The 72,089-nt window shown below is 39.6% G+C and overlaps 1 long non-coding RNA gene and 1 pseudogene across 1 annotated transcript; both read right to left on the minus strand.

Moving 5' to 3' along the window:
- Positions 1-7,418: 7,418 nt before the first annotated feature.
- LOC107967552 (uncharacterized) lies at positions 7,419-57,031 on the minus strand. The gene is made up of 4 exons (XR_001708056.4): positions 56,917-57,031; positions 55,967-56,041; positions 19,187-19,354; positions 7,419-7,521 (listed from the first exon to the last, which is right to left on the minus strand). It is a non-coding gene; the product is annotated as an uncharacterized LOC107967552 (long non-coding RNA).
- Positions 57,032-69,308: 12,277 nt separating this feature from the next.
- The window catches only part of LOC134807579 (liprin-beta-1-like), a 13,246-nt pseudogene continuing 10,465 nt past the window's right edge, over positions 69,309-72,089 (minus strand).

Here is a 72,089-nt window from a genome sequence, read left to right on the forward strand (position 1 = left end):
ATCTGCCCTGCTGTAGATTACCAATGAAACTTAAAGTGCTACATTTTTTTCATGGATTTTTTAAAATTTGAAAGGTAGGAAGTATTAAGGTCCAAAAACAAAACTGTGGGTAGAACTCTGGGTCTCAGTGGTTAGAGAAGCTGTGGGGCAGCAGGCTTTCTAGTGCTCCTGAAATCCTGCTAAGGACATGGTTAGGTAAATTTTACTTGTTGGTAAGGCTGTCACACTAGGAATCGTTTACTTGCTCTAGAATGTTGAGTGATACTATTATTATAAGAAATTAAGATCATTTCTCCAGCTTTACTTGACTTTAAAATTTAAAATAGCCTAAAACAGTTTTGGAAAAAATAGATAAACTTCTAATTCATAGCCTATTTTAAATCAAGCCATCATAATACGATTGTAGCTTTAATGGGGACTGCTTTGAAATAGATCACTTTGTGATTATCATAAGGTATATTATCTCCTCTACTTTCAAAATAATTGCTCCAACTTACAACACTGCACTATAGCATAGGCAGGATGTAATGTGATTTTTATTTATTTTATTTTTTTTTTTGAGACAGAGTCTCGTTCTGTAGCCGAGGCTAGAGTGCAATGGTGCTATCTTGGCTCACTGCAAGCTCCGCCTTCCGGGTTCACGCCATTCTTCTGCCTCAGCCTCCCAAGTAGCTGGGACTACAGGGGCCTGCCGCCACACCCGGCTAATTTTTTGTATTTTTAGAAGAGACGGGGTTTCACCATGTTAGCCAGGATGGTCTTGATCTCCTGACCTTGTGATCCGCCTGCCTCGGCCTCCCAAAGTGCTGGGATTACAGGCGTGAGCCACTGCGCCCAGACCTGTAATGTGATTTTTAAAGCTCTTCATGTGGGATGACTGGAAGAAATGTTTCATTCCTTTTTAATTTTATATATTTTAAAATTGGAATAATCTTTCATTGTTTTTGTTCATTCTAAAATAAGACACATTCATTGTAAAAATTAAAACATACAAAATTACATAAAATATACTGGAGCAGAATGTATTTTATTTTCCAAAGAAGGTTGCACCCATCCCACATACTATTTATTTATTTATTTTTGAGACAGAATCTCCCTCTGTCACCAGGCTGGAGCGCAGTGGCGTGATCTTGGCTCACTGCAACGTCCGACTCCCTGGTAGGTCAGGAGCTTGAGACCAGCCTGGCCAATATGGTGAAACCCAGTCTCTACTAAAAATACAAAAATTAGCTGGGCATGGGTAGTCCCAGCTACTTGGGAGGCTGAGGCAGGAGAATCGCTTGAACCAGGGAGGGGGAGGTTGCAGTGAGCTGAGATCCTGCCACTGCACTTCAGCCTGGGTGACAGAGCGAGACTCTGTCTAAAAAAATATATATATATATAATGTGTATATATATAACGTATATATATAATGTGTATATATATAACATATATATGATGTGTATATATAATATATAATGTATATATAATGTGTATATAAAATGTGTGTATACAATGTATATATTATATATAATGTATATATAATGTGTATATAATGTATATATATTCTGTATTTTGTATAAATTTATAATCATACTATCATACTATTTTGTAAACTACTTTAATATTCAATATATTGTACTTCCATACTACTACATGTTCTCTAAAATATTACTTATATTGCTGGAATGACAGCTATCATCTGAATGTATCATTATTAATTTAAATGAGTCTATTGCTGGACATTTATATTGTTCTCTATAAAAAATGCTGCAGTTATCATTATATTGGATACACTTGTCCAATCATTCTTTAGAATACATTTCTAAAAATAAAAATGCTAAACCAAAAGGTATTTTGTACAAACTACTAATTGCATCTGTGTTCCAATTAATGCTCCCATCAAAAGAAAACAAGCATATGTACTCCCTATCCATTTCTTAACTCTGATCATTTAAAAAATATTTAATCTTTGCTGATCTCACTGATTAAAAGTATTTTATGTTTTATTCTCATTTACATTGATTTGACTATTTCATAAGATAGAGCCCACATGAGTTTTGGTGCAGACTACCCTTGAGGAGACCACTGGAATAGGAACTCTCAACACCACAGGGAGCCCTGCCTAGAGAATCCTAAGCCCTCCTGCCTCCTGGACCATCATGTGAACTATAGCCTTGCCCAGAGATGACTAGGTTTCTCACACTGCACCCGTTAGTTTTACTAAGTGTAAAGATACTTATTTGGGGCAAAGGTACTTGTGACATATAAGTGACATTGGGAGAACCTCAATGCAGGGCCTTTTTACTCTGGTTATTCTAGGCTACAAAAGGCATTTTGGTCCATTTGGAATAAAAGTGCAAAGTGAGGGAGTCCAGTCTCATCATTAGAATTGGTCTTGCTAGACTGTATTTCAATATGATCTCATCTGACAAGAGCCAGGGACCTTCTGCAGGCTCACAGGAGGGGAACGTTCTTACGGTACTGGTTAAGGAGCTCTAGGACTCAGGGACAGGGAAAGGTATGGGCCCATAGCTAAGTAACGAACTTTCTTTCTAACTGTCCCTGTGCCCTGCCAGTGCTGTGCCCAATGTCATGTTCATTTCCATACACAATTCCTCCTTTCTGAAATGCCTCTTCCTTTCTCCAGGTGAGCAGACCCTATGCCTTCTGGCTTTTTTTTTTTTTTTCTCTGAGACAGTCTCCTCTGTCAACCAGGCTGGATTGCAGTGGTGCGATCTTGGCTCAATGCAACCTCCGCCTCCTGGGTTCAAGTGATTCTCGTGCCTCAGCCACCCGAATGGCTGGGACTACAGGTGCACGCCACCATGCCAAACTAATTTTTGTATTTTTAGTAGAGATGGGGTTTCTCCATGTTTTGCTGGTCTTGAACTCCTGGCTTCATGTGATCCACCCACCTTGGACTTCCAAAGGCTATGATTACTGGCATGAGCCACTGCGCCTGGCCCCTTCTGGCTTTTCTAAGTCAGAAGTATCTGTTCCTCACTTAAGGCACTCACTCCTTTTTGCCTCATATTCTGATTATTTTCTTATTGATTTCCCGTACTACACTGGACTTTAGACTGCATCTTTTTCACCTTTATCTCTCTCCACAATGCACAATATGATACTAGCGGGATCTTTTTTATCAAATGTTCCTAGTCTCTTTCCTTTATTTTAAGTCAGAGGTCAGCAAACTATGGTCCTCAAACCAAATGCAGCTCTCTACCTGTTTTTATAAAGTTTTATTGGAACACAGCTATGCATATCATTTATGTATTGCCTGTGGCTGCTTTTAATCTAAAACAGCATTGTGGAGTAGTTGGGACAGATCTTATAGCCTGCAAAGCCGAAAATATTCACTATCTGGCCCTTTGCAGAAAAGGCTTGCCAACCCTTGTTCATTTTTAGAAAGAAATTTGTCCTTTGGACTGTATCCATTAAACCACTCACTGCCTTTTCTCTTGCCTTATGAAATCTGTAAGCATGATAATTATGAAGTATTTTGAGAAATATTCATCCTAAAATATAATCTCATTTGGGGAAGTGTCAGGTATCAGTTTAAAGGTACTGTAGTAAGCTCATATACAACCAAAGAAGTGTCTAGACCCTTGTCAGAAACAGTTGTCCTTGAAAAACAGTAACGTTGAATTGCAGATTTGTAGATAATTTCTCAGAGCTTGGTTAATGTGAATCTGCCACATGGAGAGCAGTTATGTTCCACCCCAGCTGGGATTAGTCTCTCCTTCCTTAATGCTTCCAGAATCCTTCATTGTGTCTGTCACAGCATTCATATCAACTGGCCTTATATTAATTTTTTTACAAGTGTGTCTCAAGATAGGGTTATAAACACCCCATGGTAAGGAACTCTTTTGTTCAATTCTGTTGCTTCCATAGAGTTTTTGCAAAGTAGATATCGATGAATGGTCACTTAATAAATGTCATTAATGCAAGCATGAAAAATAGGTTTATAATGACATTGTGAAAACATGGGCAAAACCTCAGCAGAGATTCTTCAAACTGAGCTTCATGAATGTACATTTTCAATACCATTTATTCTGCTTATGTCCCTATTTAATTTGCTCATATATGTGTATAGAAAGGAAGTCATCTCAAGAATGTCTACTATACAATAGCACTTTGTTATTTAAAAACAAAACAAAATAAAACAATTCTCAAGAAAAAGAAAACGCCTTGTTTCTAGAAAAAGAAAATGCCTTGTCTGAGGTCAAGTGGTTTTCTCAGGAAATTAACATTATTGTGAACCGAAAATCCTGCTGGACCCATTTTCTTAAATATTCCCCTTATTGTAAAACTTCAGCAGGTAGTAAACCCTATTTAGCAATCCAAGTGACAGATGACCCAACAGACTTCTGGGTTTTACCTATGTGAAATAATCTTTATAGTCAGGCCCAGTGGAGTCTAACTAGGAAAGCAAAGCATCCCTAGGGTACTTTATTTGCCTTTGTAGAAAGCAGAGCTCTTGGTTGCAAAGTGATAGAAACACAGCTTGAATTAGCCTAACAAAATGGGGTAGGGTGTGGGGGTTGCTGGTTTAGAAAATCCAAGAAGGAGGTGAGTAACCAAATGATGGGGAAAATTGTAATGCAGCTAGGCCTCAAGGAACTATGGGAACCAAGAACTGGACGGCTGCCAGGACTCCCTTCTTCTCTGTTTGGAATCTCTGCCTCTTTCTACGTGCTACTCCCATTCTTGTTCATTGTAGATCAACTTTCTCTACCAGAAAGCAAACCTAACCATACACAAATTCCTTTTTCCCCCTTTTTTCACCTTATAGCTTTACTCTTTGAGAGGGACAGTCCCTCTTTATTTTAATTAGAAAAATCCCAGAGAAAAACTTTGAGCCCCAGTTGAGTCAAACCCAACAGGAGCTGTGGTCATATAAGAAAATGACAGCCTCTAACATAGACGTGGGTGTAAAGGGGAGGGAGAAATGGAGGAGGAGTGACAGTTCCTAAGAGAAGGAGGCTGGAAGGGTATTGAGTTGACAATTCCATAGATGTTCTCTGCCTTCTTTTTCAGGGTGTGGGCTATCCTATTTACAAACAAATTCTTAAGCTTCTGGAAAGACAAGAAAGAGGGCTAATGAAGAGCCTCTTTCTGACAGGTGCCTCTCAGCCAAAGGGAAGAAGAGGTAAATGTTCACATTTGTTTGATGTACAGTCAGTGAGTGGCCAATGGCTTCCCATCAGAAAGGACTGAGAGAAACTCACAAGTACCTAAAATGTTTAACACCTAAAATGGATCTTCCCAGTAAATACTGTGAGAGGGCTGATCTATTTTCCTAATGCAAAAGGCTAAAACTCTGGGCTGCCTTATGGTTTCTCCAAGTCTTGCCCCAGGACTGCTTGCTGCCAGCCCATACAGGACCTTTGTGCAAATTAGAAAGTCATGCCCTCCTTGAGGCAGACCCAGTACCCACTCACTACCCTAGCAAGATGGCAGGACTCCTGTGTTGAGCACTGAATTTCAGCCTCCGTCTGCCCCTCAGACAGGCACGTTTGCACAGGGCTCAAACTGCACAAACATCTGTGGCAGCCCTAGGCCTACAAAGAAGAGGGTAGGGTAGGTTGCACCTTCTTCTACCAAGAAGAAGGCTGCCCCTTCTCCAAACGCAAGGACTTACAACATCAATAAACATGAGACTTGGGTGGTAGGTTGGGCTTGGTGATTGAAGACAGTAGCAGGAATAGCAATAATGGCTGAATTCAAAGGACTTTAGGGATGGGTAACCCACCTCTGGGTACTGGAGCAACAGAGGCTCTGGGGATGGAGAGACCAGCAGTAAACTCCACTGGCTGAGCACCAGCAGAAGCAGCACTAATGTCACTGAGGTTCTTGGAATGATACGAGGAGCAATAGTGATGGTTAAGTCTCCCCAATTATAAACATATTTTTTGCTCAAGAATTTATGTAGCAGAATGCCTTAATACAGATTAAACTTTATTGTTTTATTTATTTTAACCTTTGAAACACTAAAATATAACTCTCTTTTGAAGGGTATGATTGTATAAGGATTTAAGGAAGCTGTCCCTAGAAAAAGTAATGTGAGGATTTAGAAGGGTGTATTCAAACTTGTAGACTAGCCACTCTTAGACGAGAAGCCACAGCGCCACTGAGTGAAAAGAGGGAAGAATCGGTGTATACAGGTTGAGAGCCCAAAAGAAAGGCAATGGCTCCTGAAAGCGGTAACAAAGGGAGGGAAATAATCTAGAGCAGGGTCTGGGGGGGGCACCAGAATCTGGGTGTCCCCTCTGATTCCAGCTGGAGATCAATGTTCACCCAGGCAGATCCTGGAGCTGTGATCAGGGGATAGGTCTGCTGCAAGTGGCGATCATAGCAGCACCTAAAGCAATGGCCAGAATGGAGAAGCCCTCATCCCAGTGCTGCAGTCCAGGGAGTAAATGCCTAGGCAGTCTGCCACTTTGCTGTTAAATACCCATTTATTTTTGTGCTTCGAAGGAGCCACCCATGAATGTTCCAGTCACTGTGTGAGTTAGTCTTGTTCCCCAAGTGCTGCTGTAATGCTACAGCCATCCCACCCTCTCCCCCTGCTTCCCGGACTCCATCTGAGACACTGCTCAATTCCCCTGGCTGCTGTTGAGCTAGGGGCTGGGCTGGGGCTCACACTCTGACACTAGGTAGAGGCCCAGGATTGCAGAGGGTGGGAGGATGGGGGAGACCTAGGCACTTGAGTATGTGACAAAAAGTGGCATTCAAATCCCTGAAGAAATGGCAGGATCTTTAAAAAATATTGGGAAGATTGGCTAGTAATTAGCAAGAAAATATTAAATCCTTACCTCATTGCACCAAATAAATTAGATAGGCCAAAAATTTACATGTGAACACTTTAAAACACAAAAGGAAAATAATACAGGGGAAAAATAATGATAAATAATGTTGAGTACAATTGAAAACTTCTGTGTGGCAAAAAAATCATATACAAAGTTGAAAGACAAATGACAAACTCAGGAAAATATTAACAATACTGTCCAAAGGCAAAGGGTTAATATCCACACAATAATAAAAGAGCTTACATAAATCAAGAAAAATTAACAATCTAATAGAAAATAATGGGTATAAGTCACAGATAAATTAAAAATGCAAATGGTCAACAAACGTATGGAAAAATGTTCAATTCACAAATATTCACAAGGCAAATTAAACAATAATGAAATGATTTTCATCTATCAGACTGGCAAAGATCTCTAAAAATTGATCAAACACATGCATTGACATGGTTAGGAGAAACACACACTTTGTGCTTTTTCCGCGGGTATATAAATTAGCACAACTTCTCGAAAGGGCTATCTGACAAGAAGTATCAAACATAAGATGTGCAGACTCTTCACTGCAACAATTCTACTTGTCAGACTTTACTCCAAAGAGATAATACAAATTTGAAAAGAGGTACTCACACTTTGTTTATACTTTTGAAAAACAGGAAACAACTTCAGTGTTCCTCAGTAGGGGTTGGCTAAGTAAACTGTGGTCTAAGCATCCATGGAACACTATGCAGCCCTTAAAAAGAGTGACGCAAATCTATTAGGTTGGTGCAAAAGTAATTGCGGGTTTCAAAAGCTGAATATATCAACACAGAGAGATGGCTTCAATTATTGATTCCTTGAGGCCCATTTATTCAATGATGTCAACCGTTATCCTTCCTCATCAGCAGAGTTTCTGATCATTCTACTATTATTATTATTGTTATTGTTATTTGAGACAGGGTCTCACTCTGTCACCGACTGGTGTGATCTCAGCTCCCTGCAGCCTTGACCTCCTGGGCTCAAGTGATCCCCCCAGCTCAGCCCCCTAAGTAGCTAGGACCACAGGCACACGCTGTCACACCTAGCTTAATTTTATTTGTTTATTTTTTTGTAGAGACAAGGTCTCAGTATGCTGTCCAGGCTGGTCTCAAACTCTTGGCCTCAAGCGGTCCTCCTGCCTTGAATCCAAAGTGCTGGGATTACAGGCATGAGCTGCTGAGCCTGGCCTCTACCCTTAATTAAAGACTTTGGCAACTGACATATAGTCTTTCAAATTACTATCATCCAAGGTTACTTAAATATCTGTGTGGACATATCATCCCATTTCTAGTCTCAGGAAATTTTGAATGCCTCATTTTCAATAAAATGCAGTAGATTGATACTCTACAGTCACATGCTCTCAAGGCCACAGTACACACAAACTGCCTCATCTCTAACATTACTAAATCAGGTATCCCTCTCTCTAATCACAGTCTCTTATCCTCTCAACTGGCATGCCTAACTGTCATAATACATTTGTTCCCTTTTTACTTCAGGTCCTCTAATCCACGCCCCCATTCATCTTAGACTTAATGATCCATCATTTCACACTTTCTCCTGCCAATATTTTAAGTACCTTCGCCTCATTATTCTCACTGCATCTGCAACTAAAGCTCCTATCCTTTGTTTTTGTTTTTCATACCTAGGCTGCCAAGCACTGCTAGATGATCACATCTTGGTAGATAAGTATAATGATACTTATCCGGGCCCTTTCCGACTAGGCCCTTTTCTTGGGTGCAGTTCCCTCAAAGTCAGAGCCTGAGACAGGATCTGAATGTAAGTGGTTTATTTGGAGATAAACCCAAGTAAAAGAATGAACAGGAGAGAGAGAAGAGAGACAGAGAGGGAGAGGGAAATGGGACAGAGTGGAGGAAACCAACACAGGGTGTGTTGATGAGCAGATTACTACAGTGGGCTCAGTTCCACTGGAGACCTCCAAGAGCCCACCTGTGAGTTGGCCCCCATATTTCTCTCTGTCATTGGTTGAGAATGGCTCTCGGTGGCATTAACTCCCTTTCATTCCAGGCTGCCTTATGCACAAGTCACACAAGCTCCCAGCTAGAGAACAGCCCCCAGGCAAAGTTGTAGGTGCCTGCAATAAAAAGCTGTCAGCGTGTTTGTACCTGAACCATGAGTGCCAAGGGGATTCAACGGGGCACCAACAGCACATGTTGCAGCCATCCTGTTCCAGTCTCCTTGACGTGTTACCCTAGTTACCCTCATCCCCCCTCCCTACAACCAGCTCAAAATTCCTCTCATCATTGCAAATCTCTGATGCTCTTGTCTCCTCACTCTCAGCAGATGACCTTGTCTCCTAGTTCACAAAGGAACATTGAAGATCTCAGAATGGAACTTGCCAAGTTCCTGCCAACAATTCTAACATGCCGCCCACATCCATACCCATCACTTCTCCCTCCGCACCTCTTCATTAGAGGATGCATTTCTCTCTTATCTAAGGCCAAACTTCTCTGTCTATTCTCGGTCCTGTCCCTTCCAGCTGCTTGGCCAGTCTCCTCAGTTGATTGCCTCGTCTCCCTCGTGAGTCTTCAACGACTGTCTCTCTCACCTCCTCTCTCCCATCTTAAAACAAACAACTCTCGGTCAAATCCACATCCCATTCCATCTATTGTGCTGTCTCTCTCCTCCTCTTTACACCAGAGTTTATTGAAATAGTATCTTAGACATGTGGCCTCCAGTCTCCTCTCATTCATTTCCAATCAGTCACAGGTGATCTCCCTGTGGCAGAAGTCAGAGGACACCAGTCCTTATCCCTCTTGCCCTTTCAGCAGCATTTGACTCTGGACATTCATTTCTCCCCTGGACTCCCACTGGAGTGATTCTTTTGATTTTTCTCCTTTCTCTCTGGCTCCTCCCATCTCAGTCTCTTTATTCACCTCTTTGATGATGCTGTTTTCAGCTCTCCAACCTTCTTCACCAGTGGCCTTACCCACTTCTATACCATTAATTATCATGTCAAGGCTGATGATTTCCAGATCTACAGAAACAGTCCAGGTTTCCCCCCTGACTTGACCTAAATATCCACTTGCTTAATGCTCACACTCTGTTCTGTCATTTTAACCAAGTCATTAAATTTCCCTTAACCTATGTTCTTGGGCAAAACATGGAAATGAGAGCAACTACTTCTTTATTTTGAAATAATTCTAGAGTCACAGAGAGTTGCAGAGATAGTACAGAGAGGTCCCCTGTACCCTCACGCAGTTTCCCCCAATGGTTATATTTTATATAACTATAGTACAATATCAAAACCAGGAAACTGACATTAAAACAATGTATATAGTTCTCTGATATGTTATCAAGTGTAGATTCATGAAACCACTACTGTAATCAGGACACAGAAGTATTCGGTCACCACAAAGATCCTCCTCATTTGCTTCTTTTAAAAAATGTTTATTTTTTTTAAATCCTCATCAGATCCTTGAGAGAAGGGACATACATATAATTTTGCCATGTGTTCTCAGTGTCTAACATGTGCTCTTAAAAGGCATTGCTAAATGTTTGGGAAAACATGAATGGAATAAAAGAAGGCAGATTCCATCTGTGGAGGTCACAGACATCAGCCTGGGAGCCAGGACAGACCATGAAATCTCTTAGCTCCATACCAGGAGCCAGGAGCCAGGAGCCTGAGGACAGAGGCTTCCTCCCCAGATTTACATCCTGTTGAATGAGATGTTGGCAGACACAGGCTAGAAGTCGGAGTGGTGAGGCTTACCTCACACTCATTCCAACAATCACAGCCCCTGTCTGTAGCAGAGAGGAAGGACTTTTTCAGTCCAGGACCTTTTTTGGAAATCTCTCACATCACACCACATGGCCAGTTCCCCACTCCACCTATCTGATGCCTGCCCTGCTCTGCCTGACATCACTGGCACATTCCTGTGCTTGCTGGCAGCACCCAGGAGATCATCCCAACCTCTGCTTTTTTGCTACTCAGCCAGCATGTGGGACAACATTTGTCTCAAGGCTCAAGAAAAGTGTTTGGTCCTAGGGCATGATTTAAAAATTATGCTTAACAGTAATTGCCCTTAATAGGTCATATTTGTTTGCTCAGTAATTATCATAGTCAATAAGTGAACTCTGAAACTAAGAAGAGAGGCAAAACATAAAACAAAACAGCTAAAAAACTGCAAAGACAACTACACATATGTTCAGGTTATAAGCCCTATATAGAATGTGTGTGTGTCCGTGCCACCAAATTAGGTACTGTTGGAGTGAAAAATAAAGGAGTATTTATCCAGCAGTGAGCTATGTTATTATATTATAATAGGCTTTAATTAGAGAGAGAGTCAAGTTTGTGTTCCCTTAATAGCCTGGTTAAAGTCTCTGAAATTAGAAAACTTAGCTTAGAATCTTTGTGTCAGCAATGAGCAATTTGTGTTGTCTATTCTGCAAGTCTCAAAGGGCAATTATTTGATTTACAAGCCAGAAACTCATTTATCAGTTGTAGTTTATAAACTTGGTGCAGCAATTTGTGAGTTGACGTCATGCTTATAGCAGGGTGGTTTGGAAACAGTCCACATGGGGATTCATTTCATTTCCTTTTCTTTTTTTTTCCTTTTTTTAGACAGGGTCTCACTCTGTCACCCAGGCTAAAGTGCAGTGGTGCAATGACAACTCACTGCAGCCTGGACCTCCCAGGCTGAAGTGATCCTCCAGCCTCAGCCTCTTGGGTAACTAGGACCATAGGCACGCACCCACCACACCTAGCTAATTTTTTATTATTTTTTTTTATGTTTGTAGAGACAGGCTGGTCTCAAACAGTCCTCCCACCTCAACCTCCCAAAGTGCTAGGATTACAGATGTGAGCCACTGTGCCTGGCTGGATTTATTTTCAGTAGTGGAAGTGAGAGGCATGGAAATAAGGCAACACCTGGGTCCCTCGGTCTTGAGAAACTTGGAGATTTGGAAGCACAGTGTGTCTTGTACATTGAGTAGAGGGCCTGACTGATCTCATGTCAGAGTCCCTCTGATTTTCAAGCTCTACATTCACAGAGAGCACACACAGAATGGATGGGCATGTGTGGAAGTTCAGAGATCTTTGTTTTGTTCACTGGCATTTCCTCAGTGCTCAGAATAGTGCATGGTGGGCTCTCAGGACATTTTTGTTGACTAATTATTCAATACTTAACAATGTGTGCAAAGGAGAAAGAACAAATCAATAGGTATTCAGTTGCCAACAAGCCCAGAGTGTCACACTCAGACTTAGCCACAAACTTTGCTGTTGGGTCACAGCAAAATGAAAGAGGAGAGGGAAAAACCAGGAACCAGAAGAGTAAGGACTGAGGGTGAACCGAAGGAGCTCTGGAAACTCTGTGGTCCAGGCCCAGCGTGGTTTGGTTTAGATGACAGGTTGGTTCAATCTAAAGTGTGGGACACGTCAGTGGGAGTTCCAGTGACAGGCTAGAATCAAAGTCAGGTGGATGGAGAGTGGGTCAATCCCAGCAGAGCCCAGCCAGTGGCTGAAGGTATCAGAGAAATGACTTGGTTTTGTAGGGGAGGGACCTGGCAAGAACTAAGAACATTTGAAAGGGCAAAAGAACTAGAGTGCAGGGCTATGGAAATGATCAAAGTGCAAACATAGTGCATTAACATGGTAGGTGCCTGGGGAAGGCTGTTATCTGTCCAGTCGACATGGATGCCCAGGGCTTCCTAGGTCTTTGCTGGCAAGTCAGATTCTAAGGGTCAGCAGCTGGACAAGGGCTGATAGTGTAGGCAGGGCCAAGCCTCCACATAAAGGAGACCAGATCAGCTCTCTCACTGCGTGCTTCCATTGTATCCTTAATATGCTTTTGGGCAACACTACTTACACTTGCAATTACCTCAACAGCTTTTGTACCTTGCTGGTGTATGAGGGCGGGCATTGTTTTTATATTGACTACCACTATATCCCCAGCACAATACTTGGCACATGATGTGCACGCAGTGTGACTAAAGGAAAGAACTGGGGCCTGTCTATGGAAGAGGCTTGCAAAAGCAGAGATGGACTCTGAGACTCAGCAGACTTACATCCCAGCAATATTTCTCAACTCATCTACCTCTTACTTCTTTGCAAGGGTCAGGACTGGAATTAAGGAGAAGGAAAGTACACCACAGTCATGACCTGCCCTGTAGAGCAAAGCTCAACAGGACAGCTCTGCTATGCTGCCCCTGTTGTCCTGAATAGCACCAGATTTTCTGTTGCAATTACACAGTTTAGTCTTTGAATAGTGCATTTTCATGCCAGCATTTTCTTCTATATTAAAGAAGAGAGCTAATAAGACAGTATGAGGGTCCAAGGAGAGGAAAGGTGAGGAGTAGAGAGAAGAATGAGAGAAAGAAAAGGAAGAAAAGTAAAGATCTCATTATCATTTGCACCAGGACTGGATTTGGGCTGTTAACGGCTCTGCTTCTCAGTTACTGCCCCAACCTGCCCATTGCTGACTTCTACTCTCCTACAATGCTGCAGTGGCAACAATCACCTCAGGAGAACCTCCCAGAGACAGACAGCCCTGCCCACCACACAGCAGAGCAGCAGCCAGTTTTGTTCTGACCTCCTGACTTCCACACCTCACATGTTAAAGTTCAGCTCCACTGCACTTGCTCCTCTCCTAGGACTTTTCTCCTTGTAGCATGAGCATCCCTGTCAGTGAGACAGAGCTGGATGGTATTAAACTCTAGAACGCCTCTGTAGCCAAAGCTAATAAACAATGGAAAGAAGGGTGGATGGTGGAAAAGAAAGATTCTCTGTGTGTATATGTGTATTTTTAAACTAAGAGGAAAAACATTGCAAATGGAATTTCAGTAGAACAAAATCTTATCCAACAGGAAATTTTAAATGATTCTAAGAAATACCAAAGAACACAGACTGTTTGCAGAAAAACCAATGGATGACAACATTGCCTCTAAAAGGACTTGCTGTTTGAGAAAAAAAAAAAAAAGCAAAAACTGGCCTACACCCACAAAGCAAATAGCTGTAAGGGATGATGGGAACAAACTGGAATGTGGAATTCTTTGACCCACATTTTTATAGCAAATAAAAATAAAGGATTTCAAGTGTAATCCTAGGAGGGTAGGGGGAAAGAAATCAAAGAAACCAAATGGCTTAGAACTAGCAGAAATAATTTCCGGAAAAAAGAGGCTCTGGGCATATATGGTAAAGGGAAAAATATCAGTATCTCATTCAGATGTATTGATCTCTTAGGAAGGGATTTGGACTTTTCCTCCAAACACCTTCTTCCAGTGAAGTTAGTGCTCACTGGAGCCCAGATGGGAAGCAAGAAGTTAGAGCTTCCAGAAAGTCCACTCACAGATACAGGTGGTTTTTGAGTCAAGCCAAGGGATGTGTTAACCAGCTTACTCTTCTAGGTAGTAGAATGCCAGTTACAGGCTAGGCACAGAGCGGGAGAGACAGGGTATGCTTGGATTGTAATCCATTTTAAGAATTTCTATAAATACAATATTTACCCTCAAGGCATGCTTTATTGGTTTAGGGTCATGCTTTCTTTTTGAATGACAAAAGTAATCCAATACAGAAATATCTAACCACTGTGCAAAGGAGATATGAACATATACTCCATTCATGACACATGATACAAATGCAAAATACAGTTTACCAGAGGGAACCTTCCAAACACAGAAGTAGCAGAGCTCATGCAATCCCGCAAGTTATCTTTCCCAGGAAAAGCATGCTTAGACTGGGACTAGAGAGATATAGTCACAAAAGGACCTATTCCACAATGCTCTACATACATATAGAGAAAGGTGATCATGTACCAATGGGAGCTTGCAGATCAACCTGTTCAGAAGGGAAGCTATTCCTCATCTCTAAAAGAAAGATAATAATTATACTTACTAGCTGGGTGCGGTGGCTCACGCCTGTAATCCCAGCACCTTGGGAGGCTGAGGTGGGTGGATCATATGAGGTTAGGAGTTTGATGCCAGCCTGGCCAACATGATGAAACCCCATCTCTACTAAAAATACAAAAATTAGCCAGGCATGGTGGTGGGCGCCTGTAGTTCCAGCTACTCAGGAGGCTGAGGCAGGAGAATGCCTTGAACCCAGGAGGCGGAGGTTGCAGTGAGCCAAGATCGTGCCACTGCACTCAAGCCTGGGTGACAGAGTGAGCCTCTGTCTCAAAATAATAATAATAATTGTACTTATCTCATAAAGCTATTAGAGAGATTAAGATAATTAATACTTATAAAAGATGTAGAACACTGCCTACACATAGAAAGCAATTTTTCAATTAAAAAATATGTATCAAATACCAACTATGAATCAAGTGCCATTTTAAGGGCTGAAAATGCAATGGTGAAAATGGAGCTTCCATCTAGTGGGAGTGAAGATAATAAACAGCACAGCGTATAATACAATGTCATGTAATAATAAGCACTCTAAAGAAAATAAAGTGATGGGAATGCTTTTTGTACATAGGGTGGTAAGGAAACGCCTCTATGAGGAGATGACACTTGACAAAGACCTGAATGGAGTAAGGACACAAACCATGTGGCTATCTAGGGGGAAGAGTATTCTAGGCAAAGGAAACAGCATGGGCCAAGGTCCTGAAGCAGGAACATGCTCAGGGTATTCCTGGGATAAGAAGGCGGGGTTGGGCACGGTGGCTCACGCGTATAATCCCAGCACTTCAGGAGGCTGAGACGGGTGGATTGCTTGAGGTCAGGAGTTCAAGACAAGCCTGGCCAACATGGCGAAACCCCGTCTCTACAAGAAAAAATACAAAAATTAGCTGGGCCTGGTGATGCATGCCTGTAGTCCCAACTACTTGGTAGGCTGAGGCAGGAGACTGCTTGAACCCTGGAGGTGGATGTTGCAGTCAGCCGAGATCATGCCACTGCACTCCAGCCTGGGTGACAGAGCCAGACTCTGTCTCAAAAAAAAAAAAAGAGCTGTGAGCAAAAAATATTGGGAAATGAGATCAGAGAAGTAGGCAGGGGCCACATCTTGCAGGGACTTGTAGGCTATGATAAGGACTTTGGATTTTGACTAAGAATAATGGTAAGCCATGGGAGAGGGTTAAATGGTGAAGTGACATTATCTAATTCATGTTGTGGAGGGATTGTAAGAGAAAGAAAGTAGAAAGAGTTGTTAGGTAGCAATACTCCAGATGTGAGATGATGGTGCCTTAGGCTGGGTGGTGCCAGTATTTGTCCTGAGTGACAGCTGGCAAGTATGGTGACGCCATTCTTTCAGATGAGAATCATCCAGGAAGGAGCCGTTGGGTTGGAGGTATTCAAAAGTTTGGTCTTGGACATGTTAATTCTGAAACATAAATTAGACATCCAAACCCAGTAGGCAGCAGCAATGAGATTTATAGCAGTTGACCATTCATCAAAATAATGCTGCAGCAAGCATTCGCCAAGATGGGTTTGAGGGCCTGTGTGGGGAGCACTGCAGGACACTGGCAAGGACCTATGAGTCAATGGCAACTACTATGGATGTCAAGGCATTGGCTCCCTTCAGGAAGACTGAAGGAGAAAGGAAGGAGCGTGGCTCAGAGGCCCTTCTGGAGTGGTGTGAACTGCAGTAGGGTGAGGTGACATCAACTGCATTTGGGGAGGTGGGGGAAAGGGGTTTCTCAGCTGGGTCCAAATAGCTCCAGTGTCTCACTTGGGATTTTGATCTATTTATAGCTTCTGAGGCTGAGGGTGGGGGGATGAGGCAAAGATCAATCACTTAATATTTCTGAACCTCCTGCTTTTATCTATTAAGGAAAACAGACTATTCATAGTAATAAGAGCTAATCATTGAATATTTTTCTATATATTGCATACTGTACTAATCGCTTTATAAGCACTGCCTCATTTTATCTTAACAATATGCTGGGAGGCAGATGTCAGCTTATAGATGAGGAACAGATTTAGCGAGAAGAAGTAACTTTCCCTGGGTCACAGAGCTTGCATTTATTTATTTATTTGTTTATTTATTTATTTTTATTTTTATTTTTGAGATGGAGTCTTGCTCTATCACCCAGGCTGGAGTATAGTGGCACGATCTCAGCTCACTGCAACCTCTGCCTCCCAGGTGCAAGCGATTCTCCTGACTCGGCCTCCCGAGTAGCGGGGACTACAGGCACGCCACAACTCCCGGCTCATTTTTGTATTTTTAGTAGAGACAAGGTTTTGCTATTTTGTCAGGCTGGTCTCGAACTCCTGATCTCAGGTGATCCACCACCTCAGCCTCCCAAAGTGCTGGGATTATAGGCTTGAGCCACCATGTCCAGCCACATAGCTTTTAAGTGGTTAAGAGACAGGGACTAGAATTGAAATCCAGATAGTCTGACTCTAGAGACTGCTACAATGTTCTGCTTCCAGCTGTCATGTACTATTTCTCTAGGATAAAAGTCACACCTCACATATGTGTTAACATCCTTCAGAGCCCTCCGCAGGAACACTGGCATGATTAACTTAGGTGCCTTAAGGCAACGGCAGCTGGCCAGCACCAAACGACTTGTTAAACTAAATAGTGGCTCCCAGCCTCACCATGGACATTCAGATGTCCATGTCCTAAACTCTGTAACCTGTCGCTGTTACATTTATGGCAAAAGGGATTTTGCAAATGTGGTTAAGTTGGCGATCTTGAAATGGGGAGATTGTCCTGGATTAGCCAAGTGGGCCTGATGTAATCACAAGGGTTCTGCTAAGAGGGAAGGTAATGTGAAGGTGGAGGTAGAGAGAGATTGAGATTTGAAGGTGATGCTACATTGCCACTTTTGAAGACAGAGGAAAGGATCATGAGCCAAAAAGTGCAAGGAAAACAGCTCTAGAAGCTGGAAAAGGCAAGGAAACATATTCCCCTAGAGTCTCCATAAGGAAGCACCCTGCCAACACCTTGACTTCACCCAGTGAAACCAATTTTAGACTTCTGGCTTTTGGAATTACAAAAGAATAAATTTTTGTGTCTTTAAGTTGCCAAGTTTGTGACAATTTATTATAGCTGCAATAAGAAACTATTAATAATATGAATGGAGTGGGGTGGCAGGCATGGCAGCTACTGGATGAGGATGTCAGGGAGAGCTAGAACTAGTGCGGCGGTGAAAGCCCCTGGACATATTCAAGGATAGAATGGTCTGAGAAAAGGCTAAGAAGTAGCCACAAGCTGTTGAGCTGAGGATAGCTGCAATTTCTAACACATCCCACAGAAGGCTGGGCTTCTGGAAAGGTCAGGATAACTATTTAAAGGATTGTTGAGTCAAAGGAACCTCTGCTGGTCTGACCAGGCTTTCTTCATGGTGCAGGACTGAGGAGACCATGCATCTACTTGGTGAGATGGGGACCCAGGTGCTTTGCTGGTCAAGCAGTGGCACCTTGGCTCAGCACACAGCACAGTGTTTTATACATAATGGGGCCCCCTTAAGGTTTGTCCCTTGTGGACAGCGTGACTCAGAAGTAGGAAACACATACACATATCCACCCGCATACATACACATCTCAGAGTTGAGACAAACATTTTCTCATTCTAGATTTCTAAATAAGCCCTAAAAATAAAAGCCCTGAAAAAAATTCTACCCAAATGTACAGGATTAAAGAAGAATAATCAGATGTAGGGCGTGGCTTTTCTCTAAGGAAATTCGTGCCATTTATCACAGATACTCAGGTCCATGAGCACTCCACCCACAGCAGTGGGAAATGTCAACGTTAGCAAGGAGAAGTTACCACTGTACCTGATTTATCATGGCCTCTGGGGTAAAACTGCAAACATATGCTATATTAATTAGCTTTAATCAACCATTGTGTAAGGAATTGAAATACCAATACTCTATCATTTTTAAACAGGGCAGTCTGAATTTCCTAATGTTGGCCTCTGGAAAGACTACTTGCCAACACACTGGGAGTATTTCTTGATTTGCTCCCAAGGAAAGCATTATTCACAGAAAGACATTTTAGCATTTCAGAGCTCTGGAGCCCTTAGTTTCAAACACTCTTGGTTTGAGTGACATTGAGTCAGAACTTAATGGTTTTTGGCCTATAGTCAGCAAGATTTATGAATCAGACTCCAGATACAATGCCATTTCTATTATTAACTTCTTTTTACTGATTATAAATACTGTGCAAGAGCCTGTGGCCTGCAGTGCCACAAGGTCCATCTCAAATGCTAAGGTTCTCACAGTGGTGGTCACACAGGCATTTCCTTTACAGTATCCAGTTCATACTCCTGTTCTAGCTGTGGTTGGTGGTGACAGAGGCAGTGATGTGAGGCTGCTGCTACAATAGCAGGGAGTTTCCGGCCCCAACCAAGATTAGAGGTGCAGGCAGGCAACCCCAGCATCAATTGGTATAACTGATTTCATAAAGCTATGAAAAGGAAGTCAATCTGGGAGAGAGATAGACTCTAGCAAAATGTAAGTGTTACATTTACCCCTCACCTGATGAACTCCTACTCACACTTCAAGGCTCAATTCAGATGTCTGATGGAGATACCATGAGATTGCATGACAAAGCTTAGCAGAATTATGGGAAGGGCTTCTTCCACACCTTGGCTTAGAACAGAGATGGTTCTGGGGTAACACAGACTGACGGGAAGACAGTAGCACCTGAAGGGATAAAAAAAAATTACAGTGTATGTCATTGTAGAAAACATAGGAATGCAGAAAAGTGTACAATAAAAAAATCCAAATCACCCATAATAGAACCACATGGATGTAGAACTATTAGCAATTTACTGCATTTTAAAAGGTATTTTATTTCCAGACAATTTTTTAATCATTAATAAATTATGGCAAATCCATATGATACAGCCAGTAAAATCAATTTTTCAAGAATATTTAATGACTTGGGAGAATGTTTGTGATGCAATAAAAATTCATGTTGTACCTTTTTCATTATGATCTAAATTTTGTAAAAAGAAAACATATACACATCTGTATATATACATTTAAAACTGCTGAGGATTAATAAACAAATGAATTATAAATGAAAAATAACTGCAAATTCTTTGTCACTCTCTAAGTCATCCCAGCCCACCCCTGAGTTGGGGTCTATTTCTTTTCCTTCTTGAATCTGTTTAGGCCTGAGACTGATTTGACCAATAGAATACAGGATAAATGATTCTGTGATAATTCTGGGCCCGGCTTTTTAAGAGGACTGGAAACTTCTAATTCTTCCCTCTTGGAACTCAGCTGCCAGGCTACGAAGAGACCCAAGCAGCTATGGAGGAGCCATGTTGAGGATGATCATCCCCTTTGGCCAACAGCTGTAGCCGGCACTGGCCAGCATTCTTGCCAGCTTGCCAGGCATGTGAATGAACCATCTTGAAAGTGGGTCCTCCCTCCTCCAGCGAGGAATACACAAATGGTGTATTTCTGTTGGCTAAAATCAGAGATCTTTGTGACTTTTCCTCCTTTGTTCATTGTATTGCTTTCTTCCACTTAGCTTCTTCATATGTCAATATTCCCTTCTTCAATTTTTGATAATATGCCTGGATGATTAGTTAAGATGATTTCTCATTAGAAAATGCTGTGGGAAAATACACATATATACACATATTTTATGTAAGTGGTTTCCCAGTTTTCAGCAGTACAATAACCATTTTTAACTAGGAAGACATACTTTTTTCAAAGACTTGTCCAAAAACATACCAGGTTGCTGTTTGGTGCAATAATCAGGTATTTATTAGAGAGAAGTATAAAGGCATGTGAGAGGCCGTGTGCCTCTGACTATCTGATTCAGGTCAGGTGAAGGTTGGCTGTGTTTTCTAACTCAATAAATGGACTGTTTAATAAAAGGTAATTTAGCCAAGTGCAGTGGCTGACACCTGTAATCCCAGAACTTTGGAAGACCAAGCCAGGAGTTTGAGACTAGCCTGGGTTACATAGCAAGACCTCGTCTCTACAAAAAATTTTAAAAATTAGCTGGGCATGGGAGTGTGTGCCTGTAGTCCCAGCTACTTGGGAGGCTGAGACAGGAAGATTGCTTGAGCCCAGGAGTTCAAGGCTGTAGTGAGCTATGATTGAGCCACTGCATTTTACCCTATACAACAGAGCGAGACCCTGACTCTTAAACAAAAAAAGGTTATCTGCCTAACGTATTCAGCCATACCAAAGCCAGGGGTGCCAACCATATTGTTTCTGTCTTTTGGAATCATTCCAAGATACAGAGCTCTAAGAGAGGATATTCCATGCTGTAAGACCTTAGTAGCATAAAACATTCCCCTGTCCAGAATTGCTTTGAAAATTCTGACACCTCTCCCCCGCAAAAAAATACTGGACAATAATACATTCAACATCGCATTAGGTCCGAATATGAATAACTCATTTTAATTACTTGCATATATTTAGTACAGCATTACACAATGTTCACATGCCTGCTATTTTAGGAACAATAAGACTTTGAACTTAATCCTTAGTGCTTTTGCCTTAAATCCAAGATAGGACAAATTTGGACATACGTCTGCAGGACTACTCCTCACTCCTAGGAGGAAGGAGATTCTTCAGAATCAGCTCTATTCATGTGTTTGTAGTAAGCCATCTCTGATTTTATTCACAATACTTCTGACACCAAACATGGGGTTTTCACTCACATCAATCCATTCTCTAACTCTTCGAACACCAACTAAGTGTTCTACAATTCAATTCAATTCTGACACCATCTACCCAGAGTGAGTGCAGACCCCACAGGTTAAGGGCTTGGTCCCACAAGACTGTTCCCACTTCAGACACCAATTGCCAGTTTGGGCCATTCATACTCCTGAGCAACTGGTTATAAAGTAGGGTGATTCCTACAACCCTCTCCTCAGGTTCACAGACCTCAAGACAGTGCTTTACTTACTATTCCCAGTTTCTTACAAAGGATACAATTCAGGAATAGCCAAATGGAAGAGATGCATAGGGCAATGTATGGTGGGGTGGGTGGGGATGGGGGAGGAGTTTCTAAGCCCTCTTTGGGTCCCCACCCTCCTCCCAGCACTTGGATGTGTTCACCAACCCAGAAGCTCTCCAAACCCCATTGTTTAGGGATTTTTTGTTTCGTTTTTGTTTTGAGATGGAGTCTTGCTCTGTTGCCCAGGCTGGAGTGCAGTGGCTCGCTCTCAGCTCACTGCAACCTCCGCCTCCTGGGTTCAAGCGATTCTCTTGCCTCAACCTTCCGAGTAGCTGGGGGTACAGGTGTGCGCCACTACACCCAGCTAATTTTTGTATTTTTAGTAGAGATGGGATTTCACCATGTTGGTTGGCCAGAATGGTCTCGATCTCTTGATCTCATGATCCACCCGCCTCGGCCTCTCAAAGTGCTGGGATTACAGGCGTGAGCCACCGTGCCCAGCCTGTTTAGGTTTTTTTATGGAGACTTCATTACATAGGCATCATTGATTAAATCATTGGTGATTAGTGAATGAACTCAAACTCCAGCCCCCTTCCCCTCACTGGAGGTTGAGGGGAGTGGGAAGGCTGAAAACTCCAGCCCTCTTATCACATGATTGGCTCCCCTGGCAACCAGCCCCTATCTTGAAGCTATCTAGGGGTCCACCAGGAACCACCTTATTAGCATAAATTTAGGTATGATTGAAAGGAACTTGTAATGAGTAACAAAAGATGCTTTTATCACCCCTATTGCTCAGGAAATTCCGGGAATTTTGGAAGCTATGTCAATAACTGGGAACTGGCTGGGCATGGTGGCTCATGCCTGTAATCCTAGCACTTTGGGAGGCCAAGGTGTGTGGACCAGAATTTCAAGACCAGCCTGGGCAACATGGCAAAACCCATCTCTATAAAAAAAAAATCTAAAAATTAGCCAGACATGGTGGTCCATGCCTGTGGTCCCTGCTACTCAGGAGGCTGAGTTGGGAGGATCACCTGAGCCTGGGGAAGTTTAAGCTGCAGTGAGCTGTAATGGCACCACTGCATTCCAGCCTGGAGGGTACCTGTCTCCAAACAAAAAATAAACAAACAAACAAACAAAAAGAACTGGAACAAAGACCAAATACATATTTCTTTTTACCACACCATCTTTCTGAGTTTTCCTTTAATAGCCCATGAACATAAACTCCCCACCCTCATAACTGTTTCTTTCTTCAGGGAGAGATACAAAACTTATTTCTTGGGTGAAGATCTCCACTTTAAGCTGCAGATTCACATTACTGTGCCCTTGGCAATATTAACTCATTCATTCATTCAGACAGTCAGTAAATTTTTTTTGAGGCATTGTTTTAGGTACCGTTCTGAGTGCTTCAGGTTTAGCCATGAATCAAAAAGATAAAATCTGTTCTCATGGAGCATAAATTTAGTGGGGGTAATCCAGTCAGTGAAAAAATGAGTAAACAAAATAATTTCAGGTACTGCTACGAAGAAAATATAACTCAGTGATGTGCTAGAGATTTTCTGGGAGACTACTTTAGATTCCATGCCAAGGGAAGGCTCTCTGGCAGGGGGTCTACAAAGGTAAGCCACCCTTCCCATCCCATCCTGGTCTGACAAGGAGGGGTTGAGAAAAACAAGCAGAACTTCTCTGTGTAATATGCAAGAAGCATTTTTCAATGCTTGTGGGGATGGGAAATAATCTTAGAGGGATTCTTTTCCTGTGAATTGATTTCTTTTTCTTAGAATGAATCACTATAGTTCAAAATTCCAGAAAAATTATAATCTTATGAGATCTTATAAGAACCCATCTCCAGCTCTTCTTAAATTTTGAATTTTCCTTCAGACATTGTTTCTGTTGTGTAATGCTTCTATCTTCTTTCCTTTTTTGCCTTCTCCTCTGATATCCCATTAGAAATAGAGTCATTTACTATTAAGTCTGGTCAACCACATGCATTTTGAAATATTTACTTCCCAATAAAAGTTAGATGAGTAATTTACATCTAAAAAGAGCTTCTACCACTGAATGTCTCGGTCATCACTTGTAAACATAACTTATATGACTTTGTTCACTTTTTTTTTTTTTTTGAGACAGAGTCTCGCTCTGTCTCTCAGGCTGGAATGCAGTGGTGAGATCTCAGCTCACTGCAACCTCCGCCTCCCAGGTTCAAGTGATTCTCCTGCCTCAGCCTCCCGAATAGCTGGGATTACAAGCATGTGCCACCACGCCCGGCTAATCTTTTTTTTTGGTATTTTTAGTAGAGACAGGGTTTCACCATATTGGCCAGGCTGGTTTCGAACTCCTGATCTCGAGTGCTCTGCCCACGTCAGCCTCCCAAAATGTTGGGTTATGGGTGTGGGCCACTGCACCCAGCCAGTTCACTTTTCTTTTGCATTAATGGGCACCATGATATTTTGAAGAGGGCACAGAGTGGTGAAAGACCACGGGCTTTGGGGTCAGGTCTAGCTTTGAGTCCCTACTCTTCCATTTGCTGACTGAGTGAATGTAATCGAGTTACTTAATCTTTTCTGGATGGAAATTGTAGCTACATTTTAGGGCTATAGAATCAAAGATACTCAATGAAAATTGTCTGGCAAACACTAGGCACTTAATTCACAGAAGTTATTACTATTATTCTAGTCATGTTCAGTAATTGATATAAGCTCTTGGATTCTATATATGGTTTTTCTGACATTTCCACTTTTGCCTTTTAAAATCTGCTATGAATGTACTTGTAAATATAAACCTTGTGTCTTCCAAATGCAAAGGGGAAAAAAACCAATTAAGATTACATTGAATAGAAGTAAGTGTGCTGGAATTAGAGCTATGTGATATTGAACAGATTAATTTCCATGGGCTGTTGATGCAGTCATAAGCCTAAAATAATTTGGCAGAGCTAAACCAGACTAGCAAAAACAGACTTCTGAACTGGCACATAGCACAAAAGGTAGTTCTCCTTATGGCCAAATATAGATGTTGACTCATGCAGGCTGGGTTAAACATCTGAGGAACAAAGTGATATCACCCAAGGAGGCAGGATGACATCATTCTGCAAATGTTTCTCGTCTGTCTGGTTTTGGGGATTAGACCTTTTTAGCTCCTATTTCTCATAATTTCCATTGGTTGCTCTTAAATACTACCCTCCTTGAGAGATGCAACATCAGCTCCTGCCTATCTTTAAATTTCCTGTGCATTGCAAGTATTATTTTTCCTTGTCTGACATGGTATTTGGTTTCTACCTTACTAATTTTATTGAAAGTGGTCTCAAAGGAGCCACTAAAAATGGTCTAGTTGCTCAACCAAATAGCTTTCTTTTTCGTTTTCCTCTGGATCTGTGTACGGTGGTTGACACTGCTGATCGATTCCTTTTCCTTATCACTCTTTTTCTTTGCTTTCTTATGCTTGTCTCAGGATTCCTTTAATTTCAAAAGGCAGTTCTTAGGAGCCTCCTTCATAAATTTCTCTTCCACAACCCGCCACGAGATGTTCTCCAGAGTTACAATTCAAGACCTTTTCCTTGTTCACACACTCTCCCTGCCAGCACATTGCCCTGTGTCCCCACTCTTATGCACCTTCCCCCAAACTCAACCTGTTCAGGTCCCTGAACCTGCCCCAACTAAGAACCTTCAATTTTCTCCATTATTTTCACAATAAAGCCCAGGCAATCTTAGAAGACCGTTAAATGCTTTATAACTGGGTCTTAGCAAATCTTTAGAGCTTCGTCCTAACCACTGATGTTCTCTGCTCCTGCTCATGCTGTTTATTTATCTCTCTCCTTTCTGCTTTCCACAGAAATCTTGGAAATCCTCCAAGATCCAATTCAAATGTCACTTCTGCAAAATTTCCCTTAGCACCTTCCTCCCTGCTCCCCTGATGGAATTGGTGCCTTCATCACAGTTCCTATATGACTTTTTTGTTTGTTTGTTTACTAGTGTAGCATTTCCCACATTTTATTACTATCTGGTCTGGACTTATTTGTTTGTTCCCTTAAATGGTGATTTCTTGAGAGAAGTGACATTAACGTCTTTGTCTTATTATTATTCATACTACTCATCACAGTACCTTGTAGATAACTGTGTTCTCAAGAAACGTTTCTTGATTTGAATTTAACTTATTTTTCAAAGATCAGTCTTCTAATCAGGTGCAGTTGCATTGCTACTTAAAAGGAGAGTGAAAGAGAGAGAGAATCTTTGTCATCAGCTCATTGTATCTTAACTGTATTTAGGCTTTCATACCAAAGCTCTTTTCTACTCTCTATACATAATTCAACTGTGGGCAAAAGAAAGGTGTTCCATGCTATGTACAACCAACTCCCTGGTCAGCTAAAGTCTAGTGCAGAATCATCGGAAAGCATCGGAATGTCTAACTTGCTATATGGGAATAAAGAGTCTACTTAATTAAGTTGGATAAGCTCTTCCATGACATCAGTGTATCATTTAGTACATTTCTTCTCCTAGGAGATTAAATAGGGCCTGGATATATGTTATAATAAATGCACACAAGCTCTAATTTTGTTCAGCCAAATAAATGGTTACTTAAAACTAAGCCTGGATAGACTCAATTGTATCATGTAACTAAGCCAGACAGAAAAAAAGCCTTATTCTAGTGGTTGTGAAGTGCACTGTTTTTCTACTTTCAGCCACTCTATTTAGCCAAGATCTACTTCACTAATGATCTTTACTTCGCCAATGAACAAAAAGAAGGTTGGAGGTTTTATAAAAGAAGAAATGTTACTTATTGGTTTTTCTGTTTGTTTGTTTTCTGAGACAGGGTCTGAGATAGGAATATTTAGTGGGTTTTTTAAAACTCAGGAGATCATAAAGGCAACAGAAAAAAAATCTGTTGTGAATGATGAAATCTCTACTGCTTAATAAGGCTGCATACAATTTATAATATATATTTCTATTAAAATAATTGATAGCATACATTGAGCAATAGCATGTATATGTTAAGCACTGGCTCAATACCTTATATGGATTATCTCATTTCCCCACAATAATCCCATGAGGTTGGAACTATTATTATCCCCATTTTATAGATGAGGCAACTGAAGGTCAAGTAACTCCCTAGTGTCACAGAACTACTAATCTGTGAACTATGAGTCAAAGTCTGACAATCCATAAGCAATGTGGCTAAGGAAATGTGGCCAGGCAGGTCTTACTCTTTGCTTATGCATTTTTTTCCAGCCCTGTCTTAAGGTTCTTAAATCCTTAAGGACTGATGCTTTGTCAGTTATATCTACAGAAGACTTTTATCTCTTTTTGAAGTATAAAAAGAAAAGGGAAAGGGAGAAATGCAAAGCAAGTCAAATTATATGAATGCACAGTTTTCTGCTCAAACCTTGGTTGATAGCTACATGTAGTTAAGTGGAAGCTGTGCTCAAAGTTCTGTAGGTCTTTCACAGAGGGTCTGGCTGCATCTTAGCAGAAATAAGTCTCCTTTTTCTGGTTCTTCCCTCTGCCTTCCCAGAGGAGCTCTATAACATGGAGCCCAGGGGGCTTGAGTACAGAATTATCAAGCACTGCCATGCAATTATTGTATTTACACAGACATTTCTTTTGTAAGCTGACATTTCTCCTTCTCTTTTTTCCAGTGTCTACCAGAAAAATTCCTCCATATTGTTTTTGAAGAGAATGAGCCAAAACATTAATGACTTATTAACCTATCCTCTTTTTAGCAGAAGTCTTGAAAACAGTACTTTGCCTATTTCCAAGATAGGCTACTTGCAAATATTTCTTTACAGCTGCCAGTTATTATTATTGTGGCATGATCAGTCTGCTCCTGAGAAAGGCGGCTTCCTACATTGTGTCTCCAAGAATAAATGTTACTAACATTAACAATAATCCATCTGAGGGTGTGGGAAAACAGATATCATATATTGCTTGTAGGAGTATCAATCAATTGGTAAAACTTTTCATAGACAGCAATTTAGCAATAGCTATTGACATTACAAATGTACTTATGATCATACGGATGATTCATAAGTGATTCACTGTAGCATTATTTTGTAACAGGAAAAGATTGCAGTCTAAATATCCATTCATAAGGTACCCAAATGCAAACCTAAAAAAGATTGAGAAAGCTCTATGGGTAATACAGAATGACATCTAAACTCTGTGTGTGGGGGTGTGTGTGGGTGGATGTGTGTGGCTGTTTATATACAGTACTGTGCTGGTAAATATGCAACAACCAGCCCCACAAGTGTAGATTCATAAATGCTGGTAGACAAAAAAAGATGAAAATGAAAAAGACATATTTTGGAGCTTCACTGGTACATCAATGACATGCATGATCTCTTTGCTGAATCAGATATTAATTTCAAATACTGGAAGGATATCACCTCAACTTTTTGTTCAGTTATTCACAATGATAAACTTTGAAGTTTAATTTGTATTATTAATATTTTTATCATCATTTTCTTAAGTCTAGATAATCAACAAAAAATCAATAGATAATCAACAAAACAAAAAATAGATTATCAACAAAACTAAAAATTAAGTCCTGATTTGTATCATTTGCTGATTTCTGTGGTGGAAATACTCCCAAAATGGCCAGTTTCAAGATATCAACATGTCATCATGGAATACAGAGTTGGGAAGAGACACGCATATCTCTATGTGCATCATTATATAGTATTTCTACCATACGGATACAGCAGATGCAAATAATCTCAAGAGCACAGATAATAGTGAAATGTAGTAAAATGATTTGGAAGTGATTAATTTTTAGTAGTTATTAGCTTTTTATAACTTATTTAACTTATTAAAGTAATAAAGTAAGTTATTTTTAAACAATGGCTGTGTTTAATAACCAACTCACAAAATTCCTATAAATTAAACAATTGGCTCTCCTGAGTTGGTGTGAGCCAGAGCCAGCATACCGCTGTGTGTATAATTAATTTAAATTCAAATTAACAAATTCAATGCATTTATGTATTCAAGAAACAAATATTCATTTAGTATCTACAATGCAGAATGGTTGCTGCCCTCTTGGAACAGGGTCCCAGCAGAAAACAGAAAGCATTCTGTATGCTTTCTGTTTCCTTAAGAAACAGAAGGAAAATTCAATGAAGGGACTATTTACAAAGGTGTAAACAAGTTTAAGGAAACACAAAGAGATGCTGACATGTCTGTGAATATATGAGAAGATATTCAGATATTAAATTGTATACTTTAAGTGGGTAAGTTGTATGACATGTGAATTATATCTCCATCAAGCTGTTTTAATAAGAGAGAAAGAGAGGGTGATTCCCCCAGGGACGAACTAGCAATGGCAGGGAGTCATTAACATTCATATGGCTTATGGGGCAAGAAGAGGAACAGTGTTATCAGAGATCTGTGAGAGATGAAGACCCAGAGGAAGGGCTACCCAGCAAGAGCTGTGTTTAAAGAGAGACTTAATCACTGCCCCAACTGTAGCTCTAAAGCAGAGGGAGTTGGAGGGGTAGCCCAGACAGTCTCCTCTCCTGCTCTTCAATCTCCTATTGATGTCTCCCATTGGCCAAACTCAACTATAAGTGAGAGGGCAAGGGAACTTGAGAGATGCATTTATCAATGTCAACTCCCTAGGGCACAGAACAGATCCATAAGGGGTGGATAATGGATCTGAGGGCAAACAGAGGAGAGTCAGCACATACACACATACACACACACATACACACATACACACACACACACACACACACACAGAGCGTTTTTGCCAATATGGTATATGTATAGAATATCTCTAGAAGAAACACAAGAAAATTATTAACACTGGTTGGCTTCAGGGAAGGAAGAAGATAGAAGAACGTAGGCTTTTCACCGTATAACATTTTGTGACTTTTCAATTTTGAACTATGTGAATATATTACCTATCTCAAAAAATAAATAGCATTTAAATTTAAAAAATTAAAATAAACCAAAACCCAAGTGATTTTGTGGCAGTCATTAAGGCTGTTCACAAATACACCGATTCTTCTCTCCTGAACACAGAGTAGGATTATAGTTCTCTAACCCTGTTGAAGTTAGCTGTTGGTCAATGTCTTATTTGACAAATGAAATATGAGCAGAACTAACTAACATAGGTCTCATTCAGGCAGAAGCCTTAAAAGCCAGTGCATTTATTGCCATTTTCCCATTTTCCTGCCTCAGGAAGTGTGGAAGCATCTATCTAGATGGAGTTCCTGTTAACCAGGGTCTATGATTTATAAGGAGCACACACCCACCCTTCTACAACCACTTCACTACAATGAACATGTAGCATAAGTGAGAAATAACCATTGTTGCTTTAAATAACTGAGCTTACGGGATTGTTTGTTACTATCATATACACTAGCCTATCCTCACTGATACAGGATTGAACAGGTGACTCCTGACATTATTTCCAAATCCAAAATACAAGGTTTTTAAGAATATTTCTATTTAGCCTCTTGTATTAAAAACAATCCACATATTTCCATCCACAGAAACATTACTGATTGTAATGATGGTATGAATATTAATTTATGAATATTAATACCAAGCCTAAATTTAGCAACTTATATCAGAGCTTCAAAAATACACACCTTTGGCCAGGTGTGGTGGCTCATGCCTGTAATCTCAACACTTTGGGAGGCCGAGGCAGGCAGATCACCTAAGGTCACAAGACCAGCCTGGCTAACATGGTGGAACCGCATCTCTACTAAAAATACAAAAATTAGTCGGGCATGGTGGTGCACACCTGTAATTCTAGCTACTTGGGAGGCTGAGGCAGGAGAATTGCTTGAACCTGGGAGGTGGAAGTTGCAGTGAGCCGAGATTCCACCACTGCACTCCAGCCTGGGCAACAGAGCAAGACTCTGTCTCAAAACAAAACAAAACAAAAAAACAAAACACACCCTTTGACCAAGCAATTCTACTCCTAAAAATTAATTCTAATGAAATAGACAACAATAATGATGAAATTTTATTGAAAGGTTGTTATACCCAGGTGCTATTCTAAGTGCTTTGTATAAATTAACTTAGAATGTTTATAGCAATCCTATGATACATAACCTATTATTATTACCTATTTGTATTACACTTTTATACAATAAGACTGAGGCTTAGAGATGTTAAGAAACTTATAAAAATTCTGTAACTATCAGGTAGAGTATTTGGAATTTTCATCTATCAGCTTGACTCCAGAGCCCATGCTTTCAACCACTATGATATAATTTACTGCTACTTCTTTTTTTTTTTTTAAGATGGAGTTTTGCCCTTGTTGCCCAGGATGGAGTGCAGTGGCGCGACCTTGGCTCACTGCAATCTCTGCCACCTGGGTTCAAGCAATTCTCCTGTCTCAGCCTCCGAGTAGCTGGGATTACAGGCGCCTGCCACCACGTCCAGCTAATTTTTGTATTTTTAGTAGAGACGGGGTTTAACCATCTTGGCCAGGCTGGTCTTGAACTCCTGACCTCGTGATCCACCAGCCTCGGCCTCCCAAAGTGCTGGGATTACAGGAGTGAGCCACTGCGCCCGGCCTACTGCTACTTCTTAAATAGATGTGTGTTAATCATAGCATTGCTTTAGAATAACAAAAGAGGGAAATAACTTTAATGTCTAAGTGTGAGAGAGTGGTTGAATCAATTGTGGTAGCACTATGTGATAGAATACTATACATGCACAGTCATTTTTAAAAATCACGAGGAGGCACATGAAAAGATATTGTGTCGGCAAAGATGTGGAGAAAAGGGCACCTTTGTACACTGTTGGTGGGATTGTAAATTAATACAGCCATTCTGGAAAACAAGATGGAGGTTCCTTGAAAACTGAAAACCATGTGATCCAGCAATCCCCCCTCTAGGTCTGTATTCAAAGGAACTGAAATCAGTATGTGGAAAAGATGTCTACACTTCCATGTTCATTGAAGTGTCGAAATCAAATAAAATATAGAGATAAATTGCTAATTCAAAACATTTTCTTTGGGAAGCAAGAATTGTAGTTCAGGACATACACATAGACTGGGTGGTCCTCCTTGAGTATGCCTGAAGAACAAAAAGAAGGTTGGAGGTTTTATAAAAGAAGAAATGTTACTTATTGTTTTTCTGTTTGTTTGTTTTCTGAGACAGGGTCTGACTCTGTCACCCAGGCTGGAGTGCAGTGGTGTCATCACGGCTCAGTGCAGCCTTGACCTCCCTAGGCTCAGGTGATCTTCCCACTACAGCTTCCCAAGTAGCTTGGATTACAGGTGCATGCCACTACATCTGGCTAATTTTCATATTTTTTTGTAGAGATGGGGTTTTGCCATGTTGCCCAGGCTGGTCTCCAATTCCTGAGCTCAAGTGATCCACCAGCCTTGACCTCCCAAAGTGCTGGGATTACAGGCTGAACCACCACACCCAGCCCCTACTTAATTGTGTTGAAAGAACATTCACTGGCACTAGTAAGGTTCTGGGGAGCTGGGGAGCTCTGACTGGTGAGTGAAGGTGGTGGGTAAAACTAATCTTAGAGTTGCAGCAGGTTGAGTAGCCATTAGGTAAAACTGGTTTCAGGTTACAGCAGGCAGTTTCAGCAGCCAGGTTTGCAGAGAATTACATTCTTGGAGCAATGTTATGAGCCCTGAGTACCTTGACTCTGTTTTAGTTCGGTATGACAAGAGTGACCTATTAAATAATTTGCATAATCAACGTTCACAGCAACATTATTAACAATAGCCACAGTAGAAGTGGCTGGCAAGTTGGCCAAATAGGAGCTGCTCTGGTCTGCAGCTCCCAGCAAGATCAATGCAGAAGGCAGGTGATTTCTGCATTTCCAACTGAGGTACATGGCTCATTTCATTGGGACTGGTTAGACAGTGGGTGCAGCCCACGGAGGGTGAGCCAAAGGAGGGTGGGGCGTCGCCTCACCTGTGAAGCATAACATAAGTGGTCGAGGAACTCCCTCCCCTAGCCAAGGGAAGCCATGAGGGACTGTGCCGTGAGGAATGGTGCATTCTGGCTCAGATACTGTGCTTTTCACACGGTCTTCACAACCAGCAGACGAGGAGATTCCCACAGGTGCCTACACCACCAGGGCCCTGGATTTCAAGCACAAAACTGGGTGGCTATTTGAGCAGACACCAAGCTAGCTGCAGGAATTTCTTTTTCCATACCCCAGGGATGCCTGGAACACCAGCGAGATAGAACCATTCACTACTCTGGAAAGGGGGCTGAAGCCAGGGAGCCAAGTGGTCTAGCTCAGTGGATCGCATCCCCACAGAGCCCAATAAGCTAAGATACACTGGCTTGAAATTCTTGCTGCCAGCATAGCAGTCTGAAGTCAACCTGGGATGCTTGAGCTTGCTGGGTGGAGGGGCGTCCACCATTACTGAGGCATGAGCAGGCAGTTTTCCCCTCACAGTGTAAATAAAGCCACTGGGAAGTTTGAACTGGGTGTAGCATACCACAGCTCAGCAAAGCCACTGTAGCCAGACTGCCTCTCTAGATTCCTCCTCTCTGGGCAGGGCATCTCTGAAAGAAAGGCAGCAGCCCCAGTCAGGGGCTTATAGATAAAACACCTATCTCCCTGGGACAGAGCACCTAGCGAAAGGGGCCACTATGGCCACAGCTTCAGCAGACTTAAACACTCCTGCCTGCTGGCTCTGAAGAGAGCAGCGGATCTCCGAGCACAGCGCTCAAGCTCTGCTAAGGGACAGACTGCCTTCTCAGGTGGGTCCCTGACCCTGTGCCTCCTGACTAGGAGACATCTCCCAGCAGGGGTCAACAGACACCTTATACAGGAGAGCTCTAGCTGGCATCTGGCAGGTCCCCCTCTGGGACAAAGCTTCCAGAGGAAGGAACAAGCAGCAATCTTTGCTGTTCTGCAGACTCTGCTGGTGATACACAGGCAAACATGGTCTGGAGTGGACCTCTAACAAACTCTAGTAGACTTGCAGCAGAGGAGTCTGACTGTTAGAAGGAAAATTAAAAAACAGAAAGGAATAGCATCAACATCAACAAAAAAGATGTCCACACAAAAACCCCATCCAAAGATCACCAACATCAAAGACCAAAGGTAGATAAATCCATGAAGATGAGGAAAAACCAGCACAAAAATGCTGAAAATTCCAAAAGCCACAAGGTCTCTTCTCCTCCAAAGGATCACAACACCTCGCCAGCAAGGGAACAAAGCTGGATGGAGAATGAGTTTGACAAATTGACAGAAGTAGGCTTCAGAAGGTGTGTAATAACAAACTCCTCCAAGCTAATGGAGCATGTTCTAACCCAATGCAAGGAAGTTAAGAACCTTGTAAAAACGTTAGAGGAATTGCTAACTAGAATAACCAGTTTAGAGAAGAACATAAATCACCTGATGGAGCTGAAAAACACAGCACGAGAACTTTATGAAGCACACGCAAGTATCAATAGCCGAATCAATCAAGCAGAAGGAAGGATATCAGAGATTGAAGATCAACTTAATGAAATAAAGTGTGAAGACAAGATTAGAGAAAAAAGAATCCAAAGGAATGAACAAAGCCTTCAAAAATATGGGGCTATGTGAAAAGACCAAACCTAAGTTTGATTGGTGTACCTGAAAGTGACGGGGAGAATGGAACCAAGTTGGAAAACACTCTGCAGGATATTATCCAGGAGAACTTCCCCAACCTAGCAAGGCAGGCCAACATTCATATTCAGGAAATACAGAGAACATCACAAAGATACTCCTTGAGAACAGCAACCACAAGACACATAATCGTCAGATTCACCAAGGTTGAAATGAAGGAAAAAATGTTAAGGGCAGCCAGAGAGAAACGTGGGGTTACCCACATAAAGAAGCCCATCAAACTAATAGCAGATATCTCTGCAGAAACCCTACAAGCCAGAAGAGAGTGGGAGCTAATATTCAACATTTTTAAAGAAAATAATTTTCAACCCAGAATTTTATATCCAGCCAAACTAAGCTTCGTAAGCAAAGGAGAAATAAAATCCTTTACAGACAAGCAAATGCTGAGAGATTTTGTCACCACCAGGCCTGTCTTCCAAGAGCTCCTGAAGGAAGCACTAAACATGGAAAGGAACAACCGGTACCAGCCACTGCAAAAACATGCCAAATTGTAAGGCCATTGACACTATGAAGAAACTGCATCAACTAACAGGCAAATAACCAGTTAGCATCATAATGACAAGATCAAATTCACACATAACAATATTAACCTTAAATGTAAATTGGCTAAATGCCCCAATTAAAAAATGCAGACTGGCAAATTGGATAAAGAGTCAAGACCTATTGGTGTGCGGTATCCAGGAGACTCATGTCACATGCAAAGACACACATAGGCTCAAAATAAAGGGATGGAGGAGGATTTACCAAGCAAATGGAAAGCAAAAACAAACAAACAAACAAACATAAAAAACAAAAAACAAAAACAAACAAACAAAAAAACAACCAGGGGTTGCAATCCTAGTCTCTGATAAAACAGACTTTAAACCAACAAAGATCAAAAGAGACAAAGAAGGTCATTACACAATGGTAAAGGGATCAACTCAACAAGAAGAGCTAATTGTCCTAAATGCACCCAATACAGGAGCACCCAGATTCATAAAGCAAGTTCTTAGAGACCTACAAAGAGACTTAGACTCCCACACAATAATAGTGGGAGACTTTAACACCCCACTGTCAATACTAGACAGATCAATGAGACAGAAAATTAACAAGGATATCCATGACTTGAACTCAGTTCTGGACCAAGGCGGACCTAATAGACATCTACAGAACTCTCTACCCAAATCAATAGAATATACATTCTTCTTAGCACCACATCACACTTATTCTAAAGTTGACCACATAATTGGAAGTAAAACACTCCTCAGCAAATGCAAAAGAATGGAAATCACAACAGTCTCTCAGACCACAGTGCAATCAAATTAGAACTCACAATTAAGAAATTCCCCCAAAACTGCAAAATTACATGGAAACTGAACAACCTGCTCCTGAATGACTACTGGGTAAATAACAAAATTAAGACAAAAATAAATAAGTTCTTTGAAACCAATGAGAACAAGGATACAATGTACCCGAATCTCTGTAACACAGCTACAGCAGTATTTAGAAGGAAATTTATAGCACTAAATGCCCACAGGAGAAAGCGGGAAAGATCCAAAAGCAACACCCTAACATCACAATTAAAAGAACTAGAGAAGCAAGAGCAAACAAATTCAAAAGCTAGCAGAAGACAAGAAATAACTAAGATCAGACCAGAACTGAAGGAGATAGAGACACGAAAAACCCTCCAAAAAATCCATGAATCCAGGAGCTGCTTTTTTGAAAAGATTAACAAAATAGACTACTAGCCCGACTAATAAAGAAGAAAAGAGAGAAGAATCAAATAGACACAATAAAAAATATAAAGGGTATATCACCACGGATCCCAAAGAAATACAAACTACCATCAGAGAATACTATAAACACCTCTATGAAAATAAACCAGAAAATCTAGAAGAAATGGATAAATTCCTGGACACTTACACCCTCCAAAGACTAAACCAGGAAGAATCTGAACCCCTGAATAGACCAATAACAAGTTCTGAAATTTAGGCAGTAACTAATAGCCTACCAACCATAAAAAGCCCAGAACCACACGGATTCACAGCCGAATTCTACCAGAGGTACAGAGGAGAGATGGTACCATTCCTTCTGAAACTATTCCAAACAACAGAAAAAGAGGGAATCCTCCCTAACCCATTTTATGAGGCCAGCATCATACTGATTCCAAAACCTGGCAGAGACACAACAAAAAAAGAAAATTTCAGGCCAATATCCCTGATGAACATCAATGCAAAAGTCCTCAATAAAATACTGGCAAACCAAATCCAGCAGCACATCAAAAAGCTTATCCACCACGATCAAGTCGCCTTCATCCCTGGGATGCAAGGCTAGTTTAACATTTGCATATTGATAAATGCAATCCATCACATAAACAGAACCAATGAGAAAAACCACGATTATCTTAACAGATGCAGAAAAGGCCTTCGATAAAATTCAACACCCCTTCATGCTAAAAACTCTCAACGAAGTAGGTATTGATGGAACATATCTCAAAATAATAAGAGCTAGTTAGGACAAAGCCACAGCCAATATCTTACTGAATGGGCAAAAGCTGGAAGCATTCCCTTTGAACACTGGCACAAGACAAGGATGCCCTCTTACACCACTCCTATTCAACACAGTGTTGGAAGTTCTGGCCAGGGCAATCAGGCAAGAGAAAGAAATAAAGGTATTCAAATAGGAAGAGAGGAAGTCAAATTGTCTCTGTTTGCAGATGACATTATTGCATATTTAGAAAACCCCATCATCTCAGCCCAAAATCTCCTAAAACTGATAAGCAACTTCAGCAAAGTCTCAGGATACAAAATCAATGTGCAAAAATCACAAGCATTCCTATACACCAATAACAGACAGACAGCCAAATCATGAGCACACTCCCATTTACAATTGCTACAAAGAGAATTAAATACCTAGGAATACAACTTACAAGGATTGTGAAGGACTTCTTCAAGGAGAACTACAAACCACTGCTCAAGAAAGTAAGACAGGACACAAACAAATGGAAAAACATTCCATGCTCATGGATAGGAAGAATCAATATTGTGAAAATGGGCATACTGCCCAAAGTAATTTATAGATTCAGTGCTATTCCCATCAAACTACCATTGACTTTCTTCACAGAATTAGAAAAAAAGCTATCTTAAATTTCATATGGAACCAAAAAAGAGCCCGTATAGCCAAGGCAATCCTAAGCAAAAAGAACAAAGCTGGAGGCATCACACTACCTGACTTCAAACTATACTACAAGGTTACATTAACCAAAACAGCATGGTACTGGTACCAAAACAAATACATAGACCAACGGAACAGAACAGAGCCCTCAGAAATAACACTGCACATCTACAACAATCTGATCTTTGACAAACCTGACAAAAACAAGCAATGGGGAAAGGATTCCCTATTTAATAAATGGCGTTGGGAAAACTGGCTAGCCACATGCAGAAAACTGAAAATGGACCCCTTCTTTACACCTTATACAAAAATTAATTCAAGATGGATTAAAGACTTAAACATAAGACCTAAAACCATAAAAACCCTAGAAGTTTTATGCCTGAATGGCAATACCATTCAGGACAAAGGCATGGGCAAAGACTTTATGACTAAAACACCAAAAGCAATGGCAACAAAAGCCAAAATTGTCAAATGGGATCTAATTAAAATAAAGAGCTTCTGCACAGCAAAATAAACTATCATCAGAGTCTACAGGCAACCTACAGAATGGAAGAAAATTTTTGCAATCTATCCATCTGAAAAAGGGCTAATATCCAGACTCTACAAAGAACTTAAACAAATTTACAAGAAAAAAACAAACAATTCCATCAAAAAGTAGGTGAAGGATATGGACAGATACTTCTCAAAATAAGACATTTATGTGGCCAAGAAACATATGAAACAAGGCTCATCGTCACTCGTCATTAGAGAAATGCAAATCAAAACCACAATGAGATACCATTTTACACCAGTTAGAATGGCAATCATTAAAAAGTCAGGAAACAACAGATGCTGGAGAGGATGTGAAGAAATAGGAACAATTTTACACTGTTGGTGGGACTGTAAATTAGTTCAACCATTGTGGAAGACAGTGTGGTGATTCCTCAAGGATCTAGAATCAGGAATACCATTTCACCCAGCAATCTCACTACTGGGTATACACCTAAAGGATTATAAATCATTCTACTATAGAGACACATGCACACGTATGTTTATTGCAGCACTATTCACAATAGCAAAGACTTGGAACCAACCCAAATGCCCATCAATGATAGACTGGATAGAGAAAATATGGCACTTATACACCATGGAATACTATGCAGCCATAAAAAAGGATGAGTTCATGTCCTTTGCAGGGGCATGGATGAAGCTGGAAACCATCATTCTCAGCAAACTAACACAGGAACAGAAAACCAAACACCACATGTTCTCACTCATAAGTGGGTATTGAACAATAAGAACACATTGACACAGGGAAGGGAACATCACACACTGGGGCCTGTCAGGGGGTGGGGGACTAGGGGAGGAATAGCATTAGGAGAAATACCTAATGTAGATGACAGGTTGATGGGTGCAGCAAACCATCACGGCACATGTATACCTATGTAACAAACCTACACGTTCCGCACATGTATCCCAGAACTTAACGTATAATAAAAACCAAAACCAACCAAACAAAAAATAGCCACAATATGGAAACATCCAGCATATCCATCAACAGATGAGTGAGTTTTAAAATGTGGTATATATACACAATAGAATACTGTTCATCCTAAAAAAAAAAAATAGGAAATTCTGTCATTTGTAACAACATGGATGAACTAGAGGACATTATGCTAAGTGAAATAAGCCAGGCACAGAAAGACAAATACCATATGATCTCACCTATTTGTGGAGTCTAAAAAAAGTCAAACTCATAGAAGTAGAGGGTAAGGCCAGGTGCGGTGACTCACGCCCGTAATCCCAGCACTTTGGGAGGCTGAGGCAGGTGGATCACTTGAGGCTGGGAGTTCAAGGCCAGCCTCGCCAACATGGTGAAACCCTGTCTCTACTAAAAATACAAAAATTAGCTGGGTGTGGTGTCATACGCCTGTAATCCCAGGTACTCAGGAGGCTGAGGCACAAGAATCGCTTGAACCCAGGAGACGGAGGTTGCAGTGAGCCAAGATCTCACTAGAGGCCAGTGGGGGTGGAGGTGGTGGGGAAAGGGGAGGGATTGGTCAAGTGGTACAAAGTTTCAGTTAGGAGTAATATGTTCTAGTGATCCATTATTGCATAGCCTGGTGACCATAGTTAGTAATACTTTATTATATATTTCAAAACAGCTTAAAAAAAGAGGATTTTTAATGTTCTCACCATGAACGAAAAATGTTTACAATACATAAGATGTTTACAATACAAAAAATACTTTTTCTTAAAGCAAAAATACTTTACTTACTGTACTTCCCATTTTTCGAAAAATAGATGCATAAACAATAGTCTAGAAAGCTATGTCTAGATAGTAGGATCTTGCATGATTCTTTCTTTGAAGTGCCTACATGTGTTTTCTGATTTGGTACAACAACATGTATAAATTCTATATATAAAAGTGCCACACCAAGCTCACAGTGTAGATCCTGAAACTAGATCTCACAACAGCTGCTTTATTTGGTAAGTGATCTCAAGGAATAGGAGGGGGGAGGTGGAAGAGTGACACTGGGCTGGAAGGAAAGCCAAATCAAGGATGGGTTATAAAGCTGACCACCACCATGGGAAACTGAGGTGTTCTTTCTAGAAATCCTTCCAAAGAGCCATGTAGAATAAACCTCATCATTGTCTACCTGAGGGAGATAAGATGGAAGGATTTATCCATGGCTTCTCTCCCCACTGGTCAAAGGTGTTCAGTTCCTCCTATTTCCAGATTTGCACATTTGACAGAAGGGCTAAGAAGGCTGCTGCAGGTGTCCCACTGACTACAGCAGAGAAGCCTCAGGGCAGAAAACAACAGCTTGACAGAGCAGCTGGAGTGAGCTGCTGAAATGTAACTGAAGTGAAAAGGAGGAGGTGAGAGGGTGAGCATACATGCACCTTATATAATATAATGTTGTATAACATTAGAGATGGAAATATCTAGTTTTTCAAGCTGTGACTTTCTTGTTAATTAGAATGTTATAAGTCCCATGAGTAAGACCAATTGTAACAGAAAAGGCCAAATGGAAGCCCCTGAAACTGCCAAATCCCCATCCAGCCAAGATAGTAAATAAAAACCATATCACATCTCCAAGGGACATAGAAGAGATTACAGCCACCCTCAAAGACTTAAAGGATGCAAGGGTAGTTGCTCCCATTGAGTTACCATTCTCGCATCTATAAAAACCAGATGGTAAATGACTGTGTACTTTTTTAGTTTAACAAAGGAGTAGTCCCAATTGCAGCTACTGCACTGGGTGTGATATCTTTACTAGAGAAGATTAATACAGCCTCTAGTATGTAGTATGCCATCATTGATCTGATGAAATAGTCTTTTCATACCAATCAAAAAAGAGGATCAATGCAGTTTGCATGAGCAGGAAATGGCAATGGTATAAATTCACAGGATTGCCCCAGGACAATATTAGTTCTTCTCTTATTTTCTGTCATAGGGATCTATACTATCTGGTCATTTCACAAAAATTACATTGGTCTACTATTTTGAGGATACATGATAATGAGCAAGATGTGGCATGTACTGTAGATGCCTTCATAGATATGTATAATCCAGAGGGCACAACATTAACCCTATGAAGATCCAGAGGCCTGCCAGATTAGGACAGGACATGTACTGATGGCCCCTTCAAAGTAAAAAGTAGTTTGCTGCATCTTTCACTGCCTACTTGTAAGAAAGAAGCACACCACTCGTTAGGCTCCCTTGGTTTTGCTTGTGGAACATTCCACACTGGTGGAATGCAGCTCCTGGCAGGCTACTGGGCCCCTATAGGCTGAGGACCTCACCACAGGACACCAAGTGGCCATATGGCCAGAACAGTTCATCATGAGCCAGATGATCTCAAAGCCCCAGGTTACAAGGATAGGTGGGCTCAGCCGGAATCTAATGTAAGAGAGAAGCAGTACACTGGAGAATGTGCTTGAGCAGGTGCACAAGGCACAGATAAGCTGCAGGAAAGGTGGCCAGGCTCCCTAAGCCCCCTGCTGTGGCACCGACTGACATCTCTTCCTTGGCTCTCACCCATGACTTCATGGTGGTTTTTCTATGACTAGCTAACAGAGGAGAGGAACTCAAGCTTGACTCACAGACAGGTCAGCTTGGTGAAGTTGGTAGGCGTTGATAATGGACTGATGCCCACAACACTCCCATTCACAAGTGACCTTGAAAGACCATAGTGTGGGCAAAGACAGCAGTGAGGCAAATCTTCTCAATGGAAAAGCCATTTTAAAAAAAATATTAAATTGCCTTTGTATATATTTATGTATTAACATTCTTATGTGTATTACCTCTACTTGCAGATTTATATAGGGCTTACAAATATTTTTATTGAGTATTGTTTAAGTGATCTGGATTTAAATCACACCATCGGTTTTAAAAAAATAGGCATTTTGACATTAGTAACAATGTTGGCTGGATGTAGTGGCTCACTCCTGTAATCCCAGCACTTTGGGAGGCCGGGAAGTTGGGAGGATCTCCTGAGCCCAGGAGTTTGAGACCAGCCTAGGCAATATAGCGAGACCTAGTCTGTAAAAAAAAAAATTTTTAATTAGCCAGGTGTGATGGTGCATGCCTGTAGTCCCAGCTACTTGGGAGGCTAAGGTGAGAGGATTGCTTCAGCTAGGGAGGTTAAGGCTGCAGTGAGCGGTGATCACACCACTGCACTCCAGCCTGGGCAACAGTGTGAGACCCTGTCTCAAAAAACAAACAAACAAACAAAAACAATGTTAGTAGGAGAGAACAGGAGGAGAAGACTTCTAAGACCATATGGAAATCATGCATAAGAAATAATAGGCTCTTAGGGAACTCTATTATTATTGCCTCAGCAAGGGGAGATTTGGTAAGCCTTGGCAAAACAACAAGAAGCCAAATTGGAATAGGAGAAAGACAACAGCATTTCAGAAACAAACAAATGCAGCTTTGAGTCAAGGCTCTGTCACTTCCGGAGAGTATGACTTTGGAAAAGTTATTTAACCTCTCTGGACCTCAGTTTCCTCCTTTGTAAAATGAGACTGATGATATCTTAACTAGGTTCTTGATGGGCATGTCAAGTACAGTTGTACAGCCTGTGAACAAGGGAACCTAGTGGAAGAGGTGAGAAGGGACTAGCATCCCACCTGAGCTCAGATCACTGGACAGCATCTATCTTGCAGAAGTTCTGTTTATAGTTTGCACAAGGCCCCTATAGGTTACCTCAGGCCTAGTTGTTCTAAGGATTTAAGAGACATCACATTTGTAAAGCACTTAGTAAGCAGCAATCAATGGTAGCTGCTATTGTATTCTGTCAGTTACTGAAAACCTACACTGCAAACAGAAGTCAGGACCCAGCTCTGTGTGATAGAGATGGCCACAACAGGAAGGGCAGGTCTCTGACAGAGTCTGCTTCCCCAGGGACTCTAAAGGACATAAGGACAGGGACCTGTCTTACTCACCTCTGATGTTCCGGGCAGTTAGCTGACCATAAATTTTTGTTGAGTGATTGAGTAAACAGAAGGATCCTCTTCCCTTTTGTTTTTGTTTTTGAAAAAGTAACAGTAATAAAAACATCTTTGAAAACATTTGCTTGGATGCGTTCTTGAGCGCCTTCTTCTCCTATGTTGGTTTTCAGTTCACCAGTTCTCAGACTGAGTTTTCTCGTTTTGAGGCCACTTACAGGGTAAATTTAGGTCTGTGTTCAGAGTATGTCACTTCACTGTCTTACATTTAGAAAGAGAATCCTCAAATAACAAAACCAAGCAATAACAACTCCACAGATTCTCCAAGCTTGTTCTTTGTCGTGTTTGCCATGTAATCAAACTTTCAGCCCCACAGAAGTGGAACTAAACCACCCATAATGTTACATTGATCAAACTTAAGTCTGATTTCTTTAGAGTCTTTTGGCTGATGCTTGTTGTCTCTTCCTTTCTTTTAGATTACTGAATGAGTCTGGCTCTTTAAATTATGCTTAGTGAACTCTATGATTGCTGAGGACAGCAACTAGGACTGGAAGAAATTGTCTGCTGAGATAAGTGGTAGAAAAACCCTCTCATGGTCCCACCCAGACTCCTCCTCATCTTCCAATGTGCACTGGAGACTCAAACCACACCATGACCCCGTTAGCAGCATAGGGAGGTTCCAGAATGGTCCTCTTCAGTGATAACGAGGGAATACATCTGAGGTAGGTTTCATCTTCCCCTAAACAAAACTGGCAATGGAATCTAGCAAAATAATCTTTTCAGTTTAACAAATTTAATTTTTCTATGGTTGCCTCTGAGTTAGGCAACTAGATCTAAAATATGATGTGATGTGATAAAATGCAATATGCCTTGCTAATATGGGTCACTTATTCTGTTTGCGTCCTACCCCTGTTCCACTGCTGGGTTGAATCCCTCACTTTCTCTTAGTTCACCAGTGACTAGGCTCATTAACTTGTCAGAATTAAACTTTACGTGTTGTGCTGATAGTTTTTTTTTTTTTTCTTTAACACAACCTATTTTTCTTTCTTTTTAAAAAATTCAACTTTGATTTTAGATTCATGGGGTACATGTGCAGGCTTGTTACACTGGTATATTGCATGATGCTGAGGTGTGGGGTACAACTGACCCCTTCACCCAGGTAGTGAGGATAGTACCCAATAGGTAGTTTTCCAGTCCTTGCCCCTCTCCCTTCTTCCCCATTCTTGGAGTTCCCAGTGTCTATTGTTCTTATGTTTGTATCCATGTGTACCCAATATTTAGCTCCCACTTGTAAGTAAGAACATGTGGTATTTGGTTTTCTGTTCCTGTGTTAATTCTCTTAGGATAATGGCCTCCATCTGCATCCTTGTTGCTACAAAGGACATGATTTTGTTCTTTTTGTGGCTGCATAGTAGTCCATGGTGTATAAGTACCACATTTTCTTTAACCAATCCACCATGGATGGGCACCTAGGTTGATTTCATGTCTTTGCTATTGTGAATAGTGCTGTGATGGACATACAAGTGCATGTGTCTTTTTGGTAGAACGATTTCTTTTCCTTTGGGTATATACTCAGTAATGGGATTTCTGGGTTGAATGGTAGCTCTGTTTTGAGTTATCTGAGACATCTCCAAAATGCTTCCCATAGTGGCTGAACTAATTTATTAATACATTCCTATCAGCAATGTGTAAGTGTTCCTTTTTCTCTGAAGCCTTGTCAGCATCTATTATTTTTTTACTTTTTATAATAGCCATTCCAACTGGTGTGAGATGGTATTTATTGTGGTTTTGATTTGCATTTCTCTGATGATTAGTCATGATGAGCATTTTTTAATGTTTGTTGGCTACCTGTATGTCTTCTTTTGAGAAGTGTCTGTTCATGTCCTTTGCTCATTTTTTAATGGAGTTGTTTTTTTGCTTGTTGACATGTTTAAGTTCCTTATAGATTCTGGATATTAGACCTTTGTTTGATGCATAGTTTGTGAAAACTTTCTCCCATTTCTGTAGGTTGTCTGTTTACTCTGTTGATAGTTTCTTTTGTTGGGCAGAAGCTCTTTAGTTTAATTAGGTCCCACTTGTCAATTTTTGGTTTTGTGATTGCTTTTGAGGTTTTAGCCATAAATTCCTTGCCTAGGCTGATGTCCAGAATGGTATTTCCTAGATTTTTTTTCTGGGGTTTTTATAGTTTGAGTTCTTACATTTAAATATTTGATCAGTCTTAATTTTTATACATGGTGACAGGTAGGGATCTAGTTTTATTCTTCTGCATATGACTAGCCAGTTATCCTAGCATCATTATTAAAGGGAGTCCTTTCCCCATTGCTTATTTTTGTCAGCTTTGTCAAAGATCAATTGGTTATAGGTGTATGATTTTATTTCTGGGTTCCCTATTCTGTTCCATTGGTCTGTGTGTCTGTTTTTGTACCAGTGCCATGCTGTTTTGGTTACTGTAGCCTTATAGAATAATTTGAAGTCAGGTAATATGATGCCTCTGGCTTTGTTCTTTTTGCTTAGGATTGCTTTGACGATTCAGGATCTTTTTTGGTTCCATGTGAATTTTAGAATAGTTTTTTTCTAATTCTTTGAAAAATGACGTTGGTAGTTTGATAGGAATAGTGTTGACTTTGTAGATTGATTTGGGCAATATGGCCATTTTAACAATATTGATTCTTCCAATTCATGAGCAAGAAATGTTTTTCCATTTGTTTGTGTCATCTCTGATTTCTTTCAGCAGTGTTTTGTAGTTCTCCTAGAGATTTTTCACCTCCTTGGTTAAAGCTGTATCCCTAGGTATTTTATTTTTTGTGGCTATTGTAAATGGGATTGCATTTTTGATTTGGCTTGAACATTACTGGTGTATAAAAATGCTACTGATTTTGTACATTGGTTTTGTATCCAAACAACTTTACTGAAGTTGTTTATCAGCTCCAGGAGCCTTTTGGTAGAGTCTTCAGGGTTTTCTAGGTATAGAATCATATCGTCAGGGAAGACAGATAGTTTGACTTCTTTTCCTATTTGGATGCCTTTTATTTCTTTCTCTTGTTTGATTGCTCTGGCTAGGACTTCCAGTACTATGTTGAATAGGAGTGGTGAGAGTGGGCATTTTTGTCTTGTTCCAGTTCTTAAGAGGAATGCTTCCGGCTTTTGCCCACTCAGAATGATATTGGTGGCAGGTCTGTCATAGATGGCTCTTACTATTTTGAGGTATGTTCCTTCGATAGTGCTGCTTGTTTTAAACAGTGTTGAGAACTCCAGTCCCTGTAACTGTAACAGCAAAATTTCCCACAGAAGAGCAGCCTCAGTGAGCATAAGAAGGGGCCTTTGTTCTTCCTCAAAACAACTAATCCCTCTTGTAAATAGGCCTGCCATGCAACCCCGGAGACTTCTAAAGAGTTTTGTCCTTGGAGCTTTCTTTAGTTCCTCCGAGCATGTTTCATTGTAACAGTGGGCCAGGTCTTCCGCTGGTTTTAACTGCCTATTTTGAGGTTGCTTTTAGGACAGCTGCTTTTAAGTTAATCTTTATATTCACTGACTTTGATGGAAAACAAACAGTATTATGTCGTTGCTTCTATATGAGCACAGGATTTCTTAGGATTAACTCTACTCAAGCCTAAATAGCAAACTTTTGGGCAAACATTTAAGAGAGTACATCACTGTAAATGCAGTTTATAATTTTTTTCTCATTAAATGAATTATATTCAGTAGATTTTCTTTACAGGAAAATGATAGAAGAAAGTTTAAAATGACATTCTGCACAATCATTATATTTTGGAATGCTGCATTAGAAAATCACAAAAGATTTGAAAACAGAAGGATACCAATCCTCAGATATGATTTTCTGTTTTTGATTCTAATAAAATAAGCCAAGTGTTCTGTTCCAGCTTCCTTTAATATCAAAATCCTTCCTAATGCCTATCAAGTTATCTTTCTGAGGTACCCCCCAGGCTTCCCAATTAACTTCACAAACCCCACTTCACAGATTACCCAAAATAACAGAAAGAGGCCTTGTAAGGGAATGGTTAAGAGTATGAGCCTGATGCAAGACTAGCTCTACCCCTTACTACCTATGACAATGACAATGAGCAAGTTGCCTAAACTCTCTCTGCCTCATTTTCCCATCGTAAAATAGGAATAGGAACAATACATATCTCCGAGAGTTATTAGGATTAAATAAGTTAATATTTCTAAAGGGGTTAGAATAGTGCTTGGCAGGAATTACTACATAAATGTTGCTAAATTAAATTTTACCTAAGTCTAATCCTGACTTGCTTTTTCTCTCCAAAATCAGAAGGATTTATATCCCACAAATTTAGTGAAAAAAATTGTTAGTGATTTTTAATGCTGTTTATATAAATAACATATGTAATAAGTATCTTCAGGCTGGGTGTGGTGGCTCACACCTGTTATCCTAGCACTTTGAGAGGCTGAGATGGGCACATCACTTGAGGCCAGGAGTTTGAGACCAGTCTGGCCAACATGGTGAAACCCTGTTTCTACTAAAAATACAAAAATTAGCCAGACTTGGTGGTGTGCACCTGTAGTCCCAGCAACTAGGAAGGCTGAGGCAGGAGAATTGCTTGAACCCGAGATATGGAGGTTGCAATGAGCCAAAATCACGCCACTGCACTCCAGCCTGGGCGACAGAGCAAAACTCCGTTTCCAAAAATAAATAAATAAAATAATAATAATAAGTATCTTCATCATAGATTATAAACAATCTAGATGTCCAACAATAAACAAATTGTTAAATATTAAGTATTTAATTTTAAAAAGTAAAATACAAATTTATTTTCAATATGTGTTTAAGTGGAAAAAGCAGGTTACATAAAATAATGCACATTATGATTCAATTTTTATTGAAACAATATGTATTATAGAAGAAAGCAAAAGAAAAGTCTAAACAGATAGATACCAGAATGCTCCCAGTGTTATTTTGGGTGATGAAATGATGAGTGGTTTTTATTTTCTTCTTTTTTTTTTTTTAAATCTAGATCTTCTAAATTGTCTCCAAGAACATTTGTGATTTATAAATAAAAAGAAATTAAGAATTTTAATAAAAACATAAATTTATGATTGTGGAAATTTATTTTCTTTCCATGGAAATCTCTAAGGAAAATGAAGAAATATACTGAATTCCTCTAATTAAATATAATCACAATTTTCATTAACCTCAAAGTTATCAAGGAAGAGCTATTTTAGCCCATTGCCTTAGATATCATAAGATATAAAAGGTATTTTAAACAATTTTGCATTTATCAGCTTATATATTTTAATCATTTGTTCTCATTTTTATCATACATTAGTTGTGGAGAAGTAGTGTAGTGTTGGTTTGTCTTATGTAATCTGACTTTTAAAACAACTCATTATACTAAATTTGAGAACTGAGGTAGATATTTTACAGATAAAATAATTTTTAATTATGTTTTCTCAATCTAGCAAATAACAGAAATAAAAAGTTTTAAGGGATTATTTGTGAGGCAAGATAGATAACTACTTAGATTGGATAAATTTTCCAGGAGCCAGAGAGAAAAGTTATATATAATATCACCTTACCATTACTGTTATTAGGGAGATTTTATTAGGTCACTTCTGATTTTTGCCCTTCTTCAAGTGTGACTTTGTTTATCCTCAAACGGACTTGTTGGTTTCTTCCAATCTCATCTCAGGCTTAAGTAAAATATTTGCGTGTTCCTCCTTTTTTTTTTTTTTTAACTATGTTGAAGATTATCCTTCCTCTCTCATACTAAGAATCATAAACCTAAAAGCCAAAATACAGTACAACAGGAAACTAATAATTTGATATGTTTAAAATGTACAGATTTGAGGGATGTCGTCTGATTTTTGTTCCCCAACAGAACTGAAAAAAACCCATTTCTGCCACTTGTCGAATCAACTGTTAACCTTCTAACTCACACATTTTTTACGTATTAGAAATACCCGTTTTAACCTTGCTAAGTCTGTGCAATCATCTTCTCTAGCTATCTTGCTTCTAAGAGGAATTCCCACTGGATTATTGAAAACTTTCTGCTTTGCTTTCCTTAAATCTGTTCTCAGATTTAGAAAAAAAGGTTCTTTAAAGAAGATGACCCAGTTTTCTAGAGTGAATAAAACTTTTCACACCACAGTGGAAATCTTACAGTATTTTTTTCAAAGTTGTAAGACGGTGAGGAAAGGGTATCTTTTTCTTCTTATTAGAAGTATTGAATAAAAGATATATAATATGTCAAAAATCTTACTTAGAAAATCTATGAACCAAAAATCTGTAAAGACAGCCCAGAAAACTACAAGGAGGTTAAAAAAAAGAAAAAAGTGAGGCAAAGCCTCTTTCTCTTGTAATCTAGCTTCTCTATGTATTGAAAGACTCAACGTGGCTTTCTATTTCAAATCTTACACTATGAAGACATTTGATTAACCAACGATATTAGGTTAATAAAATATTTTACTCAAGAAAACAGCCCTCTTATACCATATAAAAAGAGAAAAATATTCAAATAGAACTCAGAATAGAAAGTACTAAAACTCTTTTACTCTATGTAAGGAAATTACCAGATTTTTTTTTTTCTGGAAGATTGGTAGTTTTTCATATTCTTTCTCATATGCAGTTCCCCTTAAATTTATTGCCCTTTTATCTTCTGCTAAATCCACAAGAAACATTTTAAAGATATTCTCTCACAGTACCTAAAAAGTTAACTAAGTTTTTTCTACTGTCTCCATAATCCATTCCAATTATTTACTTTTAAATTTTTAATTCATCCATTTATGTATTGATTCACAAATACTTATGGAGTGCCTACGATGTTTCAGTGACTGGGTTAGGCTCTAGGGATACCACGCATGGTGAGCATGAACAGGCACAGCTCACACACTTATGGAGCTGATAGGCAAATGAGGTACTCAGGTATGAATCAAATGATCACATTAGTGGAGGCAGAATTATGAACTGAGGTTCATGTTCTGAAAAAAAGAACAGTCTCAGAGAGTGGACCCTCACTTAGAGTAGGGGACAGGGAGAGCTTCCCTGGGCAAACAAAACAAGGCATCAAGAACGAAAATGAGGCTGAGCCTAAGATTTAATTTCCTTTCATAAAAACATTGCAGGAAGCCAACCACACTATTAATTCTAAAGGTGAGAAGAACAAAATTTCATCTGAACCCATTTTCTGACCAAAAGTGTTTCTTCTTTTCTCATAGAAAATGGTTAGCATATCTCATTGAAGCATTATACAGAGTACTTTTTTGTTACCTGGCTGTTTCCATGTATCTAATTAAGAAAGAAAAAGAGTGAAAAAAATTCTCAGCATTTTTTCGCCATTTTGTTTCTCTGTCAAATAAATTATCTTTTTCAAATATTTTCTATATAAAAATGTTTCATTGATTCTTATTTGCAAATCTATTCCACAATATTGCTATTACAGATTCCAATTTATTCTTTTTCACCCTCTTTGGAAATCTGTAACTATATATCAAATTACTACTCACTTATGTTTCATTAAATGGAACAACTTAGATAATTTTTATTTCTACTTGTTGCTTTAGTACTATTTTAAAATCATTGTGAAGAAGATACTTTTAATTTATTTTTTGAGACAGGGTCTCACTCTGTCGCCCATGCTGGAGTGCAGTGGTGTGATCTCAGCTCACTGCAGCCTCCACCTCCCAGGCTTAGGCGATCCTCCCACTTTAGCCTCCCGAGTAGCTGGGTCCACAGTCACACACCGCCATAACTGGCTAATTTTTTGTATTTTTTGTAGAGATGGGATTTCTCCTAAGCTCAAGTGATCTGCCCGCCTTAGCCTCCCAAGGTGCTGGGATTATGGGTGTGAGCCACATGCCCAGCCAGAAAATACTTTTATATCAGACTTTCTCTAAAACTCCAAATATATTTGATCTCTTTTTACTTGGTTGCTTTTATCTGTTGCTTTTATTTATTTTTAATTTATTTTGAAACAGGGTCTCACTGTCGCTCAGATTGGAGTGCAGTGGTGCAAATCATAGCTCACTGCAGCCTTGAACTTCTGGGCTCAAGCAATCCTCCTGACTCAGCCTTCTGAATACCTGGAATTACAGGTGTATGCCTCATGCCCAGATAATTTTTAAAATTTTTGTATGGATGGGGTCTCATTTTGTCCCTAAGGCTGGTCTTGAACTCTTGGTCTCAAGCAATCCTCCAACCTTGGCTTCCCAAAGTGCTGAGATTATAGGCGTGAGCCACTGTGCCCAGCCTCTTTTTATTTTTTTAAAGTTTATTCTTATTACAAAGCAAATACATGTCCTATGGTGAAAATAAGATTTTCAGTAGTAAACTACAATAAAAACTTACCAATCCTGAACCAGATATAACCACCATTAATATTTTGTTGTATACCTACATATAACTATATTTTTATATAATTTACTGTGTTTTCTCAGGGTTTTCATGAAGTAGTTGAGGAAGCAAAAATGACAGCACTTTTTTCTTGGTTATAATTAATGATCTATTTACGGATTTTTTTTTTTTTTTTTTTTTGAGATGGAGCCTTGCTCTATCATCCCAGGCTGGAGTGCAATGGCATGATCTTGGCTCACCACAACCTCCGCCTCCTGGGTTCAACCAATTCTGCCTCAGCCTCCCGAGTAGCTGGAATTACAGGCACGCCACCAGGCCCAGCTAATTTTTGTATTTTTAGTAGAGATGAGGTTTCGCCATGTTCACCAGGCTAGTCTTGAACTCCTGACCTCAAGTGATCTGCTGGCCTCGGCCTCCCAAAGTGCTGGGATTACAGGCATGAGCCACCGCCCCTGGCCTATTTCTGGATTATTATTTGATTCAAATTTTTGTCAAATATCAAATTCTGTAAACCTTGAGTAGCTATTGTGTGGCTATTACAAAAATGGCATGATTCTTTTCTAAAACTATCACATAAATCATATTGGTACTAGGTTAAAAAAATAGAGGTTTGTCTTATTTCAGTTATTTTACTCTAATTTTTATCTTTATTTTAAATTCTACTGGCTTTTCCCCTTATCTCATAAATTTCATATTTTTGCTATCAACACAGCATTTCAGTCTGTGGAGATCATTAGGAATCTCATTTTAGCTAACCCTCCTATTTTTGTGTCATCAACAAATTTAAAAATAATCTCTTCAAAGCCTTCATATAGATCATTAGTGAAAATGTTGAACATTTTGTAGAATATGTTAAGGCTGCCTAAGGGACAAGGACCAAGAGCAAAGTTGCTTCCTAACACAACTCTAGTGAAGACAATGGAAGGAAAAATAAGAAAGAGGCCAGTGGAAGCAGTAAAGACTTATTATGGTTGCATAGTTGGAAGTCCAGAATATAAGAAAGGAGAGAACTAAACCTACAATGCATATAAAAAACGGCACCCGCGGTGCCAGTAGCAAGAGAATCGGTGGAAGAATGCAGAAACCAATTCAAACAAATCCACATAAATATTTGATGGTACATAAGGGAGGGCTATATATGAAATTGCAAAAGGTTGCATGTAAGTTTGCCTGGAATATTACAATAAAAATACATGCTTTTCAGCCAGGCTTGGTAGCTCACGCCTGCAATTCCAGAACTTTAGGATGTTGAGGCAGGTGGATGGCTTGAGCCCAGGAGCTTGAGACCAGCCTGGGCAACATAGTGAGACATCATCTCTACAAAAAATACAAAAATTAGCTGGGCAGAGTGGTGCATGCCTGAGGTACCAGCTCCCGAATATAGGAGGCTGAGGTGGGAGGATGGCTTGAGTCCAGGAGGCCAAGGCTACAGTGAGCTATGATTGCACCACTGCACTCTAGCCTGGGTGATAAAGTGAGACCCTGGATCAAAACAAAAACAAAAAAAAAAGATACATGCTCTTCAGAGCCATTTAGAAGATGGAAGGAAGACTATTAATGATCCTTGCATCAGTGCGTATGCTAGCCTACATGACACCTCTGTGTGAATTTGAAAAAGATGCCTCTTCCTCCTGGCTGACATAGCCCCACACAAGGACTTAGCGCTTGACAAGGAGAGCACAGGTTGAACCACAGCCCTCACTGACGCCTTAGCCAGGTGCCCCCGTGCACTGATCAGTGAGGTTTGCTGGGTCTCTCCACACCCCATTTCAGCTTTGCTAGCTGGTTCTCTGTTAAGCTCTGATGATAGGGGTGCTAGAGGGAGACTGAAATGTGGGAAGAGGAAGGAGGGACACACTTCATCCTGTGAGCTTCCTGTTTGCTTGTGGTTCTTGCTACTGGCACCCTATTAACTCTGCTTCACCATAGCAGCAGTTGGATCCGGTTTTCAGTTTCCCTACCACCTGCAGAAATAACTGGACTGCACCCCACCTCCCCACCAAGAGACACCAGCACCAAACCCCTCTTCAGAGACAGATCCCAGCTCCAAGAGACACTGCCTCCAAACTCAGAGACAACACCACCAACTGAGCAGCACCTTTCTCCTCAGATGTCTGAGTTTCAGCTTCATGCCGCTGCTCCTCTAAGTTTCTACATTTTAAGAATTCCAGCCTCTTACTTTTGTTCCCTCAGACCTAGAGGCTATTAAGAGTTCCCTGCAGTTGCTACCTCTGTAATATCTTAGATTTTTCTTTTCACCTTTTTGGTTACCAGGTTGACAATTTTATATTTCATTGACAATTCTTTTTTTTTTTTTTAAGACAGTCTCACTCTGTCACCCAGGCTGGAGTGCAGTGGCTCAATCTCAGCTCACTGCAACCTCCACCCTCCCCACCCTGGGTTCAAGTGTCTGGCCTGTTGACAATTCTTTACATTAAATTATATTTATTGGTTGGGCGCAGTGGCTCATGCCTGTAATCTCAACACTTTGGGAGGCTGAGGTGGGCCAATCACATGAGGTCAGGGGTTCCAGACCAGCCTGGCCAACATGGCAAAACCCCATCTCTACTAAAAATACAAAAATTAGCTGGGCATGGTGGTGGGCGCCTGTAGTACCAACTACTCTGGAGGCTGAGGCAGGAGAATTGCTTGAACCCAAGAGGCAGTGATTGTAGTCAGCCAAGATCACACCACTGCACTCCAGCCTGGGCCACAGAGTACATGAGACTCTGTCTCAATAAATAAATATAAAAAATAAAAATTATATGTATTCAGGTAACTCTGCATAGTTCCTGTCTCTTGACTGAACCCTGAGTACACAAAGGAGAAGACAAATTAGAGCAATAAATCATCATAATCTATATACATTATTTTTCTTCAGGCATTACTTGGACTGTTCTAACATCAAAACTGCTCGATAAGAGGAAACAACTTTCCATCAGACTCGAGTTGGGGATTCTTGCCAGAATTAAGGCTGTCACATACTGAAGGGCTAGCTGGCTTAGCTGGACTCCTGGTAGGAGAATGATAAACCCAGCCTATATCTTTCCAAAAGGGATGTACTAATCAGAAATAGGTTATTCTGCAGTAAACACCAGTCCTCTGACTAGTGATGGCTTACAGCAATAAATGTTTCTCTCTCTTGGAGGTTTCGTAACAACTGAGGATCCATTGCACCTTTGTTCTATGGCTCTTCTCCAAATATCTTTTTCATTTCATTGGAGACCTAAGCTGAAGGTATTACCCCTACCCTTGTCTCACAGCAGAGGGAAAGGAATAAGAGTGGAATCATGCAATGGCTCACAAGCCTTCTGCTTGGAGGTGGTGTAAGTCACCTCCTCTTGCATTCCTTTGGTTAAAGCAAACCATATAGCCAAACCTGCTATCAGTGGGGCATTTTGGGTTAAGAGTTAACAAAATCTTTTCTCTGCTGCGTATGAATTTTACCTTTAGTTAACATTCTAGTTCTGTTCCCCTAGAACCAGATTAGAGTGCTATGTTAACAGTATTACTCAGCAACACTGCTTATAATAAAAAGGATCTCTGATTGGAAATTGCATCTGGAGTGGGAGGAACTATAAATGCACCATAAATACCTGATGAAGATTGTAGCTTCTAGCATCCTTGAATGTGCTGACTGTTTTAATTGAGTATGTGTAGTGATGCCAGAAATGACACATCTGAAGTTTGTTACAGGTGATATTGGCTCCTGTAGGGAATGAGACCTTAATTCAGGGTGGTTCCTGCACTTGCCTCATATGCATCACACCTTCATGCATTTGAGTTGTCTCGGGGCAGCTGCATAATTTGGAGGGACACCTGACACCACCTGTAGTTAATTGTGGTTCCTGTCTCATGTTTTCATTTTTCTTTTCTTTCTTCTTTTTTTTTTTTTTTTTTGTCTTGAGACAGTCTCACTCTGTCACCAAGGCTGGAGTGCAGTGGCACGATCTCGGCTCACTGCAATCTCCACCTCCCAGATTCAAATGATCCTCCCACCTCAGCCCCCGATAGCTGGAATTACAGGCACCTGCCACTATGCACAGCTGATTTTTGTATTTTTACAAAAATTCACAGTGTTGGTTAGGCTGGTCTCGAACTCCTAACCTCAAGTGAGCTGCCCTCCATGACCTCCCAAAGTGCTAGGATTACAGGTACGAGCCACCACGCCCAGCCCTGTCCCATGTTTCTCTGAGTGAATCTGATGCCAAAGAGGTCTATGGTAGTTTTGTGAGTTTGAATCTTGACCTGAACATAATAATAGGTTTGATGCCATTGTGGGCACTGTAGGCAGAAATTCACATTCTGCCACAAGACATCAATATAAGAATGGATGTTCTTCTAACTGAAAGATGAACAGATAATTAGAAACAATAACAGTAGGAGGATTCTCCTAGAGGACCTAGGTACTTTTCATTAGACAACAAATTCATAGAAAACTACTGATCAATAGAGGAAAAATGGAAAGAGAAACATGTTTGTGGCTCAGAGAAACCTCAGTTAGAAACCTGGCTCTGCTGCTTCCTGCCTGTAACCTGGGTGAGTTGCTTTACCCCTCTCAGCATCAGAATTCTCATCTATAAATTTACTATTTTTTTCAGGCATTTTTACTAAAAGAAAAAACTCAACTGGAACTCAGTTGAGAAAAAAAAAAAAATCTAAAAGGGCACGAATGGTCCTGCAATCTAACGGACTTGAGTCTCCAGGACTCTTTCTTTGCCCCATCTGCAGTTTTTTCAGTTTCTTGGCTTCATTCAATCCTACTCCAGGGACAGGATTTCTCTGTAGGACAGAGATGCTGCCAGCTCTGGCTTACATTCTTACCATAGGTATATATGACCCTTTCAAATTAATGATTTCATTTTAAAATGTAACTAAATGCTCTCTTACTATCTTACCTGTCTTCACTGAATTGCACTTCCTTATTTTAAAGGGTGATTGTTCTGTCATTTCCAGATTGAAGACAATCCTTGCTAGAGAAGTTGGGAAGAAAGAGTAAACTGATCATCATAAAGTTCTGCTGTCTAGTTCTGCTGCCTTCATCAACATTATGGCATCTTTTCCAGAATGCTAGCCTATCCTTCACATGTTCTTGCTCAGAACATGGCTGGTATCTCATAGTGCCACAGTCATCATTCATAATTACAAAGAAAGGTTAAATTTACCTTAGTGTCGCCAGATGTTATGCACATTATATTTCCAAATATAATTTTAAAAAATTTCATTCAGGCTATTTTCTATCATGTAAAACCTACTTTATTAGAAATGATGGTCCATATAATACTCAGAACAAACTTCTTCAGTTATGAAAAAAATTGGAAAAATTCATGCATTTTTCCAAAAACAGAATTAGCCTATTTTTGCTTTCTAAAAGGTGTAGGGCTCAATCCCTGGTATAAAATTTTTACTAATTTTTCCAAAGATACAGAGCCATTTTTCTCTTCTCTCAAAAGGGCAGAACAGTTTCAAAGTCCCTTACTTTATCTAACTTCAGTTCTGAGGGCAACGATCCTGGGACACAGGGATGGTTCTTTTTAACTCCTTTGGCATAAATTCCCTTGCATTTCAATTGAGACAAGTCCATTCTTGTGATGAGAATTTACAGTCTAGTAATCTTAAACACCAAATAAAGTATAGAATTCCCCTTTTCCAGCTGCTGAAGAGGAAGTTAATGGATTTCCAGTCACAGAAAAGAGTCTTAGAGAATCCCCTGTGGTTCTGGGCCTGGCTGGATTCTGCTGCTCTTTCTTTGATACTAAAACTATACATTGACTATCATTGGTTTCTTTTACAGATTTTGGAGGACTTTAACAAAATGAGATGATAAATGTGAAATATATCTTCTTACCTCTATCAACAATTTCAATCCCATCTCCTTTCATCTTGCAAATCAATTTTTCTTGTAGTCTTTTTACTTCAGATTCCTTTTCTTCTAGTTGTTCTTTTAAAGATGCCAGTTCATCCTACAAGTTACAAATTCATTTAAAAATAGCAGATCATGACTGAAAAAGAACATTCAGAGAGCATATTAGCTCTTTAAATCAACAATCAGATTTTGTGAATGAAACAAATCTACAAGAATTTAGACGCGGCTGGGCGTGGTGGCTCACGCCTGTAATCCTAGCATTGTGGGAGGCCAAGGTGGACGGATCACTTGAGGTCAGGAGTTCGAGACCAGCCTGGCCAACATGATGAAACCCCATCTCTGCTAAAAATACGAAAAACTAGCCGGGCGTGATAGGGCACATCTGTAATCCCAGCTACTCCTGAGGCTAAGGCAGGAGAATCGCTTGAATCGGGAGGCAGAGGTTGAAGTAAGCCAAGATCGCACCACTGCACTCCAGCCTGGATAACAGAAGGAGACTCCATCTCAAAAAACAAAAACAAAACAAAACAAAACCCCCAAAATTTACATGCAAGCATCAGAAATCAGACAAGGGCAATAAAAAGCAGGAAACAAGACTATCAGAAGGCCAGGCATGGTGGCCCATTCCTGTAATCCCAGCACTTTGGGAGGCCAAGGCGGGCAGATCACTTGAGATCAAGAGTTCAAGACCAGCCTGGCCAACATGGTGAAACTCCAACTTTACTAAAAATACAAAAAATTATCTGGAGTGGCGACGTGCACCTGCAATTCCACCTACTCCGGAGGCAGAGGCAGGGGAATTGCTTGAACCCAGGAGGTGGAGGTTGCAGTAAACTGAGGTTGCGTCACTGCACTCCAGCTTGGGTGACAGAGTGAGATTCCGTCTCAAAAAAAAAAAAAAAAAAAAAAAAGATTATAAGCAGAAGTCCCATTTATAATAGTTATTGTATAATTATTTCAAGTTTCTTTGTAATCAAATTAAAAAGAGATCTTTTAAAGAGTAATTAGGGATAGGATAGCCCTAAGGTTTAAATTTTACATCAAATTTAAAAATATGACCAAGTTACTCAAGGAAGATAATCAAATTAGAAAATTAGATACTTAGTGTCATAAAAGCAAAATAAAATGCAAATTGGAAAAGACTAGCTTGACATTTATTCGGCATTTCAAGTTGGCACTCATGCTTCCTTGACAAGCACAGAGTTTCATTCATGGGTAAGGTAGCAAGTCATGAACAGCTTTAGCCAAATCAGGGAACTAAATAATTCACCCACATCACTAAGATAAAAGGACAGAATCTCCTACAACAATGGGAAAAAATAAATTTAGAAAACAGTGAAGCCCTCTTTTAATTTTTAACTATACAACTGTATATAAGATTTCAAGTCCATCCTTCTATGTACTCATGTTTAAATTTTCAGTTTCCTTTCAGTAAAGAATTAGCTTTAGCAAACAAATTTTGCTGGCTGTACTTAACACAGAAAATACAGCTATGCAATGCTAAGAAGTACAGCTTTATATTCAACATCACATTTTACTTTCAGAATTTCTAAAGATATATTTATTACATTTAGTACTATGAGAAGATGTAGTTCTCCAATGAAGTGAGGCACTTGGCCCTATAGTTTTGACTTCTAGTAGGAGCAGAGTGGACAAGTACAAAAAGTCTTCAGTAGCACTGGCAGGAAGTGTGAACCTGTTCTCACCGTGCTGCTTCTCAGCAGTCATTTCTATTCACAGTCATGATAATATCAACTGCTGTACATTTACCATCAAGAAAGTCCCTAAAAAGGAAAATGACCTCTACTGTGGATATGAAACAGAATTCTTTCACAAGCGAATGTTTACAATTATTTTACTAGGCTTGGGTCTCAGTCTAAGAGAGTGTAATTTATAAATTCTTTCATTTTACGTTTATTATTTTTCACTATTTCATATATTTCTGAAAACAACATCAGGGATCCCATTGTTCCTTCAATCAGCTTGAGGTGATTTTTAATCAACAGGTGACACACACACAGAATGAATGCACATGCCACTAAAAACATCATCACAGCAAAACAACACAAGCCAGAAAGCAACAGGCCATGGACCCCATCACCCAACGTCTACTACACCTTCAGTGACTCCCATTTTTGTTCCATCCGCTGCTCTTCATACTGCATCTGACCCACCTTGATTTTCATGCTAGAAAGTTTGGCCACTAAAGACTGGCAGAGACACAGAGGAGTGAAAGAAAACTACAGATAGAAAAAGACAAGCTAAATAACCGAGAAAACAGTATCAGTTTATAAAGAAGGTTAGATACAACTCAGAGAAAGGGCAGGTTATGTTCTGTCGGATGAGTTAAGCCTTGTTTTTAAATTCAGATCAGTGGTGTTTAAATTCAAGAAGGCTTCCAGCGTGGGGGGAACTTCATTTACTTTTAAAATACCTTCTTTATCATATACTAAGTAGAAAACATGTTATTTATATTATTAGGCATAGATGAATAGTGGAGCCATTTGTTTGAAAATGTTAACCTGTGAGAAAAACTTACTTTGGTTGATTCATGCTTTTTTTCATACTGAAGTCTCTCACTGCCCAACTTTTAACCTCAAATCATTAATCTCCTGAATCAGTCCCCGTCCAAGAAGAAACAAGAAAGTGCATTAGGAAAGTGGTAACACAGTTACCTATACCTATAAAATAGCAGCTTGGAAATCTTAAGTCACCAGCTCCTAGAGTTAAAGTTGAATGATCAGATGAGATAAATGGAAATAAATCCACCTTCCTAACAACCAAAGCATTGGCCGGGCGCGGTGGCTCATGCCTGTAATCGCAGCACTTTGGGAGGCTGAGGTTGGCGAATCACTAGGTCAGGAGATCAAGACCATCCTGGCCAACATGGTGAAACCCCGTCTCTACTAAAATGCAAAAAATTAGCCGGGCGTGGTGGCACACGCCCGTAGTCCCAGCTATTCGGGAGGCTGAAGCAGGAGAATCGCTTGAACCTGGGAGGCAGAGGTTTCAGTGAGCCGAGATTGCGCCACTGCACTCCAGCCTGACAAAGGAGCAAGACTCTGTCAAAAAACAAACAAACAAACAAACAAACAAAAACATTCGTTTAAATCCCCAATGCCTCTGCCCTAAAGTGATGGGCTTATGAAAATAAAAGGTGACTGTAATTTTAAGAAAGGTAGCTTAATATCTATTATTTGTCAGATATTTCTATCCTAAAAATGACTCTATGAATGCTATTTCATAGAGTGCTATTTCTATTCTATTTTATAGAATGCTATTTCGTATTTTAAATATATCACATTCTTTAGTAAAGCCATTTACCTTTTGAAACTTCTCAGTGATACATGCGTATTTTTTTAATTGTAATTTCTTCCTTTGTCCACAAAAATATGGATTGCTCATCAACTCAATATGGGAGAATGAAATGAAAATTAAATCCTTTAAGCCCATGAATCCTTAAGATTCATGAAATAGCCAGGGAAATAGTTTATTTTTATTAAGTGAATGATAACAGGAACATGAGAATAGTCAAATCAGTTTTAATTTTGAGGACTATTTTAATTGTTGTCATATATAACATCACAAAGTTTCTCAACTATTTTCTAATTTTGGGGTATGTGCATACATTTTAGCAATACTGTTGAATTTTTATTAGGAGATTATCAGGGATTGAGTTTACTGTAATGACAATTCTCAACTGGAAAGTGGATGAGGGCCCTGCAGTTCACCTAATTTTATAATTCAAAAATGAAAGAGAAACCAATCCTAATGTTTACATGACACAACACGATTTTACATCTTTTCTACTACCATTTTTTATTTTATTTAGTGTCACTTTTTAAAGAACCAATTTGCTCATAAAACTTGTCCAAGTATTCTGAGAAATAATGGTGTATTTTTGTCTAGAGCCCAGAGAGTAGGAAAGGAAATTAGAGTGTTAAGCAATATTAACTCCTTCAAAAGAGACACTCAAATACCCTGCGTGGGAGATGACTTATTTTTACTACAAGCCACAAAGATCCCTACAATGGTTACTATATTTTTGCTTCTCTCTCCCTCTCTTTTTTTTTTTAAGATAGAGTCTTGCTCTGTCACCCAGGCTGGAGTGCAGTGCCGCCATCTGAGCTTACTGCAATCTCCGCCTCCCAGGTTCAAGATATTCTCCTGCCTCAGCCTTCACAGGAACTGGGATTACAGGCACCCACCACCACACCCAGCTAGTTTTTCTATTTTTAGTAGAGACAAGGGTTTCACCATGTTGACCAGGCTTGTCTTGAACTCCTGACCTCAAGTGACCCGCCCTCCTCGGACTCCCTAAGTGTTGGGATTACAGGTGTGAGCCACTGTGCCCAGTCAGCTTCTCTCTTTTTACAAAGACATGCATGTATTCCTGGGTCACAAATTCATAGATTACAGGACAAAATTATCCAAGAATGCCAAAAATTACAAGTAGAATAATGTTATAAGAAATAAAAGTTTGTGAATAGGGATTATTTTAAACTTCCAAATATAATGATTCAAGTTCACAAAGGCTAAGAGAAGGGATGCTATAATGAAATACACTTCCCAGTAAACCCACAGGCTTTTAAATTGTTGTCTCTTATAAAATGGGCAAAATATTACCTATCATAATTATACGATTACTCCTTAAGAGTCACTTAATAATCATACAATATTTCAATTAGATAATATATATTTTCTTCTTATGAATTAGGTCAAGAACTGTTTGACATTATTCAATAACATTTGTGATTCCTCATCTAACAGGTCAGAATTCAAGTTCAAAGAAAAAATCACCTTTTCCCAGTTAACTAATCATCCTTGCATAATATAAGTCCTTAGTGATATTCATCAATATGATCTTTTTAAATATATATTTTCCCACTTTCTCATTGTTAAGAAATAGCAGTGAATTCCTCCTGTCTGCTATTGCTGTTTTTACTACTTCCTTTAGAAATAGTGGCAATGTGCAAAGAAGAAACAATTGAAAAAAATGGAATTATAAACTGGGATAAGTTATCTGTTTTAACAAAAACTACTCCACTATATTTCATGACAATACTTTAAATATGGTCTACATTTCCAACCCGAAATCATATCTTCCCCTGACAACACAAGCTGGAAAATCTGGAAATAGCTTTCTAATGTAAAACTTTAAAAAACAGAATACAAATTATTTCAATAAGTTCTTATCAGAAGTTCAGTCCTTTTAAGAAAGAAAATCCCTGTTCCCTTTCCCTTTTCCCTTTCAGAGAATTCCTCAGGGCTCCCGCAGGAACTCAGTCTCTGACATGTGTGCTCTTACCAGAAGGGGGCACTGTTGAATGATGCTGACCATCTCCCATTAGCAAGTACGGGGACAAGCCAAGTCCTGAATCTTCCAGTGCTCAGTCCTTTGGAAATGCCCATACTTCTTCCCCATGCCAATATTTTATTGGATATTAATATCCAAATAATCTAAACTTCTAAGAGAAAGTTAAATATTATGGACTCATGAAACACCCAGGAAAATATTTTTATTAAGGGAACGATAACAGGAACATGAGAATATTCAAGTTAGTTTAATAGTGAAGATTATTTTAATTATTTTCATATGCAACATCACAAAGTTTACCCCATATGCTCTAATCTCTGGGTACATGTGTATATTTTAGCAATAGCACTGAATTTTTATTAGAAGATTATCAGGGATTGAGTGTACTGGAAGTTTAATAACAAAATCACTTTGTATGTGATTAAGAGTGTATGAGTGAAACGAAAAAGTGGGGAAAAAAAGGTTTGATAAAAAAGGCAGCTGAACTCAAGGGATGTAAATATTGCCCTGGGGTCTTACAAAAATAAATAAATAACACATCTACTGCAATTCAGTCCCAACATTTGGTTAGCATCTCATATCCAAATTAAGCTAACAACAGGTGAATATTTCCCCTTGACTTTGCAGACACAATGTAGAACACTACCTCTATCCATATCTACCGTCAATTCTTCCCTGCAGCAGAGCTAGCTCCACTGCCATGTTGTCCATCTGTTGACTGAGTTTTACTGTTACCTTACCTAGCAACTATGGGGTTAGGACCTCACAAAAAGAGGGGAAAGAGAAAAATATCAAAAGAGATTTTTAGAGAAAATACAAAAGCAAGAATTTTAAACTGAGTAACTTTCTAAGTCTTGTTTAAGAGCCCCAGCTTCAATAAAATGAGAAACATGCTCACATAGGCAACTGACAAAGAGTTTTAAGATTAAAACATGGCTGGGCATGGTGACTCATGCCTATAATCCCAGTGCTTTGGGAGGCCAAAATGGGACAATTGCTTGAGGCCAGGAGTTCCATACTAGCCTGGGCAACACAGTAAGATCCTATCTCTAAAAAAATTAAATAAAACATGAACCAAATGAAAGATCTCCTTTTGCTACTGAGGAAGCAAGACATATACCAAGACTTTCCACTGTGATTGAATCTTTGACAGAAAATTTAATTTTGAAAATAGCAATGGAGTAAACCTTGTTATTTCCAGATCTATAAAGGATTTTCCTGTAGTAGATAATGTATGTAATGCCTGGTACCATGCTGGCATATAGTCAGCATAAAATACATGTTTGAAATAAAAACAGAAGGGAAAAATAAATAAACCATTTTCTCTCCTCTCTCCTTGGTACCCATTTTCTAATCCAGCATGACACCTTTCCATACTCCAACCAAAGAAACAAAATAGAAAGAAAAAAGGAGGGGAGATGGCCCTCAGAGAGAGGAATTTCTGCAACTCTTTACACTTCATTTCAAATGAATAGATTTCAAACGGATAGGCTCTCTCCATCCACCAAAAAAAAAAAAAAAACCAAAACAGAGAGGTTAAGAACTTGCCAAATGTCACACAGCAAACAAACTAGAAGGCCTGGATTAATAACATAGAGAGAACAAACAATAAAGCTTGTTTAGCCACTAAAATGGATACTTCAAGTTATAGAATTTACCCTGAGTTTTGTAGAAGTACAGTGAGTCTTATTTAATTGGAATGATTTACATGTGGAATAGACCAAAAGTAGAAGGCCAAATTAGATGACCTCAAAAAGGCTCTGTGGCTTTGTGATTATATAATGTAAGCATGTTTTCTATATAGATTTCAAAAATCCAATTACATAGTAAATAATCAGTGTGCTTAAATAATAACTACTAGCAAAACCATGCATTTAAGCCCATTATTTACAAAATTAAGAAAACTAGTATGAATGGATGGATGCTCCAAATATCCTAAAGTCAAAAGTATTTCTAAAGGTTGATAAAATGATTAATATTTCATATCAAAAGTCTAAAAATAAAAATTGTCATTAGCATTTTGTGATAAAAAGTCAATATAATCAAAGATTATTCTTAAAATGAAGTAGGATGAGGGCACGTAGTAATTAACCGCCTTCCTTGCACACCTCCAGAGAATTTTGACTTTGCCCTAGGAATGTACATGTATGAGAGACAGAGTGACAGAGAGAGAGAGAGAGAGGAGAGACTGTGTCACACACCTCTGTGTCTCTGAACTTATCTTCATAATCCAATCTGTCCTTCTCTACAGCTGTCAGTTTCAACTTCAAGTTAGATATTTCAGCCATCAGATCCAACTTCTGAGTTTCTAAGGATGTCCTACTTAGAAGCTCCTATTGGAATTTAAAAGATACATTCAATAATTCTTTTATTATAAACAGCCACATGTGAATTTACCTCATTTATGATCGCACAAAGCAGCACCTATCAAGTAGAGGATGCATTAAAGTATAATTACTGAATATACACACTTTTTAAAAATTATTCACTTTAGGCCAGGCGCGGTGGCTCACGCCTGTAATCCCAGCACTTTGGGAGGCTGAGGCGGGCGGATCACTTGAGGTCAGGAGTTTGAGACAAGCCTGGACAGTATGGTGAAACCTCATTTCTACTAAAAATACAAAAATTAGCTAGTGTAGTGGCAGGTGCCTGTAGACCCAGCTACTCGAGGGGCTGAGGCAGGAGAATTGCTTGAACCCAGGAGGCGGAGGTTACAGTGAGCCGAAATCACGCCACTGCACTCCAGCCTGGGCAACAGAGTGAGACTCCATCTCAAAAATAAGATAAAACAAAATGAATAGACCAATAACAGGCTCTGAAATTGAGGCAATAATTAATAGCTTACCAACCAAAAAAAGTCCAGGACCAGATGGATTCACAGCCGAATTCTACCAGAGGTACAAGGAGGAGCTGGTACCATTCCTTCTGAAACTATTCCAATCAATAGAAGAAGGGGGAATCCTCCCTAACTCATTTTATGAGGCCAGCACCATCCTGATACCAAAGCCTGGCAGAGACACAACAAAAAAAGAGAATTTTAGACCAATATCCCTGATGAACATCGATGCAAAAATCCTCAATAAAATACTGGCAAACCAAATCCAGCAGCACACCAAAAAGCTTATCCACCATGATCAAGTGGGCTTCATCCCTGGGATGCAAGGCTTGTTCAACATATGCAAATCAATAAACATAATCCAGCATATAAACAGAATCAAAGACAAAAACCACATGATTATCTTAATAGATGCAGAAAAGGCCTTTGACAAAATTCAACAACACTTCATGCTAAAAACTCTCAATAAATTAGGTATTGATGGACATATCTCAAAATAATGAGAGCTATCTATGACAAACCCACAGCCAATATCATACTGAATGGGCAAAAACTGGAAGCATTCCCTTTGAGAACTGGCACAAGACAGGGATGCCCTCTCTCACCACTCCTATTCAACATAGTGTTGGAAGTTCTGGCCAGGGCAATAAGGGAGGAGAAGGAAATAAAGGGTATTCAATTAGGAAAAGAGGAAGTCAAATTGTCCCTGTTTGCAGATGACATGATTGTATATCTAGAAAACCCCATCGTCTCAGCCCAAAATCTCCTTAAGCTGATAGGCAACTTCAGCAACGTCTCAGGATACAATATCAATGTGCAAAAATCACAAGCATTCTTATATACCAATAACAGACAGAGAGCCAAATCATGACTGAACTCCCATTCACAATTGCTTCAAAGAGAATAAAATACCTAGGAATCCAACTTACAAGGGATGTGAAGGACCTCTTCAAGGAGAACTACAAACCACTGCTCAATGAAATAAAAGAGGATACAAACAAATGGAAGAACATTCCTTGCTCATGGGTAGGAAGAATCAATATCGTGAAAATGGCCATACTGCCCAAGGTAATTTACAGATTCAATGCCATCCGCATCAAGCTACCAATGACTTTCTTCACAGAATTGGAAAAAAACTAAAGTTCATATGGAACCAAAAAAGAGCCCTCATTGCCAAGTCAATCCTATGCCAAAAGAACAAAGCTGGAGGGATCACACTACCTGACTTCAAACTATACTACAAGGCTACAGTAACCAAAACAGCATGGTAACTGGTACCAAAACAGAGACATAGATCAATGGAACAGAACAGAGCCCTCAGAAATAATGCCACATATCTACAACTCTCTGATCTTTGACAAACCTGACAAAAAGAAGAAATGGGGAAAGGATTCCCTGTTTAATAAATGGTGCTGGGAAAACTGGCTAGCCATATGTAGAAAGCAGAAACTGGATCCCTACCTTACACCTTATATAAAAATTAATTCAAGATGGATTAAAGACTTAAATGTTAGACCTAAAACCATAAAAACCCTAGAAGAAAACCTAGGCATTACCATTCAGGACATAGGCATGGGCAAGGACTTCATGTCTAAAACACCAAAAGCAATGGCAACAAAAGCCAAAATTGACAAATGCGATCTAATTAAACTAAAGAGCTTCTGCACAGCAAAAGAAACTACCATCAGAGTGAACAGGCAACCTACAGAATGGGAAAAAATTTTTGCAATCTACTCATCTGACAAAGGGCTAATGTCCAGAATCTACAATGAACTCAAACAAATTTACAAGAAAAAAAACCCCATCAAAAAGTAGGTGAAGGATATGAACAGACACTTCTCAAAAGAAGACACTTATGCAGCCAAAAGACACATGAAAAAATGCTCATCATCACTGGCCATCAGAGAAATGCAAATCAAAACCACAATGAGATACCATCTCATACCAGTTAGAATGGCGATCATTAAAAAGTCAGGAAACAACAGGTGCTGGAGAGGATGTTGAGAAATAGGAACACTTTTACACTGTTGGTGGGACTGTAAACTAGTTCAACCATTGTGGAAGTCAGTGTGGTGATTCCTCAGGGATCTAGAACTAGAAATACCATTTGACCCAGCCATCCCATTACTGGGTATATACCCAAAGGATTATAAAACATGCTGCTATAAAGACACATGCACACGTATGTTTATTGCAGCACTATTCACAATAGCAGAGACTTGGAACCAACCCAAATGTCCAACAATAGGCTGGATTAAGAAAATGTGGCACATATACACCATGGAATACTATGCAGCCATAAAAAATGATGAGTTCATGTCCTTTGTAGGGACATGGATGAAGCTGGAAACCATCATTCTCAGCATACTATGGCAAGGACAAAAAACCAAACACCGCATGTTCTCACTCATAGGTGGGAATTGAATAATGAGAATACATGGACACAGGAAGGGGAACATCACACACCGGGCCTGTTGTGGGTTGAGGGGCAGGGGGAGGGATAGCATTAGGAGATATACCTAATGTTAAATGATGAGTTAATGGGTGCAGCACACCAACATGGCACATGTATACATATGTAACAAATCTGTATGTTGTGCACATATACCCTAAAACTTAAAGTATAATAAAAAATAGATAAATAAATAAAAAATCATTCACTTTAGTTACCCTCCTTTGAGCAGAAATAAACACATGTCAGTTTACTTAGGGAGACATGTTATGTAGATACACATGCATAAACCATATATATATACTTCAGTCTGGTGATAACATTGATTATGCTGATGATACTATGTTTGCTGTATGCCAGGCAACCGTTGTGACATATACTGTTTCAATCCTCACAAAAATCTTATCAGTTAGAAATTCTTACTATCCTTAATCAAAAGATGAGGAAACTTAGTAACGGAGAGGTTAGGAACTTGCCTAATGTCATAGAGGGAAAAAAAAAAGGCACGGCAGGAATGGAAACCTACAAAGTTTTGCTCCAGTGCATACCCCATCCACAACCTTATGGAGCCTGTCCTTTGTGTTATAGATGGTGCTTATCTTTTTTCTGTTTTTTTCTTTTCTAAATTTTAATTTTGTGGGTACATAGTAGGTATATCTATTTATGGGGTACATGAGATGTTTTGATACAGGTATACAGTATGTGATAATCACATCATGGAAAACGGGGTCTCCATTTTCTCAAGCATTTATCCTTTGTGTTACAAACAATCCAGTTATATTCCTATTTTCAAATATACAATTAGATTATTATTAACTATAGTCACCCTGATGTGCTACTAAATACTAGGCCTTATTCAAACTATTATTTTGTACCCCTCCACCATCCTCCACCTCTTCCTTCATCCCTCACTACCCTACCCAGCCTCTGGTAACCATCCTTCCACTATTTCCGTGAGCTCAATTGTTTTATTTTTAGATCCCACAAATGAGAACATGAGGTGTTTGTTTTTTTGTGCTTGGCTTATTTCACACATAATGACCTCCACTTCCATTCATGTTGTTGCAAGTGACTGAATCTCATGCTTTTTTATAGCTGAATAGTACTCCATTGTGTATAAGTACCACATTTTCTTTATCCAGTCATTTGTTGATGGACATTTAGGTTCCTTCCAAATCTTGGTGGCTGTGAACAGAGCTGCAGTAAACACGAGAGCACAGATATTTCTTTGATATACTGATTTCCTTTCCTTTAGGTATATATCCAGCAGTGGCATTGCTGGATCATATGGTAGCTCTATTTTCAGTTTTTTGAGGAACCTCCAAACTGTTCTCCAAAGCAGTTGTATGAATTTACATTCCCACCAACAGTGTACAAGGGTTCCCTTTTCTCCACATCCTTGCCAGCATTTGTTACTGCCTGTCTTTTGGATAAAAGCCATTTTAGCTGGGGTGAGATAGTATCTCATTATAGTTTTGATTTGCATTTCTCTGATGATCAATGATGTTGAGCACCTTTTCATATGTCTATTTGCCATTTCTATGTCTTCTTTTGAGAAATGTCTATTCAAATCTCTCGCCCATTTTTAAATCAGATTCTTAGATTTTTTACTATTATCTTTTTTTCTTAATCACAAAACATATGCTTATAGGCGAGAGTTAGGAAACCATCTGAATGCAAAGAAAGAAAATAAAAATAAGCCACAATCCTATTGACATTTTGTTCCAGATTCTAATTACATAAACACTTTATACTGTGTGCATGTGTTCTGAGACTCTGCTACTCTCAATTTTTTTTTTTTAATGTGCTGGTCTAAGTGAATCAAGAAACTTACTGCTGCATCAGAGCAAACACAACATAGAAATGCAGCATCTCAAATAGTTCAGCAGGGAAATCCCATCTTGGATATGGCATCTGCACATACCTGCTGCAGCATTTCTTCTGTGGCATTCACCTTCTCTCTGTGCTCTTCAAGACAAAACTCCAAATCTCTAATCTTCTCTCCCTCATCCTCCACCTGGTCTGTTAACATGCTTAGCTGTATTTAGAATAAAATACTGCAATGAGTGAAAAAGAATTTGGGTCCAACTGCATACATTATTTCTCTAAATGGAACAAAAAAAGGAATAATCCTACCACTCATACGATTGTAAAGAAAAAAAAATCTGAGAAGTACCAAGAAGACAGTGGTCCCTCCCATTCCTATTTATATGTTGCTTTTTGATTTAGGGAGTCCTATACAATTTTGGAGAAAATTTGTGTAGACTAGTAATGTACAATACTTTTTGGTTAAAGCCATTTCAACCATTTATGAGAGAGAGTGTGCACATCTTTTTTGCGGGCAGGGTGGAGATAGTATTAGAAGAGAGGAAATGAAGTTAATGTTTCAAATAGAAATTACCAAGAGCTATTCAAATTCGATACTTCAAGAAGAATAAGGAAAAGAACTCAAGGAATTCAAGTTCCATGAGCTTTTTGAAGATGACTTTATATTTATGACTTTAAACTGATCACAGATGCGTTCAAAGCCAGGGAACAACTCAATATACTCAAAGGTGCATGAGGAGCTCTTGGGCTAGTCTTTCAATTCTAGTGCTTATAGCAGATCTTTGAGTTTTTCCTCCATAATCATCACCCAGTAAATATGCTTCAATTCATTTTGCTCAATATACCAAAGAAAAATGTTTGTGAAGCATTTAAAACATCATGAAGAAGCAAACTCAAATTTAGCCCACAAGGAGGGTTCTAGCCACTGTTTTGTTTTGTCTCACACAGGGTATCATTTTTAAAATTGAAAAATTAAATATATTTACTCAGATTTCAGATTTAGAAATATAAACTTACATATATGCAGATTTTATGCTATATTCATATGTCTACATTTCTGATATATATTAAAGTATATTTTAAAGTCAGATCCAGCCAAGTGTAGTGCTACACGCCTGTAATCCCAGTTACTTAGGCGACTGAGGTAGGAAGATTGCTTGAGCCTAGGAGTTCAAGACTAGCCTGGGCAATGTAAGAAGACCCTGCCTCCAAAAAAAAAAAAAAATAGATCAGATCAGATGGCACGTGAGATCAGATGACATTGCATCTGTATTCAGACTGGTCCCAGAAGAGCTGAGGTTGATTAATGGCAGCTCCTTCTAAACTGGGTGTACAAATCATCATTTTGCCCCAGTCCTTACTACTCCCTATTGGTTACAGATGGCTTACCATGCTTATTTCTATTAGCAGTCTGGTTGCTAATAGAACTGGTTTCTATTAGCAGTCAGGTTGCAAGCAATCTGAATTTGCCACCCCAATTTAAAACTCTCTTTGTATGCAGCAAGGAAAGAATAATATTTAAAAATCACTTGCCTGAAGAAGGAGGGATTCTTTAACATTTTCTAAAAGTGACAGCCTTTCTTGATACACATCTCCGTTCCCAGGTAGGTGTCCATTTGTCTGAAAAAGGAAATAATATGGGTAAGGCTGATCTTCTCTAAGAATGATATATTGTAGATAAATGAAAATCACAAGTGTCCTTAGTCCAAGGGGCCTGAATTGAATCTGCACAGCTGTCACTGTCAAACAGAAAATACAAGAATGCAATTTGGTTCATTTACCACAAAAGAAGTAAGACAGGCATGTTAAGCATATAAGCATGTTTTTGCCAAACTAAACATTTATTAACAAGCAGAAAATAATGACCCACAAGGAACAGTGGCTACTGGTATTCTTCACTGAGAGCAGACACACACCCAGGGGCAGGCAAAGCTTTGTGAGTGTGTAGGGGGCAACCCGAGCTGTTGAGGTCTGTCTCTCTTCCTCCAAAAGCTTAAACACTCAGACCACAGTGACTTCCCCTGGTAGTGCAGACTAGCCTCACTTATCTGCATTTTAACACTTTCTGTCCTGATCTTATTAACTTCTTATGAGTTTGCTTGTTCATATAATGTTACCTTCTATTCCAGGGCAGAGCCTATAAATTGTTTTGTAATCTCCCCAGCATCTGGATCAGTGCTCTGTATATATTGATGCTTACTATTTCTTCCCCTCCCTCATGCCCCACACCCTTTTTTTAAAAAAAAATCATATTTGGGCATATTTATGCATGGTATAAATGCCAAAGGAAGTATAGACTGATTGTTTCTTCCTCAGCTGTCTCATATGCAAGTCATGAAAGAGACACATGAAGAGGCTCACAAAGAACAGAAAACCTAAAAACATCATTTTGAAATATATGCAGTAGTGTAGGTGGTATCTCTCATAATCTCAACATAACCATAAAATATGTAATCCCAATAGAATTTCCTGATTCTTCATTCAAATACAATAGAAATAAAAGCCAGTTGAAATCCAAAAGTGTTAGATAGGGCCACCCAGGGTTCAATTGAAAAAGAAAATAATACCTTCAAATTTAGAACCAGAAAAAAACAGGCATCTGTTTTTAAAATCCCATACAAGTAATAATATTTTAGAAACAGACACATTTCAGTAAGTAGGAAAAAAAAAAAACTGCTGTTCAGTGAGGACAAAAAGCAAAATTGGCCAAGCATGGTGGTGCA

The sequence above is a fragment of the Pan troglodytes genome, chromosome 10 (genome assembly GCF_028858775.2).
Source record: "Pan troglodytes isolate AG18354 chromosome 10, NHGRI_mPanTro3-v2.0_pri, whole genome shotgun sequence".
Taxonomy (NCBI): Eukaryota; Metazoa; Chordata; class Mammalia; order Primates; family Hominidae; genus Pan; species Pan troglodytes.